Raw genomic sequence first — 72,089 nt, forward strand, 5'->3', positions numbered from 1 at the left:
ATAATCTATTTGGTTATTCTATACGTAAACTTTTTTGTCTTACTGATCAAAGTGAATAAATTTATGCAAGAGAAGCGTGCAAATTGTTTCAATGCAATTCAAAAATCTAGTCTAATAAAGAAATGATGGCAAAAATTTAACGAAAGAAAGCATATAGTAAGGAAGTACTACGAAAGCTATATTCCCGTCTTCTCAACTCATACCGGGATAAAAAAATTAAAAAGTATTTTGTTGACTTAAAGTGTGTCTGTCTGACACACTTGAATTGAAACTTTTTTTTCTGACCTACTGCAATGGCTGTAAGATGTAGTTCAACGTTTCTTCTTTTCTTGTGCACGTGTTTTGTACCCACCAAAATTTTAAATTCGCTTCTAAGTTGATATTCTTTGGTATGGATGATTATGTTGTGATTTTTAAGTTGTGGCGCAGCTGTCGTAGGCGAATTTTGTATATAAAGCTTCAGATTTCAGTAGCAGTTTTTCTTCTTTTGATGGGTAGGTATTTTCGTTTCTTCTTCCTTCTCCTATTCTTAAAAAGTTCATCTCTGAATATTGATTTTTGTTATCTGAGATGTGTTTTGAAGATTATTTCTTGTATGCTTAATAGCTAGAGTAATTACATTTTACTGATCCCCATAAAAGGCTTATGTAATAAAATTTCTTTTATAAACTAAAGATAAACGAGAACAATTTTTATTACGCATAAGATGAAAAAAAAATTTTTTGTAAAATATTTGAAAAAAAAAAGTTTATTAAAATAAAAGTAAGCGAGTAAATGTTTATAACTAATAAACAAGAAGAAAGTCTGTGCACAGTTAATATAAGAACGAAGGATAGAAAGAAAAAGAAGTAGAGAGATGGTGGCCGCAGCGTATGACTATTCCAGTCGGAATAGTCATAAAAACTGAGTACAGCTACGACCAAAGGAAACTCTACCACACTTGAGATTTGATCCTGCGAACCTTGACTTACGTACTCGACTACTTAGGAGGATTTAAGGCAAGAGAGCTGGGATCTGAAGAAGTGACACATAATGATGTAAATTTTTAATCATACAATCTATTGATCGTTTTCACTACAGGTATTACTAAAAAAGCGAGACGAAGGGCGGTACACGTTAATTAATAGAGGTTTTAGAAATTTCATCTCATATTTATTAACTATCCGCTAAGTTATACATGCCACTGGTCATATAGTTTCAATCTCTCTCCAAGTCTATACAATCGTTTACAAAACTGAGAAAAAAAAAAAAATGAAACGAAACGGTATCGCCGCTACGGCTTGCAATCAGTGTCAAATGTCATTTATAATTAAAATGTTGGACTAAAACTAATCAGTTTTAAACTCAAATCGAAATAAAGCCTTCCATAATTGCTACAAAAAATATTTGTCTTTCCGTGTGTTTTTCAAAAAAAAAAAAAAAAAAAAAAAAAAAAGATTATTTTTCCATAATCTCATTGCTAACCAATTCAAGATAATAAATGAATAAATTTTCAGCAATTTAGATAATGTTACATAATTGTTACGAACGTGAACATTTTCAAAACAAAAAAAAAAAACCCGTTTATAGGCCTCTTTTTTTCTTAAATATCATAGCTAGTTTTTTCAAAATTATATGAAAAAAATTTTAGACAATTTCAAGGTGATTTACATATTTCGAAGAAAAAATTTGAGAAATTTCTTAAGCGTTCATAGTTTATATTCATGAAGTGTTCATAGCTTCGAACTGCTTAATGAAATAATATAACCGGTAATAATGACTTTTATTTTAATTTTCTAAAAATAAATAAATAATTCGATATTGGCTTTTTTGTATCTTTTTTATTAAAAAAACAAAAAAAAACACCAAATAAAATCACAATTTAATGTTTATATTGAATAAGATGTGCTCACCCATAGATTTTACTTGATCTTATAATAACATCATCGTTTAGCTTCAGAGAATGTCGTTAATATCATCTCTTGATGATATTGTTGTTGTTGTTGTTGTTGTTGCTCTTCTTCTTCTTTTTCTTCTTCTTTATTTGATGACTTAGTCAATGGAGCCTACTATTAAAGATCGTAAACGTATATAAATTTACATATACAACAGCTTTGCTTTGCTTATTGCTGTCTCGTCCGTCGTGTACTTCGTAATTGGCTACGAGATACGTGAACATAACATACAAATGCATCTTTTGAATATGTGATCATCGTAAAACGATCAATCAATTTCCAAACTAAACATTAACGATAGTCTTATAAAAGGCGATCACTTCATGAAAAATACAAATATGCTGATTTTGTCGCATTGTTTGTAACGTAAGCACGATTCAATTATGCAGTACCATGCGCTGACATTTCAATCTAAATCAATATAATCTGTCCACTCCTATGTTTCGAGTTTAGATTTTTCGAAATGACCCAAAGGTTAGGATCTCTCCCAAAGAAAATATGATACGAATGCAATTCTATTACAAATAAAAATCTGAAAATCTGTAAGCCTGCAAGTAACTATAGATATTATTCGAAACTTTGTTCGAATGAATGGATGGGTGTTTTGGGAGTCGCATCAGCATCACTTTGATAACCATAACTTCATGAAGTTATAGTACACCACATGTGAAAAATGGTAATCCATAGATAATTAAAAAAAATATATTTATGGCATTTGTTAGCTGAGTAAAGAATTAGTAATTGCGATTGGAAAATGAGCTAAAATTTTGAAAAAGTGAACAATATTTTACTGGATTACTTCAACCAACACGATTGTTTATTAGTTTTCAAGCTATAATTAGGTACATGATTATGGCCTTTAATTAAAATTAAATCGTTATACGACTTCAAACACGTTGCACCTCCCGCTGCTTGTTGCAAACATATATTAATAGGTATTTAAAGCTCTATTTCAAACTTGTATCTTTACGCAACAACGTGATGGCTAGCGTCTGTCTTATGAGTCAGGCGGTTGCTGGACTGCTGATACAGCGTTGAGTATAATGGCAATTAGTTCCAAAGTTCCTCAATTACCCAAGGTTCCACTTCCGGGGGCGGAGGTGTAGCCGCCCTCAATATAAAATCAGCTGGGAACGGGGGCATTGCCAGGTGGACTTAGGATTAAACATACTGATATCGAAACGCACTTGCCAGTTACCTCTCAAGCGACTGCGTGAGATTTTATCGAGTTTGTTGCCACAACGACTACGTCGAACTAGCTATCTCTTTGCTACATCTAACACCTAAACCAGTATTGATTGAGTGATTATTATTGCTACCCATAGCCACAAACGCTTTAAAGTGCGTACGCTGACCACCGCCAATTTGTTTTTGTGTTGGTGTCGTCTTTAAAATTTCATCACGCAGGGCTGAACAGTGAAAATCAATTTCAAATTCCATTATAGAGTAGAATTATATTCGAGCATACACTAATCGGCCTGGTTTGGCAACTGGTATCCAGTAGTTATGGCTTTTTTTCTATTCTGTGCTTAAACACCGGTACCACGACCACGTCCGCGAACTCTACCACTATGTCAACCATAAGAACCGAATCCATCATGAAAACCATCACTGGCTGTAGACACATCGGCCATTTTAAAGCCATAAATCAAGTTATATCGGTGAAACGGCAAAAAGGGGAATGATGCTAAAATTCTTCAAGAGATTGAAGTAAACTTTATCTTTCGACATCGTTGAGGCACTAAACATTAGTCATTTAGTTGGCAATTGAACCATTGCCATAGGACACACGAACGGAAACCTTGCAAAGTTCAATTTGATTTCAATCTGCGAATTCTTGCTTAAAAGAAATGGCACCGAAGCATTTTTAAAGCATGGGTCACCGGCCATAGTAATCTACAGAAAAGATCGTAAAACTACATAAATCGCGACAAAAGTAATGTAAGGTAATGTAAAGATTGGTGAAAGATAATTTTTCATCACGAGCTGCTTCACCCTGGCGAGATGTGGGAACACGGTGTACTCTCAACAACAAATGTGATTATAACGCGTTCAGAATTGACGAATAGGAGCAGAATCGTCTTCCAACATGACAGCGTCGAATCATACGTGCATGGCGTAGTCTGCAAATCTTGGCCTCCAATGCATCTACCAGGATCCCGCGCCCCCACTTTTAGTTTAAAACACAAAAACTAATTATTAGTTGACAATTTATTTTTTCTATATTTAAATAACGAAGTTACTATAAATGAACACAAAACTCATTAGGAAGCATTGAATTGCGCATTTGTATCCTGAATTCTTGGGCATAACGACGAGACCTTTTATCCCATCCTTTCTTTTTTTTTGCTTCTTTTTTTGTTTCGTCCGTTGGTCCGCTACTTAGCTCAGAAACCCTGGTATTAGCAGTGCACTCGTTATAAACCAAATATTTATTTGGATTTTTTTTTTGTACTCGTGAATTTAAAAAATTGTTTTCCAAAAAACAAAAACATTTTTTCTCTTCTTTTTCGTAATTTCCGGTCTACTATATTTTTATTGGTTTTTTTTTTTGTTTTTATTTATTTTATTTATTTTTATTTACTTGTTTTACACATGAAATTCGGTTAAAAGGAATTGATAGCCGAATTCAATCAACTCGTATAAACAGATGTTATGATAAGTATTACGACTAAACTAATAGAAAACAAAAATAAAGAAAAAAATGAAGAATAAATTAAAAAAAAAAGAATAAATAAACATGAACAAATAAACAAGAAAATAAAAAGAGAAAGAGCAAAAAAAAACTCGCACATATCTAGGGCAGGGGCACACCCGTAGTTAGCATAGATCTGAGTAGCGAGTGAAGCACTGAACCGTCGCAAAAATGCAATAGCTTGGCAATCGTAATCAGTGCACAGGAGACAGAACGACAAAGAAACAAGCGGGTCCCAATCCAAACTCCTAAGGGGAAGAAGAAGGAGTTGCTTTGGATTCTTTTGAATTTACATAGCACCTGTATGAAGGAGACCGTAATAAAGAGGCATGTTTAAGTATTGAGCTCAACAAGTTCATTTATAGCCCTTTTGTAAGGCACGAGTCGTCGAGCTCTCTACGCCATGCCATACACGTAATCTTTAGTCGAATAAAACTCTCAAGTCAGTGAAGGAATTTTCTTTTTCAATTTTTGTAAATCGATGAAATACTTAGATAGTGAATGAAATCCTCCTTACAAATAAATGCTTTTTTTCATAAAATTTTATGGGCAACAATGTAAACAATTTGCCTAAATCAGATTGAAGGAGATAAGAGCGCGATACCAAGATAAGCGAATAAAACAATTTAAGATCGTCAACATATATGAAGATAATGCTGCACTTAACCATCGATGAGCAATCATTGATGTACAGAATAAATATATAAAAAATGTTGCAATGTAATTCTGTATGTAAATAATTACAAGTATAATTTTGTATGTAAAGAAAAAAAATTTTTTAATAATGTATACGTTGGTTTTCGCGTCGTCTGCAGTCCATTCATCCGACGTCAATTATGTAAACTGTCCAGCTGGAAGTTGAAGAGAACAGGTATGACAACTAAAAAAATGGAAATTTCCAAGATGGTCTAAAATTGGCTACGTATGTTATTCATGATCAGTGAATTCTTTAGGGCGTATGAGAGCCCTATCGATTACATTGCTTGCTTTTGGTTAACAAAAGTATTTTGCAGCTCATTCAAAGTGTGCCTGCAGATCAAGCTAACTCGTCTCCGATGCGAAACCTTGAGTAAGGTATAAGTAACTCACGGTGATAATGATGCGGATGTTTCGCCATCAGCCTATCTGGCCATCGTACGCAGGAATTTATAACTGTGCCGACTAACTCTTACCGCACTCATCGACATCAACGCCTCGCAAGATTAATACCTTGCATTGGTACACTCCTCAATCCGGATAGTCTAGGCCCTTCTCTGTCGCTCTCCTTTTAATTTGTAAAAGACGCCAGTTTATCTCATTGCCAGGAGTGGTTTGGCGCAAGTATGAACGCAGACGTTCACTCATTGTCCTCCGGCGTTGAGAGGTACACTACCTTCGGCTACTAGTATTCCTCATCGTTGTCTTACGCATCGCATCGCCCAGGCCAATTGAATTAAATGAGTTAAAAGATTATATGGGTTTATATAAAACTTGTAAGGAGGGACAGTACATAGAACACAACCAAAACACCATGAATATAATTAAAGTAGAAAATTTGAAAATATTAAATCTTAAGACGAAGAGGAGAAGTATAACTTCTCTCCTATACATATACGTGAAGAAATGGGAAATCTTAAATATGTATTCCTATATACAAAGTAGAAAAGCACATCTTGTATATATTTTTATATAAATGCAAATCAAACAGGGAAACATAACATATTGCAGATCAAATAGATGAAATGAACCGAATACAGGTCATCCTTTGACCGGTAATAGTGTATTCAACGCCGTCACCTGCCTCGACGTATGGTTGACCATTCGGTCGATAGAAAAGTAATGTCAGCTCGCCATTGTGTGGGGTTAAGAACTTCAAATCCTCTATATGTAAAGCGTGCATGTTCCTCAGGCTCTTGTTGTTAAATCTTTTAAATTATCGCTATGCGGGATCGAGAAAATTGATTCAAGAATTCATCACTTCGCCAAGCGTCACTAATATATCTAATTTTTGATTTGTAAGTTTATAAGAACAAGCAGCAACATCTTAAGAAATATACTTTTCCGACCAACCTGTACCGTGATAGGTGGTTGCAATCGAAATGCATTCCATCTCATGGAAATGTATTCGAATTCAGTTATAAGACACCGCCGGAAGCAGTACGCATAATTTTGTATATAGGCAGCAAGTATGATTAAAGCAATCTTTATCGAAACTAGCTTCAAATGCTGTTACGTGGTAATAATGCAAATAATTATCAATGTTTGTGCGTGTGGATTGTGTTTCATTTTTCATTTACCTTGAAATAGTTATTATTATATATATATATATAGATTGGATGCGAAGAAAGAGAAAGAATGATAGAGCGATATAATATAAAAGCACAAAATAAAATTTATCTGTTATATATCTAATAATATGCCAACAGCAAAGCGTGAAACGCTTGCAGCCCCAAAAAGCAGTTGCAATAATTTTCTTAAAAAAGATTAGAAAAAAATAAAAAAAATAAATGAAAAAAAATTATACACTACACACACTTCAAAGTCCCAATATGTGGTCAAGACAGCGGGTGTTTTTACAGCCAAACGCAAGCACAGCGGGCATGACGCAAAAAAATTTACCTCCTTCCCTCGTTCATAGAGCATAATATGTGGAAGTTTTCTAGTTGCTTTTGCAGTTCGTGATTTTAAGTTGTTTTAACAGTTTTATAGTTAAAATTGTTTCAAGAAAATAAAGAGAAAAAAAAAATTATTAGGTTGTGTTGTTTAGTTTGCAAGTAAAAAAAAAAGAAGAAAAATAAATAAAAACGAGACCAATTTTTGTAATTAGAAATAAATCATAAATAGAAAATAAAAAGTTGAATGAAAAATATTAAATATGTAAATAAACATAATTTCCGTAAACGATCTACAATTCAGATGACATGTTAGATGATTCTGCATGATGGGCCTTACAGTGCGTGAAACAGTTACAATCATCTTGGCTTCAGTTTGTCTGATCTCGAAAATAAGATTTTTTTGGGATGGGACATAACATTAAAGTCATTGTACTGTAATCTTTTGGCAGTGAGTACAGGAAAAGAGCCGTGAATTGAAACAACCATCTGGTACTGTAGCTTCCACATCCATGCACTAGAATGCAACATAGTTTAAATTGAAATTGAATTTATTGTATTTATCCTTCATTTGTTTATTCGTTGAATTAAATTTTGTTGTTGTACGTTGTAAAGTGAATTCAAATAATATTCGATTCTTGGAGCTTGCTGTTCTGTGTTGTGTTGTGCGTTCTAAAGTTAATTTAAGCAATATTTGACTCTTATAGTCGGCTGTCAAAACTCTTAGGCATTATGCGTTCTCAAATTAATGCAAATAATATTCGCTTCTTATAGTTTGCTATCGAATATGTTACGCATTGTGCGTCCTAATCGGAAGTCTTATAGACTTCTTCTCAGTTAATTCAAATAATACTCGACACTTGTATTCTGCTGCCGAATTTATATTTACATACATGCGCCCGTAGTCGAAATCGATCAACAATACACTATACTTAGCAAAAAAAAAAAAATTTATTTTAATTCTATCCTTAGAATAAAATATGATTTGAAAATGTAAGAACAAGGTGAAGATATAAAAATAAAAAAAATAAAAAAGCAAATAAATTATTGAAAGGAGAATTGAAAAGAAAGAAAAAATGCTATTAATTCAAGCGCGTATTGTCGGTATGGCAACAAAAGTACCTTTGAAATGTTTACAAAAACGTCGCAAAAGAAAATTAACGCTTATCCATGACATCTATCATAATAAAATTCTAAAAATATTTGTGTTGTTCGCCTGCATGTTGCATATTTTGCAACATTTAAATATCATTCGTTTCGCAAGTGAGGCCTCTTCTGTAACAACAACAGCAGCAGCAGCAGCAGCAGCAACAACAGTGGCAACAACAAATTCAACAACAATAAATAATAATAATAATAATAATAACAATAATACTAGCAGTAGTAAAGGTGATAATAACTCTTTGAAAAGTAATATAACCACACGAAGTATTAATCATCAGAACAGTTTTAATCGGCGGCAACAAAATGAAATTGTACAAAATAAATCGCAAACTAATAACGATACATTGCAAAGACGCAAACTAAGACGCAAACAGCACACATTTGCGTCAACTTCGATAGGTAACAATCATACGGTCCGCGTAAGACCGGTCTCGCTGCAACAACGTTATAAAGGTAAACGTCGTAAATATATGCGACCTGTGTTGTCGACTCAAAAAAATTCTACCCAAGTTTTACAACCAAAGATTAGTAATTTTATATCAACGCCTACAAGATCCCATCATCATCAGCATCATCAGCATCATCATCATCATCATCATCAACTATTATCATCGCAACAAAATAATCATATGATACAAAATCAACATCAATTCTCGTTTAGTAATCGCTCTTATCATCGTCACGAGCAGAAGCAACAACAAACGCTCTCTATACCGTCATCGACGGTTCGTGTTACCACCTCGATAGATCATGAATATCATAGAAATGGTAGCATAGGTCCTACGACTACAACGCAAATTAAACACTATATCGGTTTAAATTCTACTAACGTTCATCGTGTAGATTATCCGCAGTCTCCGTTATATGAAACGACGAATAAAGAGCATGTCATCATCCAGGGTAACACGGATATTGTACTATATCGTAATATCGGCGCCATACCATGTCCGCCAAATGTGCGACTAGTTACACACCGTGTTATACCTGCTACCGCAGCACCAACAAGGCCACATCGTCAAAGGGGTAAGGAACTAATTGACACAACTATTATGATGTAATTATTTATATAAATATAGGGAAATGTTGTTAAAAAAATTGAAAATTAATTTTAAAAAATTATTTTCACAATTTTTGTCACTTAATGCAATTAATTCATGTATCGAAGACATGAGACATTTTAAGCCCACATAATATTTGAAATGCGAAAAAAACCAAATTATAGCAAACATATGTATAGTGTTGCCATCATTTCACAGAGATATATGTGTACATGGAAAACCTGTTAACTGTCTGTTAAAGTGGGCAGTTGGTGTGTATATAAATATTTTTGCTTACATATAAAGCGGTTAAAGCAAAACTGGACTAAAACAATTGCAATAAAATCTAAGGAAAAGTGATTTTTTACTTGCAACGAACGGTTCCGTAACTTCATCTAATATTTATTTATTTATCTATTTTTTTTGTAATATGATCATTCAGTTAGGGCTTGTTCATTACTCGTGTAGCATGAAATGAGGGAAGAAGAGTAGATAGGAAGGGAGGTGGTGTCCTAGAAGCCTGGCGGCATTATAGATACGACCAAAGTAAACGCCACCGCACGAATCGCGAACTCTGTCCGCAAATTTTGTGAACATTTAAAAACTCTAATTAGATTCGATTAAAATTGCTTGAGAAAGTCGAACAAGATTCGAAGGTTAATACTTTCGAAATAAATTATACTTTGAATATAAATATATATAGAAGAAGGCTTGACTTTATTATCCTAAAATTTATTTGTTTTTTTTTGGATTTGCTTTGCTTTAGCTCTTATCGCCGATATGTATATCACCGATGTGTATATCACCCGTTGTGTCTCGTGCCATAAGTGTTATTTAGTCATACTTTTACGCTGACAAGGCGTTTGAAAACTGGAAAAATGTCTGTAAGAAATTATTTGACAAAAAATATTGATAGAAAATTGAAAACATTACAATTATACATTAGGAGAATAGTACACAAGGCATTTGAGTTCATTACAAAAAAAAAAAAAATGAGATTCGAGCTTTCATCAAATACTTAACATATTAATATACCTTTCACTATAATGAAGTCGTAAGAAAAAAGAAACTTTAAATCTCTTTTAATCGATAATAAAAAATAAAAAAAGGATAGTATGAAGAGATTATATTTAAGTAGAGGACATGTATACCAATACCGTTTTAGTTGAGTTTCTTTTATAAGTGGAATAAATAAATAAATAAATATAACCCCTCTCTTCATACCCTTGTGGTTTTTATATACACTTTTCACATTTTTTCTTAAAGAGAGATCGTGTAGTTATTATTTTATTCATTAGGGGCTGAAGACTATTTTTTTTTTTATGAAATACAAGTTGTTCTCTAAGTCGAGATTTTCATTAATGCATAGTTCGAAAATGTAATGAAGTTCTTCTTCTTCTTCGGCAGGTTTTATCTTAGCGAGGTCTGTTTTGCCCGATCTTCCACTTATCCTAGAGGTAATTACATGCATCGAAACTAATATTTGATAACTTGCTCGCTTCGTTGGAGTAACTGGTAATATTGGCTTATATTGAAAATTCTCCGCGGTTTTTTTTGCCGGATAGCGTTAACGCCTATATATCGGGCAAGGTGGGCTTAAAAGCTGTTATTTTACCTTATATTTTCTGTGCAGATGATTTGCCAATTCTTTGTTCGTGTAAAAAGTTATATTGATTTGAAAATGAGTGAACTACCTGAAGAAATACGCTAAGTGATGCCTTTTTTTGTTGTGAAGAGAGAATGATAAGAGTGAATGAAGGATCCAGGAGTGGTTTGCTAGATTCCACTGCGGAAATTTGGATGTCAAAGATGCATCTAAAAAAATCGATGAAATTATGCAACTGGTGGAGCAGGACCGTCACGCAATCTGTCAGGGAATAGCGCAGGCACTAAACATCAACCACGTGGCGGTTTGCAATCATTTGAAAACAGCTGACTACAAAACGGAGCTCGAATCCGCGGAAAATTTTGAATATGAACAAATACCAATGTGTGTCCTCAAACATGGACATTGTGGACATGAAAGTTCTATTGTTGATGTTAATCGTTCCTTCCATGGCGCACATGGCGTTGCGGAGAACTCTGTCTATGCGAAGGTCTCACCTCGGGTGTTTTCCCACTCTTTTGCATGCTGTACTAGCTCTTCACGGCTTCTACTTTCTTTTGTATTGCTTTTCCGCTTTTCATTTCCCCTTTTTCTTTCGCATTCACTTCGCAGTTCCATTAATAGGCTTTTTATTATTGTGAATATTAAAACTGTTGCACATTTTCTTCATCTAACAGTAATTTCAAGTGATTCTTTCCGAGAGCTGCTTCTTTCCAATAGCGCTCTCGATAAAACGCCAGGATCCTTTCTTCAGAATCAAATTAAAGAACTTTGCACTTCAAGTGCCTTCGGAGACCGCGGTTTAGTCGAATAAGGTTCGGTTTTGTCACCCTCTGTCATAACAGACAATCACTCACATAATGCGAGAGGTTAATAAGTTTCTTGTCTTTTCACTTATCGTTTGTCGATCAAAAGAAAGACAACTTTACTGTTTAATCCCTATAGAAAAATGGAAGGGGAGAAGGTATCATATATTCCCAGAAAGACGTGCAGCTAATTTGTGCACCTTTTCTCCTCCCTTTATTTGCATGTTCTAGTATTTTCGTTGCGATAGACGCTAATGTGTAATCTTCAATCTATTTGCAATAACTTTTAATAAAATTCATGAAAATCAATTCTTTCAAATGCTTTGGTAGTTTGTTTTATTTTTTACAAGATACATCTCATGCTGAGAATAGATGCCATTTTTCAGGTCTTCGGTTGTTTAATTTTTAGCGAAGGAACTTGGTCTAAACATAAACTCAAGCGTTTCACATACTTTAAAAAAAGTGGGCCACGGTCCACCGTTAACTAGCCTACCACACCTTACACTCATTCTTACAATGATTTCTTTAGGCTTTGTATAGAAAGGTGTCCAAAAGATGATTTGAAATGTTTTAAAATCTGCAGACTTTTGAAAGCGAAAAAACAGGATGAATAGACGGACAGTCGGATAGACAGGCGTAAATCGATCCAGAAAGTGATTCCGAATCGATCGGTATAACAGAGAGAGGGTCTAACTCAATTCCTTTCATCTGCACAAACTTAATACACCCTTGTAAGGCAAGTGGTACGTATAATTAATTATAATACTTAAGTTCTAGCAGTGGATAAAAGAACAGAGTAAGAAAAAAAAAAAGGTGCAATTAGTTTTAGAACTGTTACCGTTCACGCTTAAATCTATATACCGTGCGCTAGATATGTTCACAATATCTATTAAATAAGTTATCAAAGTGATTAATGTATTAAATTTAAACTTGTTACGCTTAACAAGCATTTACCTTTTCAAAGATTTAACTGAAAAAAAAAAAAAAAAAAAAAAAAATATTTCAATAATTTATCGGTTATTTTGTAAAACAATTTTCAATTACAATTTGTCTGTTAATAATCATTTAGATGTTGAACGGATCAAAATGTTTAACACATAAACGATTTTTTAAGTTTTTCTATTCCATGACGAAACGCACCCAGTTTTTGGTTTGTGTTGTTTATATATATATATATATATATATACAAGTTGGCTCTTTTGTATTATGGCCATAAAACAGTTACCTTGCATTGTTTTGCTTGTCATTGCTCACTTGTGCTAATTAGTGTCCCTGCCCCATGTCTCTTAAATATTTAGATACCGTAAAGTGAACAGGAGAGAGACAGTAAGTTTCACTAGATATGTGCTTCAATTGTCTCAACAACACTTCATTCAGAAAATCGATGTCAATTTTAAGAAGGAAAAAAATACCTTGCCATAGTTAAAGTTTGTTTAAGTTTCACGTTTTTTTTTTTTTTTTATTATTATTATTATTATTATTGCTATTATTGCTGCTATTGTTTCTCTTGTTGTTGGTGTTGTTTTGTGTATCCATTGATGTTAACGTAAAAGCGTTAATTTAATGGTTACTTGATAATTTGATTTGCATGACGCTTAAACCGATAATTGTTTTCCACTCAATAATGTCGGTGTTTGTTTTAGTTGTTGTTATTAGACCAGATAAATTATATGCATACCGTAGCGAATACGACACATACATGCATTTTTGTTGTGTTTTATAGCTTTTTTGTCACTGTCGAGTGAACCGCCTGTTAACACCCTTTTCGAATGACCATAAACCAGGCTTATTGGTAGCAAATAAATTGTAAAACTGCAAAGTAGGATGAGCACCAGCAACTAAGGCTCGCGTCGCTTCAATAAAGTCAAATATTTTATTGAGATTGAGTTGTTCAGGTATTTCCAAGATCTCGATAGGGTTAGACACACGGAAAGCGGGCAAGATTTGTCATCCGCGAAATATATGATTAATTGTAAGATGTTGTCCACCCTTGCAAATTGAAGGAGTAGGTTTCTTAAAAATCCATTGGTCTATCGCAATGGTATGCTTTTGTCTTGATTTTCCCGTTTTTAAAAATCATTTCCTTTTGGCGCCAAGCATCCATTGAGCTCTTTTCTTCTCATCTTCATACGATCCAAAAGTTTGTTTAGTTAGGGCGTGCAAGTCGCAATCCGAAGGACTCGAACCACACGACTAGTACGCAGTCGGGAGCTTACAATAAAGACTTGTCGTTATTACAAACTATTTTGGTGTATGTACCTTGTATTGTTTGTGAGCTGCCAAAATTTGGTCCGAAGTCAACAACAACACAAAGTGGCGTCGATGATATGGTTTGATGTACAGGTCTTCCTACGAGCAAATTCCGGTTTCATATTTGCTTGATGCCATTTATGCTCATCGTAAAATCTATGTTTATTTCAAATGACCGTACGTGCTTGATTTTTCACACGCATTTTACCTGAGTAAGTCCTTATGTCCTATATCTTCCGCCCTAATTAACATTATCGAAACTTTGAACCTATGTTCAGTTGAACGATTATGTCCACAGAAATGCTACTCTTTTTGCTAAAATGCTTTTGCGAAAGCGCATATTTAAGTTGAAACTATTAAGATGCATCGGTATAGATACGGAAATCTATATAACAAAGAAAAAAAACAAAACAAAAGGAAAGAAATTCATTCAACTATAGCGTTTTCGAAGAAACATTGCCTATTAAAATAAATGCTAAGAAATAACCCACTCTCCGCACAACGCTATCCGGGCAGGATGGATTGATTGTTAGCTTTATTTAGCTAAACAAAATTTAATTATGCGGTAAGAAACATACACACTAACATAAATCAGAAAATTGCTTCAACCAAATTCATGTTTTCTCTAATTGAGTTTCTCAGTACACGCACATATAAACATATAAACAACTTCTCGTAATAATGTTTATTTAAACTTTTTGCTAATTCAGGCGTGAATTTGTTTACCTAGTTCCAATTATATATATATATGTAGTTTCTTGTATGTTTACATTTTCGATAATTTATCCAAATTTCCAATAACTTAATAGGTTTTTGCTTTTTCTATTCTAAAGATCAAAGTAGCACACCTTTTTTTCCTTCAGTCAAACGTATCTGCTACAGCATGATTATTGTATTTAAATTTGATTAAGCAAGAAAGTTGTTCCCATTTTGAAAGTTAACTTTGAGCATATGACATTTAAAGTCACTTCTTTTTTAATTATGAATACCTCTGTTGCTAGACGTCATTGGCAATTGGTGAGCATGTATAGATATCCGATACGAGAAAAATTTGGCGATCATCCAGAAATATTATGGAATTTCTAAAGCACTATTCTCGATATTACAAATGATCCTCTCTAAAGGAACATCTTTTGGAAGACAATTGTGGAACAAGCACTGTTACAGATCACTGGGTCTGTATTGTATTAGTTTCAGTAGATCAGTTTTACATTCGATTTTAATACCCTTAAGAAACTAAATGGAAAAGAGCAGAAAGTTTTCAAAATACATTTGAATGCACTTTTTAGTGGAAATAAAAATTTTGAAGATGTAAGGCATCGATCTTACAAGCTGGGAGGCACTTCACCTACTACGCTTAGTTTATCGATTTGTGTAGTTGTGCAGACGTAATATGAAATAACCGTCAAATATTTCGCTAAGATAACCAACCATTCAGACCTTGAAACCTTCTGAGATGTTTGTTGAGATTCAAAGATCTCTTGGATGAGCCTTAGCGAAATATTCGGGCAAGTGTTTTGCACGTTACTTTTTTCGAAAGCACGACACAAATCGAAACTAGTCTGTAGTGGATGCGTCAACAGTTCCTAATCGAGGTTTCCTAATTTTCCCCAAGAGGTTTGTGCCTTGGAAGACAGCACCGTTTTCATTCATCAATTCTTGCCGGTTTTTTTAAATTATTTAAGCCGGTTAACTGCTGAGAGTATCGATTAGAATCAATCGTTTACTCACGTTCTGAAAGCTTGTAATGTAGTATTTGTGGTTATCCGCTTTTCCACGATTACAATTTTTTCAAGTGTCTTTCTCCCATTTTCCCACTTTTTCCATCCTCAGTAACTTGAGACTTTCGACTTTTTTGATTTATTTAACATTAATATCTTAGTATTTAACATTGTTGGTAAGACTGGAAGGTCAGAGTCAACCGCGTACAGCTTTTCCACAACGATGACCAAACCATTTACAAACTGTTACACTCGATAACATATCTTAAGCTTAAACGCTAGTACGTTTTTCTTGGCATAGGCAGTGCTTTCCGCTTTTTCACTCGAAAATTGCAAAATGTAAGCATTTTCGCGCTAATGCAACTTTTTGTAGCATTTAGTATGCGACCAAGATCAAGTATGTTATACATATTCTTGACCCAGGTGAGTTGATTTACATTCGTCAGTGTATCCGCTGTTGTTGTTGATAGCCACACGTCAAGTTTGAAAAGAGTCATTAATTGCCCACAGTAGACGAAAAGCTATAAATTATACCAATATTTGACGCTTTTTTCTTAGGAGAGCGAAAGAGATAGGGAGGGATCATAGCCTAGCTGGTGCGCGACGAATCAGTAAGTGTTGTGTTTTTACGGACTGAACATTCGCTCTAGGTACGACCACGACCAGATGTGTCCAAATGGCACTGAAATTTAAACTCATGAACCCCGACTTTATATTTGCGAGTCTCATCTACTCGATTATGCGGCTGCTAAAACAATATTGTTTATCTTGATGCGCTTTCAAGGAAGTGCCGTGTCAAACATTATCTTTTAACATTGGAAAAAAAAGAAAAACAATTGAAACTGATAAACGGAAAACGATAATTTTTTCGAGTCCGACAAGATCCCACAAATATAATGATTTCAATCACAACTACTACCCTTTTTATTGTGATCAAATCTTTAGTTTACAAACTTAACCTAATGAATTGTCTAATGAATGGTTAGTATCTAGCCTTAAAAAGTAACACCGATTAAACGAGCTACATGGCGTTTGGAAGGAGAATGTACTCCGACCAAAGAGTTTTTACCAAGATATGCGATTTGGATCTTTTTTTTTTTTTTAAAGAAATCACTTACTTATATTTTCGACATATTATATAACTTAAAGGAAAACATTGCAAGTAAGATATTAAAAATCGTCAGGGGGGATAAATGCATTTTAACATAATTGGACTCACAAGGTATGGAGAGAAACGTTTTTCATTTTATTACCGTGCAGCTGGGTATAAACGAAAATTTTTGTCGAAAATCTTTCGAAATATGTTTTTTTTTTTTTTTTGTTTTTATGTTTAAGATAACACTATGCTTAGCAATAATATTATATGTAGTAATAACATTTTGAATAGATTGGAATTCTTTGACAATAACTTTCTTTGCTATCACTTGTTGAACTGGCTCATCATTTATACACGCAAGTGAACAATTTAATCGTGTATTGCTTTAAAGCTAAAAGATTGAATTCTTCCATTCAGCAGCGTAGACAGACAATCGATAGCAGCGTATAATTGGAACAATGTAAACATAGATGTAAGATGATAGTTGAAAAGTGACTGCAAAGATTAATCGGTCGGTAGAGAGCAAGAAAATAGCTAAAGCTACCGCGCGTCTTTTGTTGCCTGTCTACACTTAAAAGCTTCCCAATGCCGCTTGCATGTGGTGAACGCCTTTCTAGCACTTCAATTCGCTTTACAATTAAGACTTTACCATTTCTTTTTGTACACAGCATTGGTTTGTAATGAACTCTGGCGCCCGATAAAACCGAATTCTTCTAATAATGTTTTTTTTTTTTTGTCTCTTTTATCCATTTTCAAATTGAAATAAAATAATAGAAAACCAATGAAAAAAGAAATTGGTTTTGTATTAATTACAATTTCCTTTCAATGTAGCGACTGTTGTCGTTACTGTTGTTTAGTTTCGCTTAGTTTACTTTAGGGTGGTCTCTATTCAGCTTCATTAATAGTCTATAACAGATTTTCCAATTAAGATATAAACTCATCAAATGGTAGTCGTTGCCTTGACTGTCTAAAGACGAGAAGAAGGTGTGTACCAACGAAATTGGGTCATTTGTTAGTTTCTTTAAAAGGCGTATTTGTGCTTTTTCTTCTCTTTCTTTTCCAGCGCGCTCGCCTCCTATTGTAAATAAACGTTGCGGTTATTTTTAAACTAAAAAATCATGAAATTTTCTTTACATCGAATAATCTTGCAGTTCTGGTTTAGTGAAACCTTTCATGATTGGCATGATCACCATGAAAAAAGTCTCTTTTTAACCTTAGCGTGCAATTGAAATTATCTCTTTTAAAGTAAATATTTACAAATACTTATTTTATAATAGGAATTACAATGTAAACGTTAATTAGAGACTTGCTGTCGTTATAAGCATCATGCAATAGTTAAATGAAAAATTCGTGTCTGTTTGGCTATTACTGTAACTATTTGATAGATATAAGCGATGATCTCCTCCGCACATTCTATTCTTATATAACAAGACAACATGTGGTTGCACTTTAATGTGGGTGGTGAACTTCCGCGCTCAGTATTGAACTAAAACTTCGCCTAAATATTACTTATGGCCAAAACATGTTTTGGATTGACTACGTGAGGCTTTGACAACCCATACACTTTCCAACTCTTACGCATTAGTTTGAGGCGGTTGTCGTCAAAAGTTCGGTATAAGGTTTATAGAACAGGTTAAAAGTTTTTTTTTTTAAAATACGTCACGATCAATCTACCCAAATTTCGCTAAATAATGTTTACAAGTTATGTAAATATCAAACCGGAATTTGCCCTCAGATTGCCATAAGATCAGAGGACATACAGGGGTTTCTTAATAAATTGGATATTTGGCAATAATAAGCGGCCGCAATACGAATACCTTTCCCAACAAGAAAATCTCCTACGATAACGTGGGGTTTTATATCGGCAAAGAGCATTGTTTTTGCCTGAACGAGGCCAAAAGTAGTCTATGTTGAAAAACCCAGCCAGAAAGCTTCGTGCGTAGGTCTACCTGCAACAATCACATCGATTACGGAACTGAGTAGTTTTGACAGGACGGCCAGATTTTGCGTTTGGTGTGAAGAGTGTGGTCTATTATTAGCTATTAGCCTCGTAAAAGAGTTGATAACAACAATTAAGCCTTTCACTCTTCAGAAAGCAATTGAGATAACAAAAGATCGTTTTTTGCATGACACCCGCCCAGCCATCCGTACCGCAAAACCGTTTGGCAGTGTATTGGAAGCATTTTACTGAGAAGCGCTAGCTTCGTCACTAAACTCGAGTTCTTCTGCTTACTTGTATTAATAAGGTACACATTTGCTGGATAGCGCGCCAATTCTTACGAAAATTTGCTTTCGGTGTGGCAACCAGAAACTGTCAAGCAGGTGTGGGATAAATATTGGTGGACAATACTTGAAGTGAAGTGTTTGTTTTCCCACTTTTTTTAAACGTTTTAACGTTCACTGTACAAATCTAGTGGAATGAAAATTGAGAAGGGATGCACTTGGAAATTAACTCCTTTTGGTCAATTATCTCCTTTTACTCTATTATTAAATATCAAATATAATTTTTTATAGGAATTTTAATTATATTAACTAATGCTTGTCTTAATTGTAGTAAAATTAATTAAATATTTTTATTATTGATAAAATGTTCAATTAAAAGAATTTGTGTCATTATGTTCGAAAATTATAATTGTTGTATTAAATAGCAACCAATTAAAATATTTAAAATATTTCCAGTTAGTTAGTTGTTCACATACAACCGAATCGATAATTAAAAAACGATTAATTAAAAATGAAAATCGAACTTCATACAATCTTTTTTACCATAAATACCATAATCACAAATAATATAAACGAAAAAGCTTTTATTCAGCTCAAGACGAATCATTTGTTACCCGCTCTTTTTCTTTTTCTTTTTGTTTTAATGATGCTTTTCGGAGTAGAGTTTTTCTGAACTGATCGTCATGCGCGCGTTTAAGTTAGTTACGCTTCTAACAAACGATTCAATTTCAAAGTTAATTCTTTTCTCGGCGCTTGACTTCTACAAAACTCGTTTTGGCAAATTAGTGCAAATTATTAATTACTTTAACGATATTTTTATTGGATTGGATCAATTGATATTGCTCTTTAGCACTTACATGTAATATGTAATTCGTGTTACTTTGAAATGCGGATTTAAATCCGTTTTGGAATTAAATCTTTTTAAATCTAAATTACGCACCTAGTTGCATAGACTAAGATCGGTCACGTGCATATTGCAATTTGTTTAATTGCTTTTCGCATGGAGTGATAAAGTTATTATATCTTTCAGTAGCGAATGGAGCTCAATAACATTTAACGATAAGTAGAAATAACAGTACATAATGCGGCGCTTACTGCATCCGCCAGGCTAAAATATATATGCTGATAAACTTGATTTTTATGAAAAGCAAAAACGACAAAAATTAATATAACATAACACAAAAGCAGATTTTGGCTACACTTTACCCCGACCGTTACTGAATGAATGAATTGAAAAAAGCATTCTTTTCGTCTTTATATCCAATATGACTACTTGTGCATGCAGTATGCAACACTCAGAAGAATTTGAGTTAGACCCATCTCTTATTATATCGATTGATTTAGAATATCATTCTAAGCTTGTTTATCCATCTGTCCTTTTTATTCTCTCTTTTCCAACCTATCGATGGAAATTTTACGATATTGGATTATGTTTTGACACAAGGACGAATGCTATTGAAAATGATTCGAATTGGGCCGCCTTTTCGAGCACTTCCCATCCTCTCTTTGAAAAGTCGTTATATGAGTAACTGATGTATTAAGCAAAGTGGTGTAGAGTATTTAATGGTGGGCGGCGTTCCACTATAATGTAATGTATTTGGTTAAATCCAAAAAAAAAATGTTATGATATTTATATGAAAAGAAGTTTTCTGCGAATCGTTTTCCACCGCATCGCCTACAATAGCAAAAGCTGAACAATATATTTTTATCTCATCTAATCAACACAACTCTTGTCATTATAAGGATATGAAAATTAAGAAAAAATGAAACTATAGGCAGAATTTTTAGGGCGTGTTACAAATGATATGACAAAAACCGCACGCTTTATGAGTTTATTTGGAAGACGTAACACAGAGAAAAGTAATATGGGATATTGTTTGAAGTTCAATGATGCAACGAAAACATTGAAAAATGAAAATAAAAATAAGAAATCGATCTATTATCTAAAAATAATATTGTCGTTGATGATTAAAGCGTTATTAGAAATAATATTTGAAGTTTAATTAGCGAAGAGAGAGCCTGTATGCACAGAAAATAGCAGACGTCATTCAAACGATTCTATTTTATTTACCGTTAAAAATTTTTATGAATGAAATCTGATGTATGTGTTGGTGGTTTAGTTATAAGTTTCGTTGTAATTTTATGAGTACGACGTGCTTAATTCATGGTGAATGTAGGCGAACACTAACTATTTTGTTATTTGCTGTTGTTGTTTACTTACGACCCACTAAAAGTCTGAATTTGAGTTTCCGTTGTTTATGTGGTCTTAAGTTTTCCGTTTTCTGATTATTTGCTCAAATATATTTAAAAAGAAAAAAAAATAAAAAAAAGAAAGACAAAAAAAAATATGAAGCAAATAAAGTAAACGCCAGAAAAATAACATTGATACATATATATATATATATGCAAAATAGTTGCTGTTATTGTTGTTGGCATTGTTGTGACCAGACTGGTTACTCTTGTTGCTCATGCTTGTGGTGGCTTATGTGTGTTCGGCTTGAATGGTTTCTTGTCGGATGAATGATGTTGGTTTTTTTACTTATAAACAGTTTTGCCTACAAACGATTGGATGCTTTTTTTTCTTTTTTATGCTAACAACAATTGTTTATGTCGTCGTTTATGAGCTTATATATATATATGCGTGCTTTCTTGACGGACTAGTTTATGACGATTTTTATGAATTTAAGCGTTGTGTGAGTTTGTGAGTACATTGAAATCGTCTGCCAAAAGTTTATTACAACTCTAGTCTCCTGTTACGACGCTTCATTTTAAACTTATGCTAATAACGTTGGTGTGTTCAAACCTAACTTTTAATGTGTTAGGTCTTTTGCAATTTTATACTTTTCGAAATTTTATTTATCACTTTTTCACTTGTACATAAATGCATGCATTAAGGAAAACGGAAGAGAAAATATTTTTCAAGTATTTGTGCTTTATATTGCTTCTGTCCTATTGAAGCAAAGTTTTTTATTTTTATTTTATGTCTTGAAATTAAGCTCTTTCATCAAATACCTAACCAATATATATTCGTTCATAGCTTACGAATATGACGAACGTTTGGCCGAAAGTTATACCATATAACTGCTTTCTTGTTTGTTTAGAAATGACTGAACAACTGTTTTTGTTTCATTTTTGTTTCATTTTTTTTCTATCCATTTCATCAAAATGAAACTTTTTATAGCGCCTACATTGCCTGTATTAAGTTAGCCAGTATACTTTACCATCAATAATTGAGACCCATTCAAAAATGTTGTCTATCTGTTTTTGTTTTTATTTCATTTTTATAGTTGAAAGCCCGCTTTTTTAAAGTTGGCTCATTCGATAAAGCCTCAGTCAATTTGGCGTCTTTTGTCCGCTTTGTTATCGTTGTTTTTGTTAGTAGTCTTTCTGAGGCCTAAATGTTTTTTTTTATTTACGGTTAGTTTTTCAGACGCCACTAACTAACTGCTGCCCAGTCACAGTAACCGACAATTTCATTCATGTATATATTTACATACATATATATATGTAGATATATATATATATATATATATATATATATATTTTTGAGCGACACACTTACGCCTGCCTCACTTTTTATGCCTGTCTGATCCGTCGTTTGTCGTCGTGTACCTGTTGTCGTTTTTTTGTTGCTTTTTTTTTTTTTCTTTTTTTTTTTTAATTTTTATTTTTTATTCTGCACAACGTTGTCATATGCAAATGAATTCAAGTTAAGCACCGCAAATGCATTTGCCGTGTGCTGCTGCCTTTCTTTCTTTTTCTGGTCTCCTCGTCAATTCGCACATTGCAACATATTCGCCACTCGTTGCTGCTGCCCATACACACTCAATAAGAGTTCCTTCAACTGTCGTTGTTGTTATTGTTGCAATTTTCTTCTTATTATTATATTTTTATTTTTTATTTTTATTTTATTTTTTTTAATGTCTGGTACATTTTTCTTTCTATTTCTTCTTGGTTTGGCCAAAAACGTGATCGACTCGGTGGGTTGCTTGGAAGTAGAAGAAAAAAGCAGCTCATGCTGTTTCTTCTAATACATTTATCAGACTTTCGCTTTTTTGACATGTTTATGTTTATGTTGGCAAATGAAGAGTAAATGAACTTTTTTTTTTTTTTGTTGTTGTCTACTTTTAGTGCGGCACGATGTATTTTGTATTTAAATTTCGGAAAAAAAAAGAATTTTTTTTTTTTGTGTAGGTGTAAAGGTCAAGTTGTTGGCGTTCTTTGAGAAAATTTTATTGTTATTTTAATTTTTAAATACTGTTAGTAAAGTTGTTTACTTAAACTAAAGCAATGTAATTCAAACATATATAAGTCATATTGAAGGTAGAACGCGTCGATTAACGATTTTATTTATCAATAAAATTTGAAAAATCGACCAAATCTGGAATCGATTCCTTCACAAGTTAACGTTAACGTGACAACGCGAAAGTTAATGGCATATATTTATATATTTTTTTTAAATTCAATAAAGGTAAAAACCGTTAGGTTACTTGTTGCCTGTATTTTTATTTCCAAGGATTTCGTTATATATTCTTGAAGTTACTTTCTTGGGACACTCTAAAGTTCTCACCTGGTTTTGCTGCAGCTTGTTTATTTGATAAAAGGAGACGTTTAACACACGACAATTTTGCAAAAGTAGCTGCGGGTGGATAATTTAGGCGCTTTATACTTGCCTACCAAATTTCTAAAGTTTTTTAAAAATAGTTCCGGAAAGCAAAAGTTGAATGTGCTCAGGTTGTTTGCATACTATTTTCATATAGGTTTATGAGGGGCCCTCAAAAATATCTTAGGTTTCCTAATTTGGACGCGAAAAATTTTCCAATGCGAACCTTCTATTCGTGTTAGCTGCTGAACAGAGTTTCTTTAGGTCGATTATCGAGTTCTATTAGACCGTTTAAAAGAGCTCTGTTAAGGGAGTTGGTGGGTGTCTTTGCTTGTTAAATTCGAATTTATCTTCACTTCCTCTGTCATTTTTTTAATTCAATCATTGCAGGGATGTTTTTGATTGTCCATACTCTACCCTGATGTACCAGGATTCTCTTTTTGCCTAACTTGGTTTTAATTAATAGAGAAGTTTCATGTAATGACTTTGTTTTTAATGATTATTAATAACCCTACTACATTCCAAGCTAGAAAATAGGCCTAACGATGTTAAGAATGGTTAGCGCTACGTACGTAGGAACCTTTTCTAATAAGCTTAAGATTATGTTTTAATATATTTATTGTATTGAGTAACTCACAATGTAATTCAAAATGGAAACAACCGGCCTTACGAAATAAGATATTCTTCCGGATTGATTCTTGATTGGAATTATTTCATAGATAAGTTATAAGTTAAGGTATGAACACGCGTAAGGTATGAACAAAAATTTCGTTTGAAGGCTCTAATATGGACCCTACAAACACCAGCATGTCATTATGAATCTTAATTACGAAATATTGGATGTAAAAGAATTGGTTAGTCTTTCGTAAGGCTCTTGTAATAAATGTGAAAAAATACGCATATTGGCGGACGTCAGCTAAATACCCAAAACGTAAAGAAGCATTCGCGGATGGATGCGCGATCTTACTACAATCTTACTACGATTTAAAAAGAGGCGTAAATATCTTCTATCGAAGATGAGGATCTACTACTCTTAAATTGGCCCAATGGTTTACCACTAAACTAAAAAATTCTTTAAACATAACGTTTTTTTCGAAATTGCTCCAGATTTTTGCACGTTGCGGGCAGATGTAGTCCACTTTTTACGGTAATTTTCTGAAGTGACGGAAAAATTTCGCATATTTTCAAATATCACCATTGTGTCTTAATTTTTCGGACTTTGGGAATTGCCACACAAAAGTCGTTAAACCAAGAAGACTTAATATGATCGGTATATTCTAGCAAAACCAGTATATGCAGAGGAATTTATGTGAAATATTTAAAGAAGAAGTTTCAACAATTGATTAAAAACTTTTTAAATTCAATTTTTTTCCCAATTTTTTAAAATAAATTTCTAATAAAAAATTGATTTTTCAACTTGCAGAATGTCAATGCAATTCTCTTGGATCACTCTCAAATGTCTGTGACAAACGTAGTGGCCAGTGTCAATGTTTAAATAATGTTACCGGACGGCGTTGTGATAAATGCAAGTCTGGTCATTGGAATCTAACACAAAATGTCGGTTGTCTTGATTGTCTTTGCGATGCGGCTGGTTCAAGGAGTCACGAATGCAATCCATGGACAGGTCAGTGTGATTGCAAAATTGGAGTAGGTGGCCAACGGTGTAATGAGTGTACGGACGGGTTTTTTGGTTTCTCTGGTGAAGGTTGTCAACGCTGTACTCCTTGTCCAGGGGAGGGTCAAGTCTGCGACGCTTTAAATGGACGATGTGTGTGTCCACAGAATACTAAAGGTTTGGGTTGCACTCAGTGTATGCCGGGTACTTGGGGTTGGCAAGTTCGTCTCGGTTGTCGCGAGTGCCTTTGTGATCATATTGGATCAATAGGCCAATTGTGTGAACCCTCTGCGGGACAATGTCAGTGCCGGGAAGGTTACGCCGGCCGACAATGCGATACTTGCGCTGTGGGTTATTTCGGTTATCCGGAGTGCCGACGCTGCAACTGTGATATAGACGGTTCATTTATTCGCACGGACGGCTTAATAGCTTGTGACGCCAATGGACAATGTCCTTGCAAAAGTTTGGTGGTGGGCTTAAAATGTGACACCTGTATGCAATCCACATTCGGGTTATCCTCTTTGAATCCCGAAGGTTGCACGAGGTGTTATTGTTTTGGTCGATCAGCTGAGTGTGATCAAAGCGACTGGTCGTGGGGTCATGTGCGCATGGCCGAATCACGAAATCTTAGTGTTCAGTATTTGCATAGTTCACATATTACTACCTCGGAATTTGAATACATAGTGGTGGTACAGATGGCCGGTAGTAATATGTATCGAGAAGATGCGGATATTCAACATGTAAATGGTTTGAATTTGGTACCGAAATCTACGGGAAATGTAAGCATTGGTAGCTACACCAATTTGTACTATCCTCTCTACTTTCAACTGCCTCCTCAATTCTATGGTGATCGCACCAATAGTTACGGTGGTAATCTTTATTTTACCTTACTAACGGAGGGGGCAAATACTCCTTTGGAGCGGAAAGTATTGTTTAGATATCCTTTGGTCCAGTTACATGCTCATAAAAAGCTGATTTTGGACTTCTACGAATATGACAGTTTTGAATATTCGCGAAATATAACGCATAAGGTAACTTTACACGAGTCCTATTGGAAATTACATCACAATGGACAAATAGTAGATAGGCCAATCATGATGGCTGCTCTACAAAATGTTAAGCATATATTTATTAGAGGTTCCTGTTTCGCTGATTTTACGGAGGTTATGTAAGTATATGATGTCGAGTATGATGTATGAATTATAAAGAGGTCTCAATAAAAATTTTTCGAAAAAGATTACAAAATGTTCACATGGATACGGCTATTTATGTTCATGGATCCACCAGTATGATAGCAAAAGGTGTAGAAAAATGTATTTGTCCGAAACGTTACGATGGTCTATCTTGTCAAGATCCGAGTCAGGGATTTTATAGATGGCGCAACATTACGGAAACAGACACCAGCTTTATTGAAGATCTAATTGGACGGGCGGCACCCTGTCAATGCAATGGCCGCAGTTCAATATGTGATCGCGAAACAGGTGAATGCATGGTATGTTTACGGAGGAAAAACAAAGAAAAACTTTTCGATTTAAATAAAGCTTTGTGCTTTAGAGTTGTCAAAACAATTCAGGAGGACGCCATTGCGAGCAATGTGCTGATGGTTATTATGGTGATCCTGCATCAATACATGGTTGCCAACCTTGCCCTTGCCCTGAAACTAGTCGCAATTTCGCTCGTGGTTGCACAGTCTGGCAAGGAGAAATTAGTTGTATATGTCGTCCTGGTTATACTGGTAAACTTTGTGACCGATGCCGTCCTGGGTATTTTGGCAATCCAATGTTTTCTCTGAATAGTACTTGTGAGCCTTGCAACTGTCACTTAGAAGGCGTAAGTAGGGACGGTTGTGATTCTTTAACGGGTCAGTGCTTTTGTAAAAATGGAGTTACAGGCCTTAAATGTGATAAATGTTTAGCAAATCGGTACCATCTGGAAGAAAATGGCTGTAGATGTAAGTTTAAGCTTGTAAAGAAGTCCTAATAAGCACTCTTATTATCCATGCCTCTCTATATTTCTCTTGTGTTACTTGCGTTACGAAATGTAGTATGCGATAATTGCACCTTACTGTTATTGGATTACATACAGTTGATAGATCATAAGCTGCGACGCGGCTTACATAACATGGATTTAACTGGTATACCCGCCCCTTACCTAAAAGTTGAAGAATACGAAGAGCAGTTTAATGCCTTAAACGTACGGTATCACGACTTTAATGATGCCCGTGTATTGTTGATGAATTACGATACTGAAGCTTTGGTTAAATTAGATGCTCATGCCGAAAATCAAAAATTTCAAAACCGTAAAACATTAGCTACCGCCCAGAAACGTTCTGAAGCAATTTCTATTCTTCTTCGCGATGCTACTGTACTCTATGTAGACATAGAAGCCTTGAAGGCTGGAATTTTAGAGAGTGTCACTAGACTTGATAATTATGGCTCGGAAGCTTATCATTTGAGTTTACCGATAGCTCTTCAGCAAGCCCGTTTCTATTTGGACTCGGTGAAACAACATAGCAATTCGTTGGAAACAATTCGTACGGCGACTTCTTGTGCTTGGCATTACTTCTACCGTTTCGGCAATGCGTCCGATTCAGCTTACGATCAAAAGGCTAAAGTTGAAATGTTTTGGCGCGACCTGAACCACACAAATTTTCGTCTTTCTGATATGCGTCTACAAGCTGATCGTACAGTAGACAAACAAACTGAGATAGACGACATTTTGGAACATATAAGAAATTTGAAAACTTTAGCTTTAGACGATTATGCACAAATCAAAGAACTAAATATGAATGTGGAAGACAAACTGCAACAAAATGTTAGACCACAAACTGAAGTGGTAATTGAATTGAACGTGGAGCGTTTAGAGCAAGTGAGTGGAATATTAGATAAAACAGCTAAACTGAGAAATATGTTGAACAATAGCTTGGATGAGATTGAGACTGTATACCGTGAAGTACGTAAACACTGGCTACCCAAGTCCGAGAAGCACGCTGTACGTTTGTGGGAAAGGTCTAATGAATATGCAAGACAATTTCAACCCACCAGAAATGGTGCGCGTATAGCTATGTTAGCTAGGTAAGTAAGCTTTTTTTTCAAAATAGAAAAGTTATTGAATAATTTTTGAAAAAAGTTCGGCTCATAAAAACATCTCGGACGCTATAGAAGCCGCCCGTCAAGCTTCTCTCGAGGCTAAAGAAAGAGTGTACGCGGCCGAGAATAAATTGTATCCGAAAATGCATATCTCCGTAATTGAGCGGGCCAAAATGTCTTTAGAGAAATCTAATGTTTTAAAGAATGATGCAATGCAGGAAATAAAAGATACAAAAGGTAAAGGCTTTAGATGAATATAAGCAGAAAAATTCTCTCAGATTGTGATGTTAATCAACCTTTAGCTTTGAAACAACGTTTAAAGTCTCATGAAGATAAGGTAGAAGCCATTAAATCACGTATAATGGAAGCTGGAGTACGTACTAACAACATATCGTCGCAAGTGCAGCCTTTACAGCGTTCTCGGGCCCGTAAAATAGCTTCTGAAAGCTTAGACATTGCCATAAAAATTAGTGAAGATATGCGCGTGGTGTCACGGCGCACTCATGATTTGCATCGAAATATTTTGAATTTGCGTGACACAATGTTTTTATTGGAGCCAGACTGGGAAATCAAATTGGGTATGGCCGAGGAAAATATTTCGCTAACTAAAACGAACATACGTTTGGCGAACATTTCCTTGTCATATATTGAACAGCAAGCTTCTAAAGAACGTGCAGGATTTGATGAGTGGAATAATACGATGGGTCTGCAGTTGCAAGAGCTACGTGATATAGTTGCCAAAGCGAAACACGCAGCTGAAGGAATTAAGATATCGGTGCAGTCTGGAGACGTTCGATGCACGAAATCTTTTCTGCCCGTTTCCTATGGTTTAACAACTTCAAATAATATTAAGATAAGTTTTGCTTTAACCAACCGCAACGGTAACTCGCCTCTCCTATATCTTCAAGGCATGGACGGTCGGTATATAGCTCTGGATCTTTTCAAGCGTCGCGTTAGATTATTGTGGAATTTGGGTGGTTCGACAGCAATTATAACACATCCTTTGGAAGTGCAAACTCGGGAACTTCAAGAAGATGACGCCTGGTATCACATTGAAGCCAATCGTACGCTTAATGTAGGGACTTTGCTGGTCAGACGCATGAGTAATTATGGCAGGCTCATACCTCAAAATCCGGTTATCGGTTCTTCTGACTTGGAATTTACTCGATTCTTTCAAACTCCTGAAGAACGCACATATATAGGAGGTTATCCAAATTTTATACGCACAAAAGATTTGCCATTTAGTTCGGGATTAAATGTGGTGATCCACAAGGTAGAGATTGATGACAAACCAGTGGGTCTTTGGAATTTTGCGAGCAGCGATGGGAAATGCACAGGTGCAATGATTGGAGCCGAGGAATCTACTTCGTCGTCGGTAGCTAGACATTTCAACGGTATCGGCTACGCGGAAGTGAAAAAATTTCGACCACGACCCTATCGCAAGAATTTGTTTGCTTTGCAAATGACTTTCAAAACGTTAGATGAGAACGCTTTGCTTTTTTTAGCGGTTGATGAAAAGAATGTAAGTTAGCCGTGCCCAACAAGCACAGCACGAAATTATATAATTATACCATTGTTACCTATATTTGTAGAATCGCTCTGTATCAGTTACTCTCAGTCGAGGTCGTATTTTGTTTCGCATAGATTATGGCGATGAATCGAAATTGGAAATTAATACCACCAATAAGTATAATATCGGGAAATGGGTTAGAATTGAAGCGGCTCGCGAATTTGTGCCCAAACGGGGTACAGAAAATAGCATATTACGAGTAAATAACGAAAGACCTATAACCGGTTCACCTACAGTGCCTATCAAGAGTCACATGCTACCTGATCTTTCGAAACCGATTTACTATCTAGGTGGTGTGCCGCCTGGCTTTACTTCGGGTACCTCGAAAGCACCTGGGGCTGATAATCCATTCCTAGGTTGTATGATGGATGTGCAAGTCAATGGGGAAACTTATGATCCTCTGGAAAGTTCCACATTTTATGGCGTAGAGCCGGCTTGTAAGGAAATGATTACCAAGTATGTTTGGGCTTAAAGTGTTATATTTTTTTTTTTTTTTGTTTTTTTTTAATTACCTTTTTTCTCTCTTTTAGAGCTGGATTTATAGGTCAAGGTTACTTGGAGATGCCTTCTCAGTCTTTACGCAAACGTGCGAGCACTGCATTCGTCTTTCGTACTTTACAGAAGGATTGCTTGCTAATGCTTGCCGCCTATCCGCCCGAAGTTCAAGATGATTACGACAGTAAAGATATTAAAGGCAATTATTCCGTTAGTTTAATTGGTGGCCACCTCCACGTGTGGATTAATTCCGGTCGAAGCCTGATAAAATTACTATCGAACGTTACTTTAAATGACGGTGAATTTCATTTGGTCAATTTGCTTAAGAATGGTCGAAAATTTGAGCTAATTGTTGATGATGAGCCACAAGACAGCAAAAATTTGATGGGCTCGCCAACTGTTGTAGGTATGCCGCGTGATGCTGGCGGCTTATATATAGGCGGTGCTCCCTCTTATGAAGAATATATACCTTTGGCTCCGACCTTTACAAAATTAGAGGGGGCATTACGCGACGTTGTTTTTAATAATCGTACCTTAAACTTTAATCAGGCTGTAAGATTTGCTAATGTTCAAATAGGACGCAACGGTCCAATTATGGGTAGTGTAAATGGATTAAATGACATTCTCTTAAAGACAGAACCGATGATTGGTAAAAGTTTTACGGCCGCACCAGAAGGATGTAAGAGGGTGAGTTGTAAATTTTAATTAAGACTTTAATATAAATTCTGTGGAGGAAGTCGCTAACTATAGTGATGCGTATTTAAGAAAACGTTTTTAATATAATCATAAGGGCGTCAACAAACTAAATAAAAAAATTTGTCAGTCGATAACTTGTTCTTAAGCAAACCTTAAATGGCAATATTAACAATTAGTTAATTAAGTTTTATTCATATTTTATCATCAATGTAATTAATGTGATGTATGTACGGCTCTAAAGGTTGTGGTCTTGGCTAAAATCAATTTTACGTAGTTATATAAATGTTTTTGTAAATATTATCATAAATACATACGTTAACGAAATTGCATTTAACCCATTCATCATCACATTGCTTTTTGTGGGTGTTTTAGCTTTTTATATATAATTCTCATAATTAATGTATTCTTTCATTCATTTTCATAGACCACACGAGACAGAGAAACATAGTTTTTCTTAAATTTATTCTAAATTTTTTAAAATATCCTTTTCGTTTAATAAAACATAATTTTATTAAAATCAAAAACTGATCAAGCGATTTGTTGTTTCTTTATACTTTGCATCAAAATTAACATGATCACTCATTGGTTTTAATATATACATAATTTAAAAGGAAAAAAGCTCAAACTAACACAAAAAGGTAATGAAATGAGACAATGATATCATTCTCACGAATGATTTTCATAAATTTGTTTCCAGCATTTCGAAAGTGTTGTTTTTCGCTAATTTATCTTTGGAAAACTTCTACATTGTTTACAGGTTGGCAGCTATTCGTATGAACCGAACGCTTTCAAATTTGGTGATGAACCGTATAGTTATGCACAATTGCAGGGTGTCTATCGCAACTATTGGCAAAAGAATTTTCAAATTTCTTTCGATTTTCGTTCCTTTTATCCGAACGGATTGATATTTTTAGCGCCTGGCCTTAAAGAGAAGCATAAGCATTATTTAGCTTTGGTTCTTAAAGACGGTCATTTATTATTGATTGTGCGCGGTCGACGTCGTGAAGAGTTACCTCTCCATGCCAAATTAAATGATGGGGAATGGCATCATGTTACACTGCAATGTCAAGATCGTAAGGTCACCATGTCGGTAGAGATTGGTCGTACAGATCAAAAAACATCCGCGCAAATGAAAATACCAAAGAAAATTGCAGCTTCACATCATGTTCTTGTTGGTGGTTTGCCGGAGAATCCACCGAAAATGCCTACTGAACTTCTAATGAAATTAGAACCGTTTAAGGGTTGCTTACGGCGTTTTCTCATAGGTAACAGTACACAGGACTTGGCAAAGCCTGGGAAACATTTACATGTAGGTCAATGCTTCCCGAAAGTAGAACGAGGTTCCTACTTTCCTGGTGACGCCTATGCCGTATATAGTAAGTTGTGCTTTCAAACTTGAAAGGCATCTACAGCACTTGCAGAGTTTCAAATGAGGGAAAGAGCTTCTTTTAATTACATTGGCATATTGCTAGTGCAAAAGCTGCACTCAAGTTGTTGTTGTCTTTTTACGTTGTATTAAGAAAATCTCTTAAGAGATCAATAAGTAGATGCGGGAGCAATTTCTAAGCAATAGCGTAACTCTGTCAGTGCTCATGGCGTAATATCAGTAAAGTAAAGCTAGTTCCGGCTATTTTGAAGGGAATTGCAAGAATATCTTATATTGATTGCTTAGAGAAAACATTTTCAATAAAAGGAGCCATACATTGTCGCTATGATAGTCGAATATCATTTATCTTTACTTCGGTTATTATATACCGCTTGTGTGAACAGTGAGGTATTATCGGAGACAAAACGTTTTCAGATTTTATTGATAATATATGGCTGTGAGCTCTGAAATTCGTTCAAGTGCTGTTGATGTCTCCATGTAATTGAATTTCGCAAAATGTAATGTTCGTCGTTTTCCTCCTTGTTACTTATTTACATTCTGAATAGAAAAAAATTTTCATGTTGGTAAATATTTGGAACTTGAAATGGAATTTCGTACATCTGAGTTGTCGGGTATTCTCTTAAGCATATCTGAGCCTACCGGTTTTCCTGCTTTATCTTTGGAACTTTTCAATGGAAATGTAGGCATTTGTTTATATGAATCAATTCTCGTTTTAAAACTTTAATTAAAAAATAATGTTTCCTAGATTGTATTTTCTTGCGATTTGGGTGATGGAAACCCTTTCCGTGTTGAATCTTTACTACCCCATAAGTATACATTGTGTAACAATAAATGGCATAATATATCTGCTTTATACGATGATGAACAGATAGCTTTGCGCATAGATCAAATGCCTGCAATAATGGCGGTATCGCCCCAGAGAACAGTGGGAAAAGTACAAACTAAATCACCTCTTTACATAGGCGGTATACCAGGTAAGTTGCAAAGAGACAACAAATTTCGTTTATGTTGCAAAAATTACATCATGATTATGTGTTGAAAATCGATCGCAACATCTTGTACATTGTACACTTTTCATTCAGGCGAAGTTAAAGGCTCATCTGTCAAAAAGTTGGCAGCTTTTCACTGCCAAATATTGAATATTAAACCATTTTCCCGTTTCCTCCCTTTCGTAGGCTCGGTTGTAGAAGTAAAAATTCAAACCATCGGACGAATAAACCCAAATTTTTCACATCAATTTACTACACCGAAATACCATTACTCAGGGATCTGTGTAGGGAGAATCTTCTTCAAACTGTAATTTTTTGAAATCCTTTGAAAGGTTATTTTTTGCTTTACTTTACTAACTTATTTAATCCACGACCATATTAAAGTGCAATTAAAAATTTCAAGGGCACAATTTATAATTAACGTCATCGAATGGGTCAAAAGGCGCTACGTTAGAGACATAAAAAATTCAATCGAGCTAATTTCAAGCCCAAACCAAGGCACTAAATTTCGTTAAATTATCTTAGAAACTGCGAACTGCAAATATATATCGGCAGACATCAAACAGGTGGACGGACCGACATATTGAAATCGATTCAGAAAGTGTTTCTGAATCCATCACTTTTAATAAAAGCCAATGTATGTATGTCTGGATGTGACATACAAAACACAAAGCACAAACTTACCACCGGTGGTGTAAGGTATCACGAGGTATCTGATATGCATTTTTAAATGTCATAAGCATAATAGAAGGGTCATTCGGTAGCACTTAGTTTTCTATTCCTTTACACTTTTAAGCTTGAAAAGTCTTAAAGATCCAGCCAAAGAGAATTTTCTTTCTCCCTCTCTCTCTCTCTCGCTTTTTTTTTTTACATACTTTGTAATTTAACTTTTCTTTTTCAAGAAATTGCTTCCAGTGGTTCTCTGCTAACACGAGAAAACTTTAAAGGTTGCATACGCAATGTTTCCATACGTAATGAACGGCGCGACTGGATCGATATGGATAATTTACATAATGTATTATTAAGCGAATGTTTAGTAACTGGTAATAATGCAGACAGTTGAGAAATTTAACAACAGGTATGCCAAATTTTATACTTTGTATTGTGTACAATAATAACTCTTTGAAAACAACAAAATTGTGATGTTAAACGAACTTAAGATAATTTAATGCCATATATTTAATGTATTATACTTATTCATATATATGTATATATATATATGTATATATATATATATATATATATATATATTCATGTGTGTTACGCTTATGATGTTAGGACTACGACTGTGCGAGCTTGTGTAAATATAGGAAATTAAGACCGAACGAAGCAAATTATAGTGAAACGATCATGATTAAAATAAGATTCTCCTTTAGTGTGTTTAATAAAATATTGTTAAATGTGAAAACCACTTTTAAATGAGTTAATTAATTTAATCAAAGTCAAAAGATGGATAATTTTGTATAAAATATTTTTCCTCAAAGATCAATGGTACATAAAGTTGTAGATAATGTTATTCTGTTTTTCGTGGATCTGGAACAGAGGCTGCAGCAAAAAAACCAAACGGCAACTTTGCTCAGATTTAAAAATAGATAGTAGTGTTGTCATGGCTTATCAGTCGTCGCCTAACAGGTACTTATGGATATTGCCTTTCCTTTGGGACATTGCTCAATCTACTCATACGTCCTTACAAAAAATATGGCTGATTTTAGGTCGCGCGATACATTGTTTAAAACAATCGTTTGGCGAGCGCCCTCGTGAACCAGAGTCTTTGGTCGAAGAACAAATCTCTTTTGTGAAAAAAACGGCATCGAAAGACTTTTTATCAATTGAGTTGACTGACATTTGGAAAAAAGCTGACCTTGTTGTCCTTGGCCATGAGAAATTATATAACAACGTTTCAGAATCTTTCACAACACGATTTTTTTTACAAATTATTCATCTGACTATGCGATAGATAGGCTTAATTTAAAAATGTTGATAATAAATTTACTTTCTACAAACCTAGATCTTCTGTGAGCAGAAACAGGGTAGGTTAAATAGTAAAGCTTTTATTGTATAAATTTTTTGTGTAAGAAAGCAGAAGTTTAAGTATTTGTTAAGTGCAGTATTTATGAAGACGAGATTTTAACTTTAATAGTAATAGAAGTTTAAGCTCGCGCCAAGTCTTCAACGATAATTTGGTTACAGAACCATGATGACTCGGAAAATCCATTGAACAATCCAAAACTAGAGGACAGAAATCAAGGTATCTTAGATAGTCATTATCTCGCAAACTTTTCCACTGCTTCTTTATTTAACATTCGTAGCCACTTTCATTCTTTCGAAGCACCTGATGCAATTATGCAGACTGAATATCAGATCCCTTAATAAATGAGCTTACGAAGGGATATTTGGAAGCCGTTTAAGAGTATTTACAAAAATTTCCAATATTTTACCTTAGAATATTCTAATCTTCTTCGTGCAGCTAGTTGGCTAGCTCTCAGAGAATGAAAATAGAATGAGATAACATGGGGAAAACCGATACCGATTACACCTCTGCACTTATGAGTCTCATAACCGTGAGCTTCATTTTGAACATATATTTTCTCATACATTTCGTCAATTTATTTGAACCCAACTCCCTAGATATAGCTAACAAAGTGAATCACAAATTGTTGTATCCGAAGGCTAGCGCATAGTTCTGTCATTTTGAATAAGTGCAAATGCAGACGCGTAGATAATTTGAATAATTTCCATTGATGAGAACCGGTTATATTGGTAAGTGACGATGTACATATTTGAATGGAAATGTTCTCTGAATTTTCTCAATTTACACCACATGGTGTTCACAAAAAATTCTTTGCATTTATCAGTTTTTACAGTTTACTTGAAGCATCTCGTTTCCGGACGAACCAACAGAATTCATTAATCGTCACTTTCAGATATAGAGAAGTATGAAAAGGCTGAAATACTAATATGTAAAAAATTACTTTTTTAATTTCTTCATATGAATTTTGACCAAAATCAATATAATATCGAGTCATCGACAAAATTTTTTTGAAATTCTTTCCATTTCCAAAGTAAGTTGCATTGAACATATCTCCGCCTTTTGTAATATATTATGAATAGAAGTAGAGAATCTCGTATGTTGCATTTAAGTAAGTATGTGTAAGTGACTTTAGAAGAAATCAAACACACGTTAATAAAAATTTGTATATAATCAGTTAATTTTACTTAATTAGTTTCGTGTCATCTTGTTTTTTCTAAAGATACAAAGTTAAGATTAAATTGTAAAAATACACTAAAAGCCACTTATTTAATTTATTTTAGTTACGTTTTCGAATAAATACATGTGTCATTAATAGTAAAAATTAAAAATTCTTTAATATCTGAAGGTATTGTCTTTTCTAAAGAAATGTTGTACATCTGCGGGTAAGTTAACTTAACAATTCTTTCAGCCGTTCTTTTTACTGCAGACTACTTCTGACATGTTTAACTTGCTTAAATTGTGTCTACCTGTCAGCATACTTCTAGTGCACTAGAATTAATCTGAAGCAATGATGCTCATACATCACTCAGTACAGTCATAAGATAGCATATAGATGTCGCCACTCCATATGATGTTTAGATGGTAGCAACCTTCAAAAACGAAATGTCAAAATTTCATGACAAGTTGTAGTTGGTTTAGTGATGTCATCTGTCTAATGTTCAAAACGATGGAAAAACTTGAACTTCGTGTATTGACAAAGGCTTGTTTTCTAATGGGAAAAAATAAAGCAATGGCTTGAAGCAATGTGTTATTTGCATTCCGCTATTTTGGGACATGTGGTAGTGAAATGGTTTGCGGATTTTAAGTGCGATCGTACATGTACGGGTGATGGTGAACCAAATTCGGCGTTTGTAGTTTCACAAAGCAGTGTTTTTACCATTTTGCATGAACATTAGTCCGTGAGAAAGTTATATTTGAAGTAAGTACCGCGTTTGCTCTCATTTGACTACAAACAACGAAAGTATTGGAGCTGTTTAGGTGAAATGAAAAGGAATCTTTTCATGCGATAAGTGACAATGTATTCATCATCACATTTTAGAGTAAAATCGGCAGTCAACCGAGTGGAAAGCAACCAACGAAACCCGTTTAAGACGATCAAAAGGGTAAATGTCGGATGGAAATTTTACGGCATCCGTATTTTAAGATGCAAGGAAAATACACGTTAGACCGGAGTCTTATTTATTGGTGCGCAGCATATATCAATTTGTAGGTTATCTACAAAAGAGACAAACATTCAATTGTTAGTATCACATGCCATTGAATGATGAAATTGCTTAAAAAGGCGACTCTGAGCCTACGCACGTATTGAGTGAAGTGTTATATTATGTTCTCTAGATAAATAAGGGTTATTTTGCCCTTGACAAGCTTTTATGCAATGGGAAGGGAAAATTTAAAATGAAATCATCTCAACGGCATCAGCTTTTGTTTGGCTTTTTTCGCTTGTTTCAATGGTTACAAGTTATTAATCTGTTTGATTTCTGAGTATTACAAGTAATGCATGTGATTCTTCAGTTAGATATGTAGGAGTTTTCCCGAGCGTAGCAAAAATCAAGAGTTCTTTTTTCTTCTTCTTAGGTATAAAATATCAATTCATTTTTGAGCTTGCTATTCGCACTTGCACGCATCTAAAAGTGAGATAGCGAGGCATGTAGTTGTTTTACAGCGGATCTAGAGGCTATATTCAATTCATGTAACTACCAATACGTCTTTATCATCACAATCTCCTATCGAGATCTAGATAATCGTAGAACGTTGAACCTAAGCAAAGTGTAATTCTTTTCTTCCTTTTTGGGAATGCATCAGTTTTCTCGATAATAATGATGCGGCTGAAGTGTATCAAAAAATGTGATTATGTTTTTAATTGATAGCTTTCTAATTAAAAATTTACAAACGATATGTTGTTGCCACTTATAAACTTTCTCTGTTCATGTCATTGCAAAGTAAGCGCCAATGCTTGCAATACAATGTCTATAAATTTATTCATTTGCAATTGTATCTAGTTTCCGTTACCGGTTTATTTTTTCTTTTTTGTTATAAATGCGACTTTTTAAAATAATTTTTCTTTAAATAAATGGGAGGGAATTGCTCTAAATGTTTGTGCATGGCTTTAATTTCAAAGTCGGCTTGTGGGTGTGTATTTGCAAATATATTTTAATGTTAACAGAAACGAGTTGAATGCCATTTAGTTTGACTAAATATCAAAAGTAATTTCCAGATATTGCAGTTAAGTGTATGCGTTCAGAAAACAAGTACACGAATATCGAATATATTCATAAATGACATAAAGTAACAAATACACTGCCAACAAGCGGAATGCAGCATAACGTCAGTCAAACTAAAGGTAATCTATTTATTTCATGTAATTAGTTTACCCAAATTAGATTTGTATACGATCTCAATTACTAGGAACATGAAACGTTAAAACTGAAAAACTCTGTAAAATAATTTGATCCACTTTTTTGGAACAAAACATTATGCAAACATCATCATCAAATCAAGCGAGTCAGCGTGCATTTGCCAATGTCTTATAAACTTCCTAATGACTTTGATATCCACTGATCGTAGGTCCAGCGATCTTCGAGTCGATTAAAGAGCTTTCAAAGCTCAGTCGCCGAATCAATGAAATGCTGAGGCCCCGAGAACTATGTTAGCCACCTCGCCTCGTTATTGATTTTCTTCATTTTTCGCGTTACTAAATATTTGAGACATTAAAATCCATTCGAAACCATTTGCAATGAGTTGCTCATACAAAAATACTTACACAAGTGAGAGGAAAAGTCGACATGTAGCTGAAAATGGCGCACAGTTTGAAAGTTTGTAGAGATGCTTTTCAATAAGTTTACCTATAACGAATAAAAAGTTTGTAGACTCATAGTAATTTGGAAATTTTCATGGTCGCAAAAATACATTTATTTGAATGTTTTTACGAAAACTCCGTAGGTACGTCACCGATGTGCAAAAGCAGTCTTTCCGAACGTCTTTTTCTTATGCTTCCCATTAAGCAATTCCGTTGCTCAGCGTAGTCTGTAAATTCAATCCCATTCCTTTTCTTTGAAATTTTATTTTCTTTAATTCTTAATTTCGTGAATACCTTTTCAGTCTTAAGTACTTATCTAGTTTTACATTATTATTTTAATATTATTTTTCATATTTTTTTTTTTTTAGATTTTCTTTTTCTGATCTCTCAGACCACATATTGCTTGTTTGCGCATACGCCTACTTATATACATTAAGTTCCTCTTCTAACTTGTCAAAGGACTCAGTAAGCCAGGTGTATCTGCTTGCAGCCTAAAATGCCTTACAAAAAAAAAAATTTCTTATCCCCATATTGCGAACAACGCCACCGAATTTTTCCTTGACCTATTATTATATGATTGCATTTACACGTCGTTTATTTATCCCCGCGACTAATTCTAGAACTCATGAAGATTCCTCTCGTTAATCGAAAGGGGAAATTGAAAGAGATAGCTGTCACTCTACGGATATCAAAATGCCGGTCACTCACTGTTTTACATTAGTATCGTGGCATGCACAAGCTATGTACCAAGCCAGTCGCTGGAATGGCTACATTTAATGAATTGAATTTCGAATTCTTGCTCCACCCATTGTGTTCTCCATATTTGGCCTTCAGCTTCTGTTGCAAGGAAAAAAGATTTCAATGAGGAATGAAGTGAATCTCTTAAGGGCTTTTACAAATCATTCTATAACCTACCATATCGACTTGTTAAAAAAGCGTTGAACTCTCGAAAGAAGCCATGTCGCAGAATAAAGGCCAGTTTTACATGAAAAAAAAAAAGTAAATAAAATGTTGTTTTCTTACTCAATCCCGGGAATTATTAACCGATACATTATGTTAAGCCATTCAAAAATAAAAAAAAAAAACCAAAAAAAAAAAAAATTCCCGACTATCAAAGAAAAATTTTAAATTAAAAATTTTATTAAAATTTAATTTTTCCACTTTGCTTTTTGTCGATTTTTACGATCATTTCATGACTTTTAAATGGAAATTTTTATCGGCTGCAAGTTTAATGTATTCGTAGAAAAAGACTTCTTTGTTCATTATCAATGCAATTGAGTGCCTTTCTGCCTTATGGCGCTCAACAAGAAAACTTTATGTTTATTTAACGCTGCAGTTATTTTGCGCAATTATCTATTCAAACGTGGTTGCGAACTTCTTTTTTATACGCTTTTAATTATTCGCAATTTTTACGTAAATACATTTATTTACGTTCACTATAAGTGGTATGTTAAGTTTGTTAATTGTTTGCTCTTAATAGGCATTGGGGATAATAGAAAGTGTGCGCACTCGCTGTCAACAGAACTATCGTAGTCGATTACGGCATCGAAAGCTAAGCACACAGTTCATTAAAAGATTTATGGCTGCCATTGCGACAATCTACAAGGTCGCGATACATAGTTTTGCTCAGATAAGTGAAATCTTTATAATTAGGCCGTAAGACTTAATACCTCAGGCAACACAGACGGACAATCTTGTATCTATGCTAACTTTCTTTACTATAAAAAATTATGAGTGATTCTGTTTCAACTGCCAAACTTTGCTTGTCTTTCATAGGAAGTGAAGATAGTTAGCCAACGGAAGATATTGCCAGCTGAATATACTTGAGCCAAAGAAGGGCCAGCGCATTCTGAAAAGGCCGATTCTGTAGTGGGCAGTTTCTTTACTTAAAAAATCGGCAAATGAAGAAATGGAATGAATACTCTTCCTTTTCTTCTTCTTCTCAGGAAATCAATAAAATATGCCTCGTTGAGCTGAAGAGTGAATCTTAATTAGTATGACTGGATTCGCCAGAGTTTCATCTTCTTTTACACTTTCAAACATTCTTATTATTCCAGCAACGAATTTAAAGCATTTTTCTTCGTTTTTCTATATGTTTGCAAACTTCTTTAAAGCTTCAAACATCTTTAAGCGACAACACAGTAGAATGTTGAATAACAACATCATCAAATGTATGGAGAAATTATTTAAGATAAAAGAGATAGTTTTAAAAAATATTTACAAGAAATTAGTCAAATTTCTATTTCTCTTCACGTCACGTGACAAGAGTGAGAATTCGACTTTTCGTGAGATTTCGGAAACTCTGATGAGAGAGAGATAGAAAAAAGAATTGATGGTTGTAGTTGCATTTATCTTCTTGTAATCTATAAATGCATTGTAGGCGTACGCCAACTTTAATCTTTTCTAATGCATGCATGTACGTATAAGCAGTGAAACACGTTCATAAATATGTATAACTAGAATGACGAACAACGACTCTATATTATTGGGTGTCTTAACTTCTTTACAGCAATGATTTCATAATTTTTCATTCATCGATTTTTTATTAAAGAATTTTCTCATTACATGCGTATATGTGGATAAACAAGCACATGTGACTTTTGCTTGGGAGTGGGTTCCACATATATGCAGATGCATACTAGATATGTGCACATACATGCATACATGAGAAATGATATCATTATCAAACCATATTAATTATTGAATATCATTTTAGTTTCTGCATATCATCACTTTCATTGACTATCATCATCAGCGGCAACAGAAAAAAAACTTTCATTTCACGAAAGTGCAGTGAGGTAATATAGAGTAATATGATAGCATTAAATAATGTTAACCAAGGAACACACAAGCTCGTCTACTCTTCATAGATTATAACATTTTTCAAATTACCTCATAGTCTCTTATATATGCAATGGCATGCTTTATGAACTCATTATGCAGTTTTTACGATCATTCGTATGGCGAAAGAAAACGAATCAAATAATTAATGGCATATGTCAACTGATGATGAAGGGAAGTCATTTGAATTTTCATTTTGAACGTGCATACATACAGATACAATAAACATATAGCAATTAATTTCCTTTTAATTTATAAGAAATCATAAATTTCTCATAAGTAAAACAACATCGAACAGCATTCATATCGATGGTGTGCGAATATGCATATGTATCTATTTCGAACAGAGGGAACCATTGTAAATCATTAAAAAGAACTTTATGAGTGGGTTGAAAAAGTAACAAATTTTTTATTTTTTTATTTATTTATTTGTTTATATATTTTTTTTTTTTTATTATTAAAGTGCCTAAAAATGACATTTGCTTTGAAGTCACATTAAACTAATAATAATTCATTAGCTTTACATTTAATTTGATTTCGGAAACCCTTTTTTGTTGTGTTGTGTGATCGGCACAATATGCATTGAACCGAAGAAGTTATTATGGATTCTTAGCGTGACCTGAATAAATGACATCAATGCATGTTTATGAAGGTAAAATAATTCGCACTTAAACGGCGTCTCAAAATGAAGTGATGCTTTGTTTCTAAGTCTCTTGGCAAGGTTTTCAGACAACGAAGGGCACTGGTAGTGTTATGATGATTATTCGGTTCGACTTTTTATTTTTCAGAAATAGGTTGAAGCGGCTCTCAAACACAACAAAAGCGACCAAGTACAGTAAAAATCAACTCGTACTCTGGGTGATGCAGCGCTCAGTCTTCACTTAACCATTGCTGTCAAGCAGAGATTAAGCGAATCATCAAATATATTTTGAATTTTATTAATTGCATATTTCGAAATTTAGTTTCAATTTGAAGATCGTAAGAAAAAAAATTTGAGGCAGATTTGTTGGTTTGCAGTTGAAATCCTTAACATAGCAAAAGTTAAATACCTCAAACACTTAGTAAAGAAGTACCACTTATAGGTAGGAGTGCAAGAAGGATCTTCTCCTCCTTTTCCTAGTGTTCGCCAACGATCTTTTATGGGTGACTGAACACTCTTGTGCCGCTTGCTCCCTTTCGCTTTTTCAAACCAAACAGCACCAATTTGAGACCTATAATAATAAAAATAATTGAATATATTCGGGCAAATGGGTCTTTAATGCCCACAAAATACCTGCATAGAGGAATTGATGAGCAACCCTTTTCCTATGCTGGGGTGAATGTAAAACAATCTGTTACCTTTGATGGTCTAGGCAAGATAATACGAAATGGCGGTTGTGGGACAGAAAATACCTTCAAAATGTCGATCAATGCAGTGAAGGATTTTTGGATTTTATAAAGCGATGCAAAAAATACTTTGCTTCAACTGATGCCTGCACCATTTATACCGTTTGTACCCAATCGAAGTTAGAATACAATTCGTATAAGTGAACCAGAGCTTCCAAATCTTGCTTGGATACCCTCGATTGCGTACAGCGAAAATTGCACGAGCTCGTGCATGGCAAAAGTGTGTTTGAAACTCTCCGCGCCCGCTACCATCGTCATAATATGAGCCGCGTAATGGTTGCGTTGATCGGGGTCATAAAACTTAAGAAATAAAATGTCAATTTGCTTATGTTCTCCTACCTCTTGACCCCAGCTGTCCAAAATAAACAAGAAATGTAAGATGAAACTAATCCAGGAGAACCTCTACTATTGCATTGCAAAAATAGATTTGAATACATATGCAGTCAATTAATAAATAATAATAAAAAAGAAACTTAAATATTCCTACGAACACATCTCGAATGGTGTCGATCGATCAACTGGCGCGCCTGTACCAGTTTCAAGCAATTGTAATCATTTCGCTTGAGGTTATGTTTAGAGAACATTCGCCTCAGGACGAACAGGGCAGACTTACTTATTGCTTTCCTTTTATCGCTCCATTACGTTAACCTTTAGCCGAAATATTATAATACGTCGATCAATATTTCTCCAATCTATTAATAATTTTTATCTATAAATAACATTTAAAACGATTACATTTATTGTCTGTGTATCATTGTTTATTATCAAGTTCATGATCGCCAAGAAGTTGCGATCATGGGCTTATTATTAAACTACCAGCCAAACAAAAATCTAATACAGCAACTGCAGGCAACAACAAATGTTCAACATGATTATTTATTTAAAAGCCTTTAGGCTTTATTGGTGGTCGAAAGACAAAAATAAAAAAAATAAAAACAATAAAAAAATTAAAAAATAAAAAAGAAAGACATACTTATACCACGTATACCCATATACATAGAAACCCATCAACCTGGGGCTTCCAAGCAAGCTAAGAAGCGCACACAGCTGCCATAAAAGAAATGCATTCATGCCAGTCATGACCATAATCAATGACGTTAGTAGTGGCTGGAGGTTTAAGCGAATCTCGTCGGCTAGTCGGGCAACTATTGTTAGATAACGCAAGGAATTTATAGTAGTAAGCAACAAATGAATACAGGCCATCATTTTCGAGAATAATGATTGGACAACAATCAAAATGTAAAAAAAAAAGCTTTTCTTAAACTTTGCATATGTATACGAATGTCCATTTATCGTCTTACTATACTAAGTAAATATTTGTTTGAGAAAAACTCACGACATGCAAACAAATTACAGTTTATGCCGTAGAGGCAATGATGAAATGTTTGATTAGATTGAAGAAGAAGGTCGTTTTACGGTGATGATCTCTGATTTTTGTCTGTTACAGACTGCATCAAGAAAAGTCGTTTGCATATAATAGTTTACAAGAATGCTTTAAATTTACCACATCCTTTATTGGGTCTTTCTACCTTTTCTTTGCTTTTCTTTGCTACTCATCACCGAAGGATGGCGGATATATTCATTTTCTCAAAACGTTTGTAACGCCCGGCAGACACCATCAGAGACACCGCAAAATATATATATCCTTGATCAGCATCAAATTCTAAATCGATTTAGGCATATCCGTCTTCGATTTCAAATTTGCAGAAACATTGGAAGTTCTTGCAAGCAAGTTGGTATTGAAAATGGGCCAAATCAGTTGAAGGACTCGCCCACAGCACAACGTAAACTGCGAATACCTTTGTTTTTCAAAAGAAATAAAAAATTGGTTTTTCGCTAATTACTTTTATATAGGAACTAGAGCAAATAAATGTACCAAAATTTGAATGTATATTCCATGGTCGACGCTGTAGCATCAGTCTACACAAATGGAAAAAGTTTACCACGCCTACCCAATATTATAGCGTATCAAAATTTAATTGTTTTTTCAATATCTATAAAACGAGCAGAAACGAGCTTCAAAATCCCCATAAAGTATACAAATTCTTGGCCAGTTTTCAATTTGGAATGAACCTAACCTCCATGCCCGTCTGTTCGCCTGTCCATCCGTATTTGCGGTAAACATGAAAATGAAGATATAGCCTATAAAATTTCCAAAGGAGCTTAAAAAGTAGCTAAACTTTTCAAAGAAAATGCCTCTTACTCCCATAAGCCTATGCTACTTTTAATTTGCAAATAGAAAAATTCAGCCTCGCCCATCTCATATTACAGGACATGAAAATTTAGTTCGTTTATTTTCTTGCCATTTTTTGGATGACAGTGATGGGCATGGAAGATTCGGTCACGACCGGATATAATTTTCATACTTGTTTTTTCTTGTTCGCTTGAATCGCAGATTTGCTGATCTTGATATTCTTTTTGTTTGTGTGCTTTTAGTGTTCGTCTTTTTTGCCGACTTTATTGCCATTTTACTCTAAAGGAAAACATTAAAATAATAGACATCAGCTCTAGACGCAATTATAGTGTTCGTCTAAGCAAAATAGAGCAAAGAAATCTTATAAAACTATATTGTATATGCGAAATAGGGGACACCCTGCAATTCAAATTCTTAGCGATAATTATTACTTTTGGACTAATGGTTAGTCATATATTATGATGACAAGAAAGTAATGAAAACACAATATAAGCACATGGGATAATAGCCGGTGATAAGTTGAAGGAAGCTACTGCAAAACTGTTAAGCCCGATATTTTTTGCCAACACTTCTCCTTAATGGTGAATTCTTTCCATATTCCATGATCTTCTCAAGAAAGAATCCATCTTCTAAAGAAGGAACATAACGTTTTGATTAATTCCTTTATTTAAGCAATCACTCTGTATAAGGTAAGGCAGCATTTGACTCGACGTAAGGTTTTCATAAAGAGTAAATATATGAAATGAGATCAAAGTAAATATACAGAAAAAAAAAGGTAAACGAAATATAATTTGTTTTGCATGGCATTCAAAAAGGAAAAATGGGCAAATAGGAAAATTATATTCGGCTGTAGCCGAATATCTTATACCCAGCATCTTAGTCTTAAAAAAAAAAAAAAAAACCTACGAAGACAGAAACGCAATTTTCGTTCTCTTTAACACGTGAGGACCTCGACCAGTATTTCCCTTCTTCCTTCACTTTGTGTGTAATGAGCGACTATTTATTCAAGTGGTTTCAGAAGCAGAGACGTTCTCAATTTATATTGAAAAGTGGGCGCGTCTTTTAATCGCTTTGGTCCATTCATTTACATCCAAATAACTTCCATTGCAATTGCATGACATTTTTTGAAAACGGGAGAACACTTACCACACATTTACATAGAGGGATGGGCAGAATTACTTCTATCGATTTAGAATTTGCTGTTGATGAAGAAGATATCTGAAGCATATTTTCGGTTGCTCCAAACGTTTTAACCAAATGAATATATTTGCAATCTTCGGTGGTGGATATAATGAAAACTTATTCTCTTAGAGCACAGGAAGAACGAGAAATTATATTTCATATGTTAAGTCGAGTTGTGCAGCTACTTTAGGAGGGTTTAAAATGATCTTTATTACCCGTCAAACTGTCTGCCAAAGTAATTGTGTATTTACAAATATGTAGATATATACTTAAACACATACACGCGAGCACACATCCATACACGTAAACATACAGATAACTAAGTGTTCTGGTTGTAAATTTCTTTTACTTAGTAGTAACAGTTTATGTTCGTTTTAAGAGTTCAGCTAACAAGACAAGAGCTATTAAAAGAGACATTTTAGCATATTGAACTCTTTTTCTTCTTCTTTTGTTTTTATGTTACATGATATCTGTGACAGTTAAAAAGTTAAATATATATATTACGTGTTGGATTTGTGAGAATTACTTATATGAGAAGAATATATCCTTGTTATGGATATTAAGTTAAACACCAGTAGCGGTAACACCAGGAGCCAGATAACTAAATATTAATTAAAATGTTCACACGATATATTTTGATGTTAAAGTTGGAATATAATGGATACGAAAAAAGCGAAAAACCAGACGTTGTTCGGAGATCGTCACTTAAATTGTTCCATTTACGATTTTCTGGCGAAAGGAGGTTATCGCTATAGTTCGGTAAAGTTCCTTACACTCTTTCCTATTGGTATCGCCTCATTATCGACGACTTACTTTTTGTTTTGCACTTTCCATGGTTTAGCTTTACTAGAACGTAACTTATTTATTTTCGAATTTCAACAAGTTTCGTGCCATCATGCTCAGATTCAGATAAGTAATAAAGTTACCAGGTGTGTATATTAAATATAAAACGAGAATTTTCGTACAGACGGCCCTAGCTGTCGTGTATAGAACGTAAGTGTCTGAAGTTGCGTTTCTTTTTTATAGCCTATGGCACATGGCAACAAGAACCAATTGTAATATCAGCACATGTCGCAGCAAAAATATATTTTTTCTAGCAGTGAAGATATCGTATTGATGTCGAGATCTCAACCAAGAAAAACAACATAAGCTTATTTTTTTTTATATGACATCCGTCCTTCCATCCATACGAAAAAACTGGTTTAAGAGATATTGGATGCACTCAGCTACGAATCGCCAGCCCATATGGCTTAATCTCCAGACTTGGCGCCTTTCGGCTTTTACTTATTTGCATAGCGCTTCTCTCCTTCTGAAATTTTACGAAAATGGCTCGATGCACTGTTTGCCTTACAATGGCAACAATTTTTTTTGATGTGGCAACTTCTAATTGTCAATTAGATTAGATGTATAGAGTTAGTGATGGAGAATGAAAATTAGACGTGGTCTTTCTATACAAAAAATTCTGATTTCATATTTACAAACCTGCCTTGATTGCGAATTAACGATTTCATTTAATTTTTTTTGTTTCCTGCTTCTCAGATGTGTAATTGTTGCCTCAGTGCCAATTGTCAGCTTTTTCGTCTTAATTTGCATGATTTAGAGACAAATCAATGAGTTGGCTTAACTAGAGTTGGAATCTTAAGCTCGTTAAAAACTGCGCTGGCTTTATGTGAATGCCAGAGACCTCTAAAGGCCATATCTTTCATCGGCCTAAGAAACGGTCACATCTATTCGCACATAGAGATGATTATCGCAACAGGTTCTATTTAGTATTCCACACCTAGTTGCACATAGAGATGATTGTCACAACAGATTCTGTTGCGAATTCCACATATATGCGCTCGTCTCACGTTTGTATTAGAAAATCGTTTGCGATTTGATTTAGGATTTGTCAGCAAAAACTGTACATCTGCAAGCCATGAAACTGCGAAAGTAGTAAGCACTTGAATTGCCCGCCCAACGTACCCGCCTCTTCTATAGAAGTCTTGTAAAGCGCCGATATATTTTACATCCATTGATTACAAAGTCTTAGCTACGTATAATTAAAAGAAGCTTCTGTGCACAATATGATGGCGATCTTGTTAGTGCCAAATGAATAAGTAAACAGGCCGAGCATCCTCTCTCTGCTATCAGATTACAAATTTTTGATTTTATTTCAAGGCCACGAACTGGAAGGCGTGCATATAATAAATTACCTACGGAAAGACAAAGTTCTTTACTTAGCCTTTTTGACCTTATCAAGTAATCGAGTTGTAACGTATATGCCGATTGTGGATTTCATTTTTTTTTTAAATAGTTTGTTATTTATTATATTTGTTTATTTATCTAATTCTCTTTCAATGCAACCGGTAAAAGTGGTTTTTGTAGTAGAAATATAAAATTTATTGACCAGTAGTTTGTTAACAATGGTTAATGTTTTGCAATACAAAAATTATTGTCAATTCAATGTTTGTTATTCTGTAAACCACATATGTGCGCAAAATAAAAAAAGATAGACGACAAATATGAAAGTAACATACGCACTGCATGCTCACTACGCAACTTCAAACGTTAATGCAACAATTGCAAGTTTCTTTTTGCAATGTGGATAAGGCAGTTGGACGATAGACACTCCTCTGGGGCTACTTTTCTAATGCTTTGACAAATATTTGTGCAAAACTTTAGTTCGTTATAACCCGTAAGTTGATATTGTGCGTACATTAGGTTCGACATATTGTGCGTGGGCGGTAAAACTCCTCTAATGGAACTTTGAGGGTTTCACCAAAAACCAAGCAAGAAAGAAAAAAAGAAAAGGACGGAAAAAAAATGAAAAATATAATCGTATTATGAAGCGCTCTGGTGCTATAAGCATCTAATAAACCAACGAACCCTACTCGTTGGCATCGAGATACAAAAATCTTGTGTGCAAACATACCAAGAATTGGGTCAACATGAAAAGAACATGATTTTTAGAGAATTTAATGAATACAAAGAATAATATATTGTTTGTTGTGCATGTTGTAATTGTTATTGTTGTTGTTGTTATTATTGTTATAAAAAGAAAAAAAAAACAGAAACTTCACACTAATTAAGACAAATAAGTAAAAGAAACAATAATTTGTGAATGGTTTTTGCAAGAAAAAAACAACAAAAAACTAAACGAATTAAACGAACTTTGGCAAGAAGTTTGACATCAGCATTGTCTCTCTGTTACGTACCTATCAGTCGCCATTGCAATTTAGTGATGTAGACGTATGACTAGATTGATTTCGCATTTTTGAATTAAAGCCCAATAAAAGGAATTTTTATTACTTTAGCATACAAAGTATCAGCGGCTTCCGTACGGATTCCAGCATCAACAAATCATCTCCCTCACCAGTCACACATATTATCAACGGCCTTAAGCGCCGAACATAATGAATGCATTTGCATCGTGCATCATGCATGCAAATGCCAAAATGTGATTTGATTGTACACATGTTCTTGAACATGCAGCTGAAGTAAAAACCGAAATAAATTCATGTAAAGAAAACATTTTGCATGATGCAGCACGCAAATGCATTGATTATGCTTAGCGCTTTAAACATGCTTACGCTCATATCGTCTACATACACAATATTTCTTTTACTTTCCACTTAAATTTCTGCTTTCTTTGTGTTCTTCTACGTAAGTCCATTTAAGTGAGTACAACAAAGTAAGTTTTCTTTATTTCTTCACTTGAGCTTTTTTCTGTTAACTCCTTTCATATATATCTGTAAATACAACACATTTGTTATAACTGCATTTACGATACAGTCACTAATTCCATTCTGGAACTGTTATACATTCTTTGTACACACAAGCATTACCATCCCTACTGGACTACTGTTACCGTTCTTGCATATACGCGTCTATTAACTCCAAGTTCTTTGCTATGGTGTGGATCCTTTTGCATACGCAACGTACATTCTTCATACATTCCAAGCGCTTAACACATTCCTCTCCTAATTGTTACGGAATCTGTAACGTCAAGTTATTAACATCTCGCTACCGCTATTTCACACGCACAAACACTTGTTCATATTTAAAATATTCCCTTGTTGGCCGGCACAACGGTGAACTGTATATCACATTCTTTTACACACATTTTTTCCCATTTACATTCTTCTTACTTAATGCAACAAAATTTTAACCCATATATGCCTCCCACCCACTATATGCTTAAAGTGCATAGAAGCAGCACAACGAAAACCTTATAAAAGAGTAGCGTACACGTCGCTCGTTTTTCTCCTGTACTTTAGCAGTCAGCATTTTACGTAAGAGCTAAATAAGCCACAGCAAAGTGAATCGGAGAAAGGGTCGAAAATGAAACTACGTCAGAGAGATATATACGGAAGGCCGTAACACTTAGCTCAGAAGTTTCTCTAAGACAATTCGTAAGTTCATCGAACCAATCCCTCGGAAAAAATTGAGGTAACAGGAGCCGGCAGTCGACCACTCGAGGAGAAAAGTGAGCGGCAGACATTACCAGTATACTATTGAGAGTTTCCTCTTGAATAGGTTGGAGATCCTTTAGTCCTTGAAACAGTAAAAAGATGTCTTTTTCGGAGATATTGCTAGACTGGGTTGTCTTCTATATAACCCAAATGGGTCAAGATTTCATGACATTCTGATCATTGCTTTACAAGCCGCAATTGTCTTAATGAGCGTTGAGGGACGTTTTATTTGTGTACGCACTTATGGGTATGTTACACATTCAAATATACAAATATTATGTTAATTATATAGGGATTTTATCCTGATGATGTAGTTGTCGTATCCTACGGATATATTGTGAAATGCCTCTAAACAAATAAATATTACTTGCATAAAGGACGTAAAGATAACACTAAATATGACAGGTTCATGTCACTTGGAGTTGAAATTTTCGTTCCGTGTAATTCTATGGCAATCCTTTCCGACGAAGAAGAGACCTAAAAAAGTGTTTTACTCGAGCTCGAGGATTCATTTAAAAAAAAATCTTGACATCAGTATTGCTGACGAGCAGTTGCATGCGACGAGCAACTTAATACAAATATAATACGAAAAGCAACACGTGGGATATCGTAGATAAAGTTTCGAAATAGAAGCATAGATGAAAAGCAGTTTTCGCTCGATTAAGAATGCATGCATACATAGAGTGTATAGAATACAACCCAATACGTGCCACGAAATATGCTAACAAATTGAAAAGATTATTTGTCTATTTGCAGACCTAGTGGCTTGGGGCAACCATACAGGTTGATATGCTTTTCGGATCTTTCATAGCTGAACGGATGAAGATATCCGCGTTGATTTATAACCTGTTTGATAGCAAACATGACGTGTTGCTAGTCCTAGACATGAGAACTGAATAAAATACCTCGCCCCTAGTCTGTTTCAAAAGGTAAACGCGCTGATCCACAAGTAGCGAAAGCCTTGAGATAAAAGGAATGTTAAAAATTCCAGTACAGAACCAGTCGAGAACCAATACAGTAGTAGTATCTTTCTCCAACGTCAAGAGTTTTTGCCGTTTTGCATAGGTGACTGAGTAAAATATCTTTTTCGAGTTTTCCTTTACCGCTTTAGTAACTTACAAGCATTTCCCTAAAGTTACAATTTATGGCAGTGAGAGTTGAAGAAACCTACCTGGAGAATGCGGCCGTTACAAAGTTTGTTTCTCTGATTCAAACACATTTCACTACTGAATAAACGATTAAATTCCTTTAGTGTATGTGATCTCTCTTCATATTATACTCTTCTTCAATGGTAGAAACAGAAAGGATGCAAGATAGAACACAAGGGGATAAATTGAACAAAGGGGCTGGAAAGGAAACAAAAAATTGTCAAGATATCGTTAACAGTTTAACCATCGATTTTAATCAGTATCGCCTGAGTGGAAAACGATTGCCACCGTTGCCTTAACATTTGAGTAGCTTTTCACATGTTTTTGACCCACGTTCAGAGCGCTGCCTTTCTTTATACTAGTATCCTCAATAATCACGATCTATCATCGTAATTCGTTCGATACTATTCTTTTTCTTTATAAGTCTTCTCGTAAATTAGTAAATAGTTGTTAAAATTTAAAACACTATGATCTGTGTAAACCTAATTTTTGTATGTTGTTTTATACGACTTTTGCTGTTACTATAAGAGGTTGCTTTAAGAGACATTTTTTTTGAAAACTGCTTACCTTATAGCTTGGCTACTTGACTACCGCCATCAATTCAGTTTCTTCTACGGAAAAAAAGGAAAATAATATCTTTTGTCCAGCGCGCCTGTTTGGTCGACAACTTCGCGGCACCTATTTCTATCTACAATCACCGTTTGAAAAATTCAATAAACCGTTCAAGTGCTCGATTAGAAACAATTTGAAAATTATTATAATATTTAATCAAAAGCTTTTAGCAAGCAGTTCATGTTGTTAAGTGCCTTTGGATTTGAAAATTACTTCAAGACAAAATATTGCTGCCGAACAAATCGCAATAAATGTAAATCTCGAGTTCATTACACTAATTACCTGAAATACATTTTTTTTTTTTGTGAATTTGTAATTGAATCTCGTGAAACATAAATTACAATTACATGTATAGTAAAAAAGACGAAATTAAGTTAATAAGATTTGAAAACAACATACATGTACATATACGTATATATATCACTTATTAGTTTTCTCATGTGCTCATTTTTAATGGAATTTTTATCGCTGATATAAGTTTAAATTAAAAAGCAAAAATATGATTATGTCAAGACAGATTTTGTATTAAAGAAAATAAACCGCTAAAGCAAAAAAAAAAAAAAAAAGCACTCTTTATAAATGTAAATGTGATATTGTTATGCCGCTCACCAACGAAGAAAGGGAGCTAACTTATTTTGTCGCTTCGCTTGCAACACAATATATGGATATCACTGCAAATTTCCAGAATATATCGACATTTCAAATTCGTAACAAACAATTTGGGATTACATCTAAAACATAATAAATTGATTGATTTGAGATACCCCTCAGTATCCCACGCAACTAACAACTCAATCATTATTCAAGATTCGCGGTAGCGCAACTCAGTTTTCTTACATGTTTATGATATTTCTTTATAGTTGGAAAACACAATAAAAATATATATCATTAGTAAACCATAAAGTGGTTTATTGCATAATTTAAAACTTATATATATATGCACGCACACACACACACATATATATATATATATATATATGTATACACGTAGAAAAAGACGACAAAACAACACAAGCACACAATAAATAAATAACTTAAGAGACAAAATGCTTACTTAAATAAATGGAACGCAAGTGTGTACGCGACAACTTATACGATAGACAGCCTGGTGCCTCTTATAATAAACGCTTAGGTTTAAACCGTCGAACAAAAAGCAATGGTCGTCAATGTTGCTTTCATATAAAAATAAATTAAAACAAATATCGACCATAAAATATTTTGAATTGTTGTAAAAGAGCGCTAGTTGCTGTTAATAGTATCGCTGCACATTTACAAGCACAATAACAAGGAGTTTTTAAAATTTATTCCATTCTGCAAATAATAATTTTATAAAACAGCAAAAAATTGCTATTTTGATATAATTTTTCAAAAATGTTTTTTCTTACGTTTCTTGGAAGGTGTAATTTTAATTAAAATTTAAATCATGTTTTGACAAAGCTAAACAATATTTTTCAATAAAATTTTTGATCTTATAAATGTTCAATATCAGAGAGCATTGGATACTTTTAACTCAACCACTTAAACGGTAATAAATGAACTGAGGAGATATTCTACTTGTGTACAGATATGCCGCTACTACGTCCGAGAAGTAAGACCAATTTAATCCTTTCTTCTTTAAACCTATTCCGTCCGTTTATTGCGAATAGCTTCGCACAAACGACGCGTAACATGCAAACAACATTTTTTATTAACAGTTTGGCTCGGCGGGAGAAATTGCTAATATAATCGAAAGGAAGAAGTTAAAATTAAGGCAACACTTTGCCGAAGAGAGTAGTGACTGTAATTGAATAGACGGCAAATGTATGTACGGTACAGCATTTGTCAGATACGCAAACCAAGTACAAGAGGTACAAGTTGATAACTTAATCTCTTTAATATATGCAACCAACGAAACAAGCCGGATTATGGATAGGAAACGCCAATGTCCCCTGTCCATGAATAAATTCATGGCACATCTGTTATAAATAATTTATCTAAAACCAGAGAGAAATATTGAAATCAATAGCCGCACCTGTGTCAAAAAGGAATGATTTCATAATTACGATTATAGTCGTGTTTACTTAAAGTTTTCATATTCGAAGTTAATGACTTGACAAACACAATACTAAATACAATCACTCAATAAGTTCATAGGATAATACATTGACGAATCTATACGATTTTTGGGTAGCGCCAACCTTTAAACGAAATCATATGCATTCGTCAATAATGGCGGAGTCTATATGCCATCCTACGAACTTATCGAGTAACATGTTACAACCAACCTCATGCGTAAGCGCACGACGACGAAGTAAACCATTACTAAAAACATTTAGAGGAAAATAAGATGAAGTGTATGCATAAAATTTTGAATAAAACATAAAATATACGAAAATAAACGTGAAAAAGAAACGAACAACTTCAAACATATGTATGGTTTCAAATAAAATGTAAAAACAACGACAAATCACATAAACGAATGGGAACAAATTAGGCTATAAGTGTAGAAAAAGAAACAAAAATAAAGGAGAATAACCGCAAACGTAAAAAACTACACTTGTGTTGCGTAAGATATTTCTGATTTACTGGAAACGAAAAAATGCTATAAACTCTGGGCAAAAACTCGCATTTGAATTGTAAAACTTACTTACCATATATAAGCTGAGCTATCTCTACATAGCATAAAACATTTCTTGCGAAAATGTTAGGCTTCTCTGAATTTGTAGTTCCTCGTGTGTAGTCGTTTAAATAATAAACTACCTCCTACACTTTAAATTGTAAGCTCGTGTTCTTAAATTCAGTGATAGGAATTCAAAATATTTAAATTAAGCGAAAAGTTCATAGTTCAGAGTTTGACTTAGTTTAGCAATGCTATAGCATTTGGGACAGGTGACAGACCACAGACAACATTGGTCAATAGTGAAAATCTTTCCAGCAAGTAAATAGCTATTCCTGGTCTATTTCATCATGGAAAAGCCAAAAACGGCATTGAGATCTTTTAGCTACCGGCTATATGCATATGAACCTGGAATTTTTGTAAACAGATTACGCGTTTATTGTATGAAAATGGTGTCACATAATTTAAGCGAAGCAATAACAGCAGCGTATCCTATCTACGCAAACAATTGGTAGGCGGAAGGCTCGAGCTAGCACCTTCCCAACTGCATGCTTGTGAATGGATGGACGAGTATAATGTAAAAAATTATCTTTTGTCTAATAAAAGATCGCAATCTTCAAATCCCATCATAGAAAGAGCGTTACCTTCTTGGCCTTCCTTCCCAATGCGGATGTTGTGCTCGAACCCACCCATAAGTTATTGTGCCTGGGACTCGCAAAGTAGAACAACTTTTCATCCTCAGTTAGGATACAATGCAAATAAAAAAAAACTCTATATATAACGTTCAAGCAGAGAAAAAATTTGCCATAGAAGTCGACATTTTCATTGTTTGCAAAACTACGTTCTCGTTGCAGTATGCTTATCGTTGCCAGATGTCCAAGCTATAAAAAACATATAACTTCAGAATGTGCTTCTTGGTGGAAAATTCTGGACTGTTATTTAGTTATCTGACAAAAAGAAGTCTGCTTTTACTTGAACTTATTATTAGACAAGAGTCGTCTCTATTGATTCGATGGAGCAAATTCTTCACAAGGTCGCATACAAAGCAGAATGGGCCTTGCAGACTATCAGCCTTTGCTTATTTCTGAAGAAAAATTGACTTTATTGTCATTCCCTATATATGACTTCGCAGGTGTTATTGCCGTCGAACTAAAAATCAAGCTTTCCAAACGTGGGTTTCAAGTAAGGTTCAATGTGTCAAAACCCTTTGAGAAGATAATTGTTGCTAAAATTGTCAAGTCCCACTGATTACCAATCTTTTAGCGACGTAGATGCTCAAAACGCCTACATTTCCACATACGTCAGTTTCTTTTCTGAAAAGAGACTTTCGTTTGTACTAAAAAAATTCTGCCCTTGGTAAAGGGAGTTTTCTCAGACACAGGCCATGCTATGGAAGTGATTGATGGAATTTAAAAATCCAAACAAAAGATTAAAACAAGTTACTATATTTGTTATAATCAGAATTTCAGCAGCAATAAAGTAAACAGGAAAACGTAGTAAATAATGACAAAAAAGGGGAAAAATTCCAGGAGAGTCTTCTCTCACATAAACTTCATTAGGAATTTTCTCAATATCATTAATCTTTGATGGTGTTGTAATTTGCTAGCCATCCTTGCCTCTTGAAGGGAGGTAATATTATTTAAAGATGAATTCAGTAATGGAAGACGCAATAAGAAAGCGTTATCAATCACAGCGAAATCGTAGCCCAAAGCTTGCAACAAATCAATCTAAAAAACATAAAGTAAAATAGTTTCCTCAATGTATTTCAAATTAAGTGTAAATGATTGATTCTTACATGGCACCAACGATCGGTCAAAGACTCTTGGTGAAGCCTTTCATCAACAAAAGGTTCATATTCGTTGGCGCTAACGTACCAAGGAAACCAAAGACCTACGTGTTTTCGCGTCTCCATTATTGACAGCACCCTCGGATATTTCGATGGCTTTAGCCAAGTTTTTATGTAAGGAGTTCTTTCGGATTCCTCGTTTGCACATAATTTATTTTCTTCGCAATATTTCAATAACCCCTCTTTGGTCTCGGGCAGAGCTAGTTTAGGCTTAGGTGCATCAAAAACTGGCAATGTATAGACCCTAGAGGAAAAGAAATGAATCGATGAATATCTCCATGAATTTGATAAATATGAAAACGCTTACGTATTGAAGGGATTATTTAATTGCAGTTTATAAACCATGCTCAGGAATTTTCCAATAAATTTAACACTCGGTAGATAGTTCATATCCAGTGATAAAATATAATAGGTGGATATAGTTTGACGGGCAACATTCCTGGCCATATTCGAGGGATAGGTTAGTTCTACGTTCTGACGATAGGTCTCGTTATGCAAATTATATGGTGAGTTCAAGCAATCCGCAGTTCGCGACAAGAACGCTCTCTCAGATTTTGGAATATTACTCCATATATGATCTTCATGCATAATAAAATGAAATGTAACGAAAGACCGTATTTCATTACCAAAGGGCGTGCATTTAATCAAATGCAAGATAGTATATTGGGCTCGACGAAAGTCATCACCGTTCGCAAACAAGGCAAGGCTTATAGGACCACGCCATCTAAAACGGAAAAATGCTGCAATAGTTTCAATTTTAAAATTGTGTCTACCTTTTGTTCCTTTACCTTTGAGCTAAAACGCCCAGGGTATCCAAATCTTTATATTCACCGTGCAGCGCTAAAGAAACGGAGTCGTTGCCTACATAGAAATTTTTCGCCACAATGTAATTATATAAAATCCAATATTGGCCATTTTGTTGGACGTGAAATTTTGCGCCCCGTTTGTCGATGAAATTCCTTAGGGGAGTAGATTGGCGACGTTTTAAGACAACGCGCTTAAATACCAAATAATCTTCCTCTTGTACGCGCAACAACCAAAACGAAATAATCAAAGAGCATCCCACCAAAGCGCTCAATGCCAGGATAATCAATTTTCTTTCGACCAACTTCATTATTTCAATATTAAATTTTTCTCTTCCTCTCGCTCAAGTAATAAAAGACGTTTGCTTTTCTTTTCTACTTTTTCTACAGATATATTTTTTCTCACACAAGTAAAAAAAAAAAGAGCAAAGCCTGCTCGTTTAACTCATTTTTTTTGAAAACCACTACTGAATTACGTTAGAAAAGGTGTAAACGAAAAGATGTTTGTAAGTCAAGATTAAGGAAAAAATCCCGGAATAATAACCATTGAAGTTATAATTGATTTGAGTTTATTCGGAGGCCAAATATCCAGTTTTAGCATATAAGCAAACAAATCGGCTGGTCATACTCCATTTGTGTGGTATATAAGCGAATTAGCGAAGTGTAAATGAAATAAAATGCGATAGATATAAGCGGACATTGAATATGTTGAAAACATATATGTGAGTTAGGAAGGTGTTTAATGCTATGGTTAAGGTGGCAAAGTGCAAATTTTTAAGGCAAGAAACAAGCCCAGAAAGATGAGCTATTAATAAGTGCACCTCGGTGGCGCCTTAGAAACACAAAATTTTGTTTAAAGAAGAGTCTGAATCGCTGGAGAGCGACCACGGCGAAAATTCGTTCCTTATAGTATATATATCTCTGACTGTGAGCATATATTACGACTACATCGATTTTAAGAGAAGTTTAGACGAGAGGAGTAATTCATTTTTTCCCCCTTTTGTTTTTTTTTTTTTTATTATTTTTGCAAAACTTGGGATAGTATATTTATATAGATATTAATGCAACTCAGCGCCACATGGGCCATATTAAGATTATCTGGCAAACAAACATTTACTTCAGTTCCATGTCTACCAACTTAATCTATATAAGAAGCATTTCAATAAGTACTGTTCTTTTAAAGCTTGGCGTGGATTCTATTCCGAATTATATTCAATTCTATGGTTCTGTGATTTCCAAGTGGCATCTGGACAGTCTCACATGCCAGAATCATGTTTGGTGTTAAAATCATGTTAATTTTGTTGTAATTTAATGGTATACGCTCCTACATTATGCTCATGTTTGTACATGTATATCAACAGCTGCATTTTATGTAGGCCATATACAGGCCGTATTTTTTAAGCCACATCTTTATATAGCGATAGTGTCGAAAACGCCATTAGAAGTGTAAATATATTTTTCAGTGTCTTGTTTTGCTTGTCTTGAAGGGGTTTCAAGTCATTATTAATCTGATAGGCATAAACAATAGACAAAGTGAAGGCGATTTTACATCATCAACATGTTGATAGCTAACATAAACTTTCCGATGAAAATGAACAAAATACACAAACTTTTCGATGAAAACGAACAAAACACACAAACTTTTCATTTCAGAAACATCAAACTTTCTCAAATAATTTATTATATCTCGGTTTAATGATTCAAATCTCAACAATTTCGCTCTCTCACTTATCTTCTTAACTTGTTTTTTCACTCAATAGTATTCTGTAAGAATTTCATATATATTTTTTATTAATAATTGTATTTTCTGATTGATACCTAACGTTGTCAGGCGCACACTTTCTGCATCGATATATATTTAAATATAATTAACACCTCTGTGCAAATAATTGTCTGATAATTATGCTTTATGTGAGTTTTTTATAAAAAAAAAAAAAAAAAGTAGAAAAAAAAATTGCAAATTAAAGGATTCAGAAAACGTAATGTTAAAAAAAAAAAATATTGTTTACAAACAATCAAAAATACAAGAAAGAGAACGAAAAAAACCGGCTAATATCACGCAAGCTAACCTGTAATATTTACTATGTGTTTTACATAGACATGATTGATTGTAGAACGTGTGTTTGGCAAGAAATAATAAAACATCATATCTCCACAACACGCGAATATTTTATATAAATTCAAATCCATATGCATTGCTACTAGGTTTGAAGGTAAGTTTTGACGTTTTTAGAACTTTTGAATCGAACTCGAGACCTTAATAAGCGTACGGAATATATATAGAAACGCGGGATTTGGTATGAAGTAAAGAAAGCTCGCGAAACGAGTCTATTTTCTTCTTTTTTTTTTTTTGCAAAGGTCAAAGGTCAATACAGGAGAGTTAACATTTTTTTTGCGAATTTTACCAACAAATGAGAATAATTTCGCTCGGACCTAATGCTTAACTCTATCCTAGAGTTTTTTATGTGCAATCACGTTTTTGGGTATGAATTTTTTTCATTTCTTTTTTTTTTCTGTTACTGGTGGTGGTGGTGGTGGTATGGTTTGCATAAATAGGCAGGTAATATTGCTTAACAAACTTAGTAAAGCTGGTCTCCGGTCTTAGTGTGTCAGTATGTGAAGTAGTAAAAATAGTAGACCTTACGGAGAAGTTTGAAGATTTAATATGTTATTCATTCGTGTATATATATGTATATGTATATATGTGAACGCTGTTGAATGCTGGTCCTACTGAATTTTGCGCATAAGTTTAGAGTGTGAAAAGTGTTATATTACATGTATGGATGTGCATGTTTGACTGACTATGCTGCACCTTAATGATCTTGTTACTCGCTAAGCGGTTAACCGTTCTTTCCTTCTTGTTTTTTTTTTTTTTTTCTTATTGCAAATGTTTGTTTCCTTTTTGTTGCTTGCAACTCCGCGCTAACACATTCAGCTAAAATATTCAGTAGTAGTAAACTTCAACTACTACTACCGTTTCTTCGTCATAGTTGTTGAATGTATTCTTCCATCAAGCGACTCTTATATTCATTGGTTTCAATTTTCATTTAGATGTTAGTGCTAAATGAATATGCAGACACAAACTGTTATTGTGGTTGCATTATCATCGTATCACGTATACATAAGCGCACTATATTCAAACTAGAGGCAACGTGATTTTAGATATTAACACTTTACTAACAAATCTCAACAAAGCTTATTCTACGGCTTGAATAAGTTGCTTTGAAAGTTTGTATGTCAGTATATTCGTATATAGGGCCCCGTTGTAATATAACTTCAAGATATGTATATATATATATATATAAAAATTTTTTTTTTTTTTTTGCGCTATGTAGGCGTTTTATTAGAGTGCAACAATTTTCTGACCTTTTCATTGGTTCGGCGTCTGCTTTGCCTTAGCAGTTGCAATCATTTTACGTTCGTTGGTCTGTCTATTTGATTTTCGCGAACGAGGTTTCCTTTACATCTAACTAGTGGCTTTAAAGAAGTCTTTTAAAACTATAGTTGATAGTTAGTTTGCGTGTTGTATCATTATATATTAAAATTAATTTCTTAGATCTTAGTTGTATGCAGCTGTCGATGATTTCCAATTGATTTTTAGTCGTTTTCTTGCATATTTTTAGTTTTAATGTTTCTTTTTTCTATTGCTATTTCTATTTTTTTTTTTTTTTTTTTTTTTTTTTTTTTTTTACAAACGGAAATTTTCATGTGTCTTTAATAAGAAAAATTTGTATTGTGTTCAGTCCTTTATATTGTGTTGATGTGCCCACTAAATTTCTAAACAATAATTAGAAAAAGTTTGTAAAAGTGATATGTTTGTCGTTATCTGCAGACACCTACAAAGACGGTGGACATAGAAGTCGTAGTCCGCTAAGGACTATGCAACCGCCCATCAGGCGAACTTGCTAGTCCTTGAAATGGATGAAAATGGTTGAACTTTAATTGACTTGAACTTGCAACATTTAGAAATGTAGTGAGTGAGAGGGTGTAATAGCCAGTGTACAAGTGTTCGGCATAAGCGTCGGCCATGGAGCCACCACTGGCATAGATCTCGGTGGTAGCAGCAAATAATCGAGGGCCCAACAACATTTCGAGTAGAGCATTCATTTTTTTTATTACATATTTGACATCGAACCTGTTTAAAAAGACAATAAGTGAGCGTTGTGGTAAGGTAAGGAAAACAACAGAGTTTATAGTCCCCCGATGAGAACAGTATAACAATGAGATTGTGTTCAAATAATTAGCAAGTAAAAACACTATAAAAGGGCATGGTCCATCACTAAGTTCCTTACAACCACGTACAACGACTTTGTAAAATAAGCCGAATAACCAATTAATTTAAGTAAGGAAACAGCTAAGAGAATTAGTTTCCTTAAATATATCTTAAGGTTAACTTTATCGAGGCATTATAAGTGAGTTCAAAGGAGTGGTTCAAAGTGGTTCATCCGATTGGTAGAAATTATAAAGACAAATAATTTTTGTATCCGTCGACAAAGATTTACATAGTTGTCATAATAAGACGGGAGGGGTAATCTAAAGTATCTAACAATTTCTCAATTGCAATGGAATAACAGCGAACTCTTGAAAATAATCCTATCTTAAGAAATTTTGAAATAACTTTAATAAATTATATAAATAAACAAAGAATAAGAAAAATGACTACTCAAGCGATACATGAACAAACAAAAAGAGAAAAGAAAAAGAAGTAAGTATGTGTATATCTAACATAAGAGACACACTCGCGACCGATGTATGGATTCGAACACGAAGTGTACCACTAAGTGGACGTGAACATTCAAAAACTTGGCAATAAATAGTAGTGAACGTATTAAGTTTATTAGCAAATTATATGAAACATTAAAGATAGAAAGCTAATTTAAGCACATCATCAACTAAACGCGTTAAATCCGCAAAGAGGTGAAATAGGTATTATTTCGATTTTAAATAGCTCCTAATTAAAAAAATAAAAGAAAAAAATTTAATAGAAAAACGGGTGACAAAAGCCAGTCATACCATCCTATAATCAAATACAAAACCTGTCAGAATTTGCTGTAGGAAGAGAAAAACGAAATTGAAGTTACTTTCGTCAATCGAATCTTCATCTTTTCTCGCGAAAAATTGAGAATGCACTCTAGCTAATCAAAGGAGAATGACAATATGAAATATATATATGAACAACTTTGCTTCCGGTGTTTTGCGGGAAATGGCGGTAGCGGCAGGTGGTCGTAAAGAAGTAAACATGCGTAGGCCTCATACAACATAAACTTGGCCATTTGTCAATCTAACCCCATCGAAACATTAATCGATTTGTATATATGCATGTCAGATCATTTATTATTTATTGCATTAGCTAAGTTAAGCAGCCCATATTATAATATCCAGGCAACATTATGGCATGAGTTAAGATAGAAGGTAAGCTATTCTCGCTTGAAAATACGAGTTTGCAAGTTTCCTTTGCTTGCTAAAAGGCAAGAGCGGAAGAGATTTCTGCATCTTATTGCAGCGTGGCATGAAAAATGGGCGGTCCTAACGCCTATTCACAAACCAAAAGTCAGCTTGGCTTAGTGTATTTTGAGCCGCTCAAAAAATCGCAAACACTCTGTAACGAGATCGAATCTTGTATGTAAGTCGAGCATTTAAAGACAAAAGATTGCATTACACCGTGGGAAACGATGAAGTAAACTTTACTCTTGCTTCGCTTCAGACATTGCTCCCTCTGGCTATGAGTTGTTGCATTCAATGCCATAGGCCAGACCCGCACTTTCTTATGTTCTTATAAAGTTCTTATGAAGAAGCTGTCAACTGAATCGATGCAGTTGAATCAAACAGTGATCGTACTCTGCCCAAAAAATGGAAGAAAGTAGTGGCCTGCGATGGACGATATTTTGAATAATAAATGTAATAACCAGTGTTTTACAATGAAGCCTGAAATGTCCAATAAAAATGACGGAAGCAAAGCTATCCTTATTGAAAGACACATCTATGAATGCTTGGCATTTGCGGCTTTTGCGATCGCCTAAAAAGATTTAATTGCAAAACTCAAACGAATCTAACAACTTGAAGAGGATGTAGGATACAAAATTTGTGAAAGCTTGACTCTCGATGCAGTTTTCTGTCGTATTAAAATTCGTGGACTTTAAAATATAGGACAGGACAATGATTCATATTAAATTTGCTATAGATTGAAATGCTGTATAGATTAGGTCAACCTTTCATTTTTTCTTATAGAAATCATAAAAAAAAAAAAAGAAAACAAAAAACGTAAACGTTTTCTATTTATAAGTTTAAGTTTGCTGGTTAGTTTTCTCTTTCACTGGACACACGTTTATTGAACAAGTAAGAGTTATCTACTTTTATGCACTCATTACAATTCGTTTTAATAGATTTTTATAACCCATCCACAGCATCATGATCATAAATTTTCCAAGCGTTTTTTTTTTTTTTTTTTTTTTTGTTAAACGAATGCATATTATTAGCTTTTGGTGTCGAGATTTTCGATGTCGAAAGATCGCTCGTTCAGCGATTGAGTCAATGTTGTCGTTGCTTGTTTAAAAAGTGTTTATCAATTATCAATGTCACATCGAGGCACACAGTACCCAAGCGCGCAAATCAATGACTTTTAAACTGTATAATTGTAAATGACAGCCTGTGTCGATTAGAAATCAAGTAATTATCACAATATGGGCACTTGTTTACGTATACACTCACAAGCATATAATATAACCATATAACCATAACCGTACATACCATATAACAGACATTTCGCTATTGTGGTAACTCTCTTTCCGGCAGAACACCATTCAATTTCTTATACGACTCATAGCCAGGTTGGCCAGTTAATTCATAGAGCAAGTAAGTATCTTAGCTTCGTTAAGCTTGTATGGGTATAATTTATGGCTTTTTAAGCAGTTGTATTCAGCTAACCGAAATGCGTTTAAGAATATAAATATGTGGCTCTAAGCAAGTTGTTTGTTGTGCAGAACTTTTGCACACATGTTGTAATTTTTTTTTTCTTTTTTTTTTTTTTTGCTCACAGTTTTCTTCAACGGGCATAAAAGTTTTTTTTTTTTTTATTTCGCCGACATTTCAGTTTAAACTTCTAATTGCTGTAAAATGTAGCACTGCCAAGTGTTAAATTGGGTATAGTGTTGGAGTGTGATTACACGAAATAAAAAAAAAGAGTTAGAAGCGTTTTAAAATAAAATTTAATGGCATAATCTATTGTAAATAGAATGGCTGGCGTACATAAAAAAAAAAAAAAAATTTTTTTTTAATAAAGTTGTTTGTACGAGAATGCTTACGAAAAACTTCGAATCTTCTACTTCTTTAATCTCTGGTTATATAAAGTGCTTTTATGATGATTTCTTTATATCTATCACGTTATGATCGGTAATAATGGATTAGGAATAGTTATCTTATTTATCTATAACATTCAACTGATTATCCAATTACACAAAAAGTCAAGTGCAAAATCTCTACATCATCTGCAAGGATAAGCTTGCGAGAACATTTTCTGAAGAGCACACTTGCGAGAAACAGATAAAAAGAAACAAAGGAAGTCAAACAAAAAACAATAAACTACACGATATCGTAAAGATTATATTATATAAATAAAGTCCTGAAGTTCATATAAAAATAATGGATTTCTTTTTCCCCAAACTAATATATATTCGCTAGAAAACTCTGCAATAGATAGCAGAGAAAGCCTTTCGTTAAATGTCTCCTTTTAGCAAATGTGGAACTGGCGACAGGAAGCTTCTACATTCATTAATCTATTGTCCCATCTATGTCTACGCAGATGCTGCACATGGCCAAGTTTGATACAAAATTTTATTCTAAAATATTTTCATCTCACAGTTTTGCGTCCATTTATTATGTTGTGTGGATGTAAGCCTCTGAATAATAACAAAACTTGAGTTCCATACTACGGGCATTTTAGCGGAGACGCTAACCATTAAGCTTAAACAAAAACTTTAGATACAGATGCTTGCATATAAATAGTTTTCCATTTAAACGAAAGCTCTGCATAGATAAAAGCCGGAACATTTTTGGTATTAAACACCTTCAAGCATTTCTTCAGCACTTTTTCCACAATTTCGAAGGGTTCATCTCTCTCTTTTAATATTCTTTGATAAATAATAATAATGTCATGGTTTTAACCTTAGACAAGGTCTGGGATATATATGATCTGGGATATTTAAGGACATGGATATTTAGACTTAAGTTCACCTTGCTAATACTTTAAGCCTAAACATATTCTAAGCAAGAAATTGTCTCTCTCGTTTATCACCACGATCGCTAACATACACATAAAGTTTTATTATATTTTAAAAGAGGAGAAGGAAATATTTATTTTTTAATTTATTCCATTTTGCAAAACTTTAAGGAATTTTGTACATTGACGTGTAGGGATGGTGTTATTTTTACATTTACTCTCCATAAAAAATAAATAAACAAACAACCATTTGGTTGCGCCCCGGTTTATTATATATCTAAAGAAACTTTCACCCTTTAACAGAATCGACAACAAATTTCTCGCCCTAACAAAATCGAACACAAATTTCTCGAACTAACAGAATCGAATACAAATTTGACGCACTAACAGAATCGAACAAAAATTTCTCGCACCGAGTGAGTTTTTAGTTAAGTAAATGTCTAAGCAATCCGCTCCAGACAAACCACTATTAGGAGACGTTATAAATACATTTAAGTCAAGCAGCAAAGACAAAATGACCACATACTGACACTTATTTATCTCTTGCGAGTGAATGATCTTCTCCATTCTTGTAGAATATACGATATCTTGACAGTGCGCCTATTTTCGTTTATAAGCAATAAGAAAAAGACTGGGAAAGGCTGTAAGAACAAATGAGCGAAAATAGGCTGAAATGGTCCGAACATTCCTTCCCTTTACAATACACATTTGCGCATATAGCACGCATCGCAATCAAAAAGACAATTGCCTGGTCGCTTCTTCTTAAGGAGTTTACGCTTCCACTTAAGTCATAAATATTTCAATTCTTTAGAAAAGCAATATTTTTGATTGTACAGAAGAATCGGATCTACTTTACATTGACTTATTAAGCGCCCCAAGGTTTCACATATAGTCAAAAAATAGCGATTGGAATAAATTTTATTTCGCACCTTTTAATTCACATAAATAAAAGCGTTTTTAAATAAAAATTTTTTTTTATATAATTTATTCGCTATACAGTCCATTAATAAAAACTCTTTTGTAAATATATTGCATATGTAGTTTACACATATGATATTATACTATGTTGATCAAAAAATAAGGTGAATTTTTTCATGAAAATGGAAAATGTTTATTTATTCCCTACAATTTCACTTTCGTCTTTTTAAATGTTCTTCCCGTTCGACAAATTGCACTTAAGTCAGAATCTTCTTTAATCTTGGAAACGTTTAGCACAGAATGGCCTTAAATACTTAGTTCGGTGTGCATATCTCGTCAATCCAGTAAAAACGCTATCTCCGGAGTGATCTTTTCCATTTCTTTGCCCAGCTAATCATATTGTAGTTGTGTCGAGTCAATTCGGGTCGTATTTACGACGAAATGTTTTCGAAGAACCAATGAAAAAATTAGGTGTTTTTTGAACCAATCGAGATTTTGGAACCTGTGAGGCCTACCTTTTTAAAATGGTTTAAGTTGAGACAAATGCTCGCAACATCAGCAAGGTCGCTAATGATCGTTAATTTTCGAGCGGCAAGTCTTTGATTTCCTCGGGCTCGTCTAGGCCGCTGTGCATCTTCAGCCCATTTCCGGCTTGCTTTAAAGCCTATGTACCGTCCGTGAACCTTTTTTTGAGACACTCCCACCATTAAAAGCTTAAGGTAGCTTTAACGTTTCCACAGCAGAAGATTCATTCCACAAGGAAAAATTCAATGCAAATTCTATGAACGAAAAAATCGAAGGACGGTATTACCAACTCAGGGGAAGTCATAACTAGGATTTCGTAGCACGTGCATAGTTTAAGTAAAAAATGTACCCTATTTTTTGTTCACAGTAGGCCATGAAATCGCGCAGACATTCCATATTTGCGGTCATTCATATCAATTACACCTTCATTTAATATGTGTTTCGTTTGCTTTTCATTCGCATATGTTCCTTGACTCGTCAAATATGATTGAATCATTTTTAAAATACATATTAACACAGAAAACATCGACGAGTTGTTCCGTCGGTCATTGGCTTTGCTCTTACACATTTTTATTTTAATTTAAAAATGTATTATTTTTAAGTTTTATTAATTTATTTTTATTTTTTCTTTGTTGATTTTTACTGGGTTTCGTTCGTATGTCATTATAAAAAAAATTAAGAAAATAAAAGCAAACTAAAGTTTGTTAAGAAATACCCTACATCAGCCTATAAACGCAGGTGCTCGAAAAAGTGGTCCTATCCGAACCGTTTTCTATAGCTGTCCGTACCATCACTGTAACAAATTCCATCAAAATATCTCGAAAATTATGGCTTGTAGGTTGGTTTATTGATTACATCCTATGTAAAATCTAGCTGTAGCTTGTGTAAAACCTAAATTTGATTCTTTCATGTTTTTGAAATACAGATTTAAAAAACAGAATTTTTTTTGCCTCGAGACAAATTTGTGCAATGGATATGAGTTGCTTGTTTACGGACCTATGTGTGTGTGTGTAGATAAAACGAAATGGTATTCGCTCAGCATGTGAATCGTGCATACCATATTTATACCCTACAAGTGTGTGCGCCCATATGTAACACCCAGAAGTGCTTAAGAGAGATCGTTAACTGCTCTGAAAAGATATCCATACCTCATCGAAGCATCACTGTCTCAAATGATGCCCTCTATTAGGTTCTTCCTGTCCAGGATATAAATTTCCTCTGTGATTGTGAGACTGTGAGGCACTTCATGGTAGAATAATGAATATTTTCCAAAAAAGGGTTAATTTTGTTGTCATGACTGATTCGAAATTTGCAGATATATTTCTTCATTATTCATTGTTAATTGAAAGCATAATAAAAAAATGCAAATGAAATTATAAAGAAATTTAAGTTCAAAGTTTAAACATGTCTCAAGGACAGACCAGGGCTGAATTAGAGTTAGTAACACATATGGTAAAACAAAAAAAAAAATGTACATTCTCATTCTCTCCTCTTATACGACAAGTTTATTTATTAGTTTTCAATTTAGATCTCTGCTTATTTGTCGACACTTCTCTTCCTTTCCACGTTCCTTCGTATCAATTTGTCTAATTAATTTTTCGAAGTCAATTCTCAATATGAAGAATATGTGGCAACTTTCAAATATTTTAAAGATTTGCATGTAACTCGCGTTTGTGGCTGGCGTCCTCGAAGTTGGCTGGCATGTCGAACATTGTCGATATCCTTCAGCATGGGCGTAAAATGTGTCGTGCTGTGCTTCTGTTTATCTACATCTACGACAAGCGTTCTACAAAGATAAAAAAAGAACTGTGATGCAATTAAGTCCTTTAACAGGACAGGCGTTTCCGTCCACTCATCTTGGAGTTACTTGTATGCCGCACAGGTTTCCCTTCCCGTAATCCTTTCTGTTTACTATCTTGGCTGCAAGATTAGGGCGTTACGCACGGAATGAGAATGTTGGTATAATGATTGTAATGCATCAATTGGAAGAAGTGTAACATACAAAATACAAAACTCTTTTCAAAACTGTGTTCACATTCTGTGAAACAGTTCGAGAATATGAGAGTAAGCGTATAAAAATTTGGCCACGTACGAGAGTAAGCGTATAAAACTGAAAATGAATCTCAATAATTCAACAGATGTTTGTATAAAAATTTGCGTGCATGTGAACAGTTCGCTTTTCAAAAGAAATTTTTTCGTTTTTCGCTTATTTTTATCAAAAGTAATTTTCAGTATAACAATGTGCATATATAATGCGTCAAAAATATATATTCAGCAAACTTGGGGAAAGTAAACACATGCATGCATATACGAACTTCTTTGGAATTTAAGTGAATATTATTGCAGCAGATGAGAGATAGAACCGTTGTATTGCAATGGTTGTTGTAAACCTCTAAAAAAAACAGTTCATGTGTATAATCGGGGAGAGAAGATACATATATAAAAACAATTTAACACTAGAACTATTACCGACTGTTTGCGTACACCTATTCCTATCGAAAGGGATCATCTTGATTCCCTATTTTTGCCGACTTACCACAGCCGTGAAAATGAGGAGAGGAAGGTGACTTTTGACCTTAATCGATTGGGAATCCAAGGTTGGAAAAATTGTTTGCGATCTGCCTAGACACACGCCCTTCACGCCCAAATGAACAGCTAAAGCAACCATGAAAAGAAACGATAGATTTCTTGTATTTTCGACTACAACCTGAAGATCGAAACTCAGAATGGGACAAAATGACGTACTCGGTTGCTGTAGTGTTAAAGAATGCAAGCAACTTAACTTTTATGCTCCTTGGCATTGCAAGTTTTTTCAGTGTGTGTGTGTGTGTGTGTGTGTGTGTGTGTGTGTAAGGGCTGCAGACTTTATGCATAATTTTTATTTAAAGTTTCTACCATCCAAAGCGACCTAATATCAAAGAAGATAATATAATTTTAAATGTATGCGCCTAAAAGTATGCTTCATATTTAAAGGAATTTTTATTTAAAAAAAGAATAAACCTATTTGCAGCGACTAACTGAACTTATTAAGCGAATACATGTTTTTCTTTAAACTATTTGTGCACGGTGCTCTTTCGTCCCGCCCTGGCTAGGTTGCCTGGCTAAATACGTTAGTATTTAAGCACGTGTAACATTTCATTATCAAAATATCTAATAGATTTTAAAGGCAAGCAAGCACATGTGTGCCAACAGCGTCTTTACACTAAAGTGTGTTGCTTTGCTTGCGATTACAAACAAGAAAACTTAAGCCGATTTTGCTGCAACATGCTATGTATGTTGTATCAGCAAAAATTCTCCAAATGGCTGATTAAATGGTGTAAACTTTTACCTTTGATATATTATCGCAAATACGTCAATAACTGCCCACCAAACTACGATAGCCAACGAACATTGTTTACCTTAACTAGGCTGAGTACATTAAAGGTGTTCGCAGGTGGTACGCGAATGGTTGCATTCGTCCACTTGGATACGATAGCAGAACGTGCTTGAGCACTCATTGACGGAAATATGCATTTGTGGAAATATGCACAACATTCACAAGCAACACATGTGCATGTGCATATCTATTTAACTAACTGGGACTGTCTCACATGTTTTAGCCTTTTTTTAGAATTTCTATTATTAGACGAAAACATTGTTGTTCTTTATTTATTTATTTCTATTTCTATTTTTTTTTTTTTTTTTTTTCTTATAGAAAACATGTGTGGATAACATTATTTACTTTGTTTTAGTCATGAGTCATGGCGTCATAATGATAAAATTCATGACTTTTTTCTTTTATTTACGCAAAAATAATTCCGCGAACAGCATCAAGTGTATGAAATTATTCATTGTGCTAAAGTCCTTTGAAATTTCCCGTTTTATTTTCCATATATTTCAGGCATGTTAAGGCAGCCAATGTGTCATCAACGTGTTCCGTTTGTTTACGGAAAACATATTGTTTTAGACAAAAAATCACGCGTCACTGTTATTAC

The 72,089-nt window shown here is 34.2% G+C and overlaps 2 protein-coding genes across 2 annotated transcripts; one reads left to right on the top strand and one right to left on the bottom strand.

The window, feature by feature from the left end:
- Window positions 1-8,240: 8,240 nt before the first annotated feature.
- On the top strand, window positions 8,241-34,736 carry LOC119632913 (laminin subunit alpha-1). The gene is made up of 13 exons (XM_038026067.1): window positions 8,241-9,407; window positions 25,150-26,509; window positions 26,578-26,833; window positions 26,896-27,292; window positions 27,386-28,415; window positions 28,471-28,667; window positions 28,733-29,952; window positions 30,023-30,456; window positions 30,531-31,182; window positions 31,949-32,567; window positions 33,124-33,257; window positions 33,324-33,552; window positions 34,470-34,736. Exons 1-13 carry the CDS (start codon window positions 8,297-8,299, stop codon window positions 34,628-34,630), a joined length of 7,800 nt encoding a protein of 2,599 aa, XP_037881995.1. The 5' UTR covers window positions 8,241-8,296; the 3' UTR covers window positions 34,631-34,736.
- A 22,613-nt stretch (window positions 34,737-57,349) lies between these two features.
- LOC119632925 (beta-1,4-glucuronyltransferase 1-like) lies at window positions 57,350-58,768 on the bottom strand. The gene is made up of 4 exons (XM_038026079.1): window positions 58,443-58,768; window positions 57,962-58,378; window positions 57,604-57,898; window positions 57,350-57,535 (listed from the first exon to the last, which is right to left on the bottom strand). Exons 1-4 carry the CDS (start codon window positions 58,766-58,768, stop codon window positions 57,350-57,352), a joined length of 1,224 nt encoding a protein of 407 aa, XP_037882007.1.
- Between the last annotated feature and the right edge of the window lie 13,321 nt (window positions 58,769-72,089).

Source organism: Glossina fuscipes, unplaced genomic scaffold (genome assembly GCF_014805625.2).
Source record: "Glossina fuscipes isolate IAEA_lab_2018 unplaced genomic scaffold, Yale_Gfus_2 2, whole genome shotgun sequence".
Lineage (NCBI taxonomy): Eukaryota > Metazoa > Arthropoda > Insecta > Diptera > Glossinidae > Glossina > Glossina fuscipes.

Coding starts and splice junctions, on each gene's coding strand:
- LOC119632913 (XM_038026067.1), top strand. CDS start 8,297: ATGCTATTAATTCAAGCGCGTATTGTCGGTATGGCAACAAAAGTACCT. Junction 26,510..26,577: donor GCTGATTTTACGGAGGTTAT/GTAAGTATATGA, acceptor TTTTCGAAAAAG/ATTACAAAATGTTCACATGG. Junction 33,258..33,323: donor TGGAACTTTTCAATGGAAAT/GTAGGCATTTGT, acceptor AATGTTTCCTAG/ATTGTATTTTCTTGCGATTT.
- LOC119632925 (XM_038026079.1), bottom strand. CDS start 58,768: ATGAAGTTGGTCGAAAGAAAATTGATTATCCTGGCATTGAGCGCTTTG. Junction 58,379..58,442: donor CTGGGCGTTTTAGCTCAAAG/GTAAAGGAACAA, acceptor TTTCCGTTTTAG/ATGGCGTGGTCCTATAAGCC. Junction 57,536..57,603: donor TGACCGATCGTTGGTGCCAT/GTAAGAATCAAT, acceptor TATGTTTTTTAG/ATTGATTTGTTGCAAGCTTT.